At 46.6% G+C, this 72,089-nt stretch overlaps 3 protein-coding genes and 1 long non-coding RNA gene across 6 annotated transcripts; 2 read left to right on the forward strand and 2 right to left on the reverse strand.

Annotated features, from left to right (window-relative positions):
• Positions 1-20,925: 20,925 nt before the first annotated feature.
• On the reverse strand, positions 20,926-22,058 carry LOC109762238 (uncharacterized). Its single transcript, XM_020321058.4, has one exon. It carries the CDS (start codon positions 21,987-21,989, stop codon positions 21,018-21,020), a length of 972 nt encoding a protein of 323 aa, XP_020176647.2. The 5' UTR covers positions 21,990-22,058; the 3' UTR covers positions 20,926-21,017.
• A 4,534-nt stretch (positions 22,059-26,592) lies between these two features.
• Positions 26,593-29,026, forward strand: LOC109762245 (uncharacterized). 3 transcript variants are annotated; one of them, XR_006665927.2, is made up of 3 exons: positions 26,628-26,784; positions 26,866-27,077; positions 27,185-29,026. It is a non-coding gene; the product is annotated as an uncharacterized lncRNA (long non-coding RNA). The 3 variants fall into 3 exon arrangements; XR_005764665.3 differs by having other exon boundaries at positions 26,636-26,784; positions 26,866-27,530; positions 27,672-29,026; XR_006665926.1 differs by having other exon boundaries at positions 26,593-26,784; positions 26,866-29,026.
• Positions 29,027-34,281: 5,255 nt separating this feature from the next.
• LOC109762242 (small ribosomal subunit protein bTHXc) lies at positions 34,282-35,557 on the forward strand. The gene is made up of 3 exons (XM_020321062.4): positions 34,282-34,548; positions 34,982-35,046; positions 35,118-35,557. The coding sequence occupies exons 1-3, from the start codon at positions 34,374-34,376 to the stop codon at positions 35,256-35,258; spliced, it is 381 nt and encodes a 126-aa protein (XP_020176651.1). The 5' UTR covers positions 34,282-34,373; the 3' UTR covers positions 35,259-35,557.
• Positions 35,558-41,118: 5,561 nt separating this feature from the next.
• LOC109762239 (uncharacterized) lies at positions 41,119-42,682 on the reverse strand. The gene has a single exon (XM_020321059.3). The coding sequence runs from the start codon at positions 41,847-41,849 to the stop codon at positions 41,322-41,324; it is 528 nt and encodes a 175-aa protein (XP_020176648.1). The 5' UTR covers positions 41,850-42,682; the 3' UTR covers positions 41,119-41,321.
• Between the last annotated feature and the right edge of the window lie 29,407 nt (positions 42,683-72,089).

The raw sequence follows: 72,089 nt of genomic DNA on the forward strand, positions 1-72,089 counted from the left end.
ACCTATTTGATGAAGAAAGTAAAATCTATCACTGTGATACAATTTTGAATGTGTATGCTTATGTGAGAAAAGGCCACATTGAGTGAAGATTTGTGTGTGCACATGAAGCTGAAAAACTGTTAATTGATGTATCTGTGTGCCTGAATTTCTGAAACAACACCTCTCTATTTACATAAAAAAACATGTGTCTCATTCCAGGAAGCTGGGAATAAAGGGGAAGAGAGCTATGTCCAAGGGAACTTTTCTTCCGATAATCATGAATATTCAGATGGTTTGTTGCATGTTGATGATGAGATGCAAGATGATTCAGATGACATATATGGATATGCCTTCAAGTTGGCATGTTTCATCGCAGCCACTACCACCCTATGTTGGCATGGTGTTTGACACAATTGAGGATGCCAAGAAATTATACAATGACTATGCCTTCAAGTTGGGGTTCGGCACACATATATCTTCTACAAAGTACAACCAGAAGAGAGGCCAGAAACAAGAGGATGCAATAATGATCAAGAGGGTCTTTGGGTGTGTGCACGCTAGAAAGCCCAATAAACCGAAAACAAGTAGCCAGGGGGAAGTTCTTGGTCCTAGTCAAAGATGGTTTGCATTCCCTGTGCTTGAGCAGAAAACATTCATTATTTCCTTTCATTGTTGCAACCTTGATGATGTATTTAGGTTCTATTTCAATTTGGAAAACGTATGTTACGCTAAAACAGAAAAAAATAAGAGATCTCATATTTGGACTTGAGACACTCAAGATAGCTCACATTTTGTCTTTTGAAATTTTTTGAGGTATGTGCCATATTTCCAGTACTACTCCAGCACATGAATGTGTTGTTTGTTTCATGATTCATGTTATACATTTTGTCCTCCCTGGCATATACATGAACCTGCACATACATGAATGTACCGTTTGCTTCATGTTGCGACCATGTTTTTAGTGCTCAAAAAAGCTATTCTATAGATGACTGGTGATACATGATGGTTTCATTGTGCATTCTTGCTACAACATGTTTCCCCAAAGCACATAATAATACCAGTAGGATTCATTGTTTCAGCAAAAAATATACCAATAAGCAAGGAAAAACACTGCAAAAAAGCCAGTCATTTTCATTGCCAACTCTGCATCCATCTCTAGTTCACATTGATAGCTAAGCATGGGTGATGCTCCAGCATTTTCAAGAAAAGAGGGGGGAAAGGGACATGCCCCAGCATGCATGATACATGCTCTAGCTTGAGTTCCGTAAAAGACAACTAGCTAGTTAACAGAAACTTGTAGTTTCAGTTACATAAAAGAATGTAGCGCACACAAGGACCCGCAAAAGCCTAAAAACTAAACTAGCAAGATCTTGTTTCGGAAAAGGCATCTTCTATGAGCTTCTCAACAATTTTTGGAAGTCTTCGGCTGATTTGACTGTGTTTTGAGGATGCTTGAATAGCTTCGCCCCAACAAATGTTCGGAAATTGAGCAATGACCTCGTGTCCCGAGCATACAAAAAGCATAAATACAAAAACATCATTAGAAACACAGGAGGGGGGGGGGATGTTGATAGGAGTCATATTCACAAAAGTAGTGTTTGGAAAACAAAAAATGTTATTTAGCTACTAGTGTTGCATAGCAAAAATGGTTATACCGTGTTGAATGGCTTCATCCCCTTGCTGTTAGATTCTCCACGTATAGAATAACAAAGAACCCACAATCAAACCTGCCCAAAAAAAGGTACACCTAAACATGCTTCCGGAAACAAATGTAGAAAGTTGTGGATGGGCAAATGAAAGAAAAGAAAAAACGAAAAAGAGAATAATACATTGTTGATTGCTGCGGGTACCCCTTTGGGCTGAAACGATCGAAGTTGTCAAGTGTTGGGGAATGTAGTAATTTCAAAATTTTCCTACGCACACGCAAGATCATGGTGATGCATAGCAACGAGAGGGGAGAGTGTTGTCCACGTACCCTCGTAGACCGAAAGCGGAAGTGTTAGCACAATGCGGTTGATGTAGTCGTACGTCTTCACGATCCGACCGATCAAGTACCGAACGTACGACACCTCCGAGTTCAGCACACGTTCAGCTCGATGACGTACCTCTAACTCCGATCCAGCCGAGCTTTGAGGGAGATTTCCATCAGCACGACGGCGTGGTGACGATGATGATGTTCTACCGACGCAGGGCTTCGCCTAAGCACCGCTACGATATTATCGAGGTGGACTATGGTGGAAGGGGGCACCGCACACGGCTAAGAGATCCAAAGGATCAATTGTTGTATCTAGAGGTGCCCCTGCCCCCGTATATAAAGGAGCAAGGGGGGAAGGGCGGCAGGCCAGGAGGAGGCGTGCCAGAGAGAAGTCCTACTTCCACCGGGAGTAGGACTCCCTCCTTTCCTAGTTGGAGTAGGAGAAGGGGGAAGGAGGAGGGAGAGAGGAAGGAAAGGGGGGCGCCGCCCCCCCTCCTTGTCCAATTCGGACTAGAGGGGGAGGGGGCGTGCGGCCTGCCCTGGCCGCCCCTCCTCTTCTCCACTAAGGCCCATCTTGGCCCATTAAACCCCGGGGGGGGGGGGTTCCGGTAACCCCCGGTACTCCGGAAAAATCCCGATTTCACCCGGAACACTTCCGATATCCAAATATAGGCTTCCAATATATCAATCTTTATGTCTCGACCATTTTGAGACTCCTCGTCATGTCCGTGATCACATCCGGGACTCCGAACTACCTTCGGTACATCAAAACACATAAACTCATAATGTAACCGTCATCGAACTTTAAGCATGCGGACCCTACGGGTTCGAGAACTATGTAGACATGACCGAGATACGTCTTCGGTCAATAACCAATAGTGGAACCTGGATGATCATATTGGCTCCTACATATTCTACGAAGATCTTTATTGGTCAAACCGCATAACAACATACGTTGTTCCTTTTGTCATCGGTATGTTACTTGCCCGAGATTCGATCGTCGGTATCTCAATACCTAGTTCAATCTCGTTACCGGCAAGTCTCTTTACTCGTTCCGTAATACATCATCCCGCAACTAACTTATTAGTTGCAATGCTTGCAAGTCTTATAGTGATGTGCATTACCGAGTGGGCCCAGAGATACCTCTCCGACAATCGGAGTGACAAATCCTAATCTCTAAATACGCCAACCCAACAAGTACCTTCGGAGACACCTGTAGAGCACCTTTATAATCACCCAGTTACGTTGTGACGTTTGGTAGCACACAAAGTGTTCCTCCGGTAAACGGGAGTTGCATAATCTCATAGTCATAGGAACATGTATAAGTCATGAAGAAAGCAATAGCATAATACTAAACGATCGAGTGCTAAGCTAATGGAATGGTTCAAGTCAATCACATCATTCTCCTAATGATGTGATCCCGTTAATCAAATGACAAATCATGTCAATGGCTAGGAAACATAACCATCTTTGATCAACGAGCTAGTCAAGTAGAGGCATACTAGTGACACTCTGTTTGTCTATGTATTCACACAAGTATTATGTTTCCGGTTAATACAATTCTAGCATGAATAATAAACATTTATCATGATATAAGGAAATAAATAATAACTTTATTATTGCCTCTAGGGCATATTTCCTTCAGTCTCCCACTTGCACTAGAGTCAATAATCTAGATTTCACAGTAATGATTCTAACACCCATGGAGCCTTGGTGTTGATCATGTTTTTCTCGTGGAAGAGGCTTAGTCAATGGGTCTGCAACATTCAGATCCGTATGTATCTTGCAAATTTCTATGTCTCCCACCTGGACTTGATCCCGGATGGAGTTGAAGCGTCTCTTGATGTGCTTGGTTCTCTTGTGAAATCTGGATTCCTTTGCTAAGGCAATTGCACCAGTATTGTGACAAAAGATTTTCATTGGACCCGATGCACTAGGTATGACACCTAGATCGAATATGAACTCCTTCATCCAGACTCCTTCATTTGCTGCTTCCGAAGCAGCTATGTACTCCGCTTCACACGTAGATCCCGCCACAACGCTTTGTTTAGAACTGCACCAACTTACACCTCCACCGTTCAATGTAGATATGTATCCGGTTTGCGATTTAGAATCGTCCGGATCAGTGTCAAAGCTTGCATCGACATAACCATTTACGACTAGCTCTTTGTCACCTCCATAAACGAGAAACATATCCTTAGTCCTTTTCAGGTATTTCAGGATGTTCTTGACCGCTGTCCAGTGATCCACTCCTGGATTACTTTGGTACCTCCCTGCTAAACTTATAGCAAGGCACACATCAGGTCTGGTACACAGCATTGCATACATGATAGAGCCTATGGCTGAAGCATAGGGAATATCTTTCATATTCTCTCTATCTTCTGCAGTGGTCGGGCATTGAGTCTTACTCAACTTCACACCTTGTAACACAGGCAAAAAACCTTTCTTTGCTTGATCCATTTTGAACTTCTTCAAAACTTTGTCAAGGTATGTGCTTTGTGAAAGTCCAATTAAGCGTCTTGATCTATCTCTATAGATCTTGATGCCCAATATATAAGCAGCTTCACTGAGGTCCTTCATTGAAAAACTCTTATTCAAGTATCCCTTTATGCTATCCAGAAATTCTATATCATTTCCAATCAGCAATATGTCATCTACATATAATATCAGAAATGCTATAGAGCTCCCACTCACTTTCTTGTAAATACAGGCTTCTCCAAAAGTCTGTATAAAACCATATGCTTTGATCACACTATCAAAGCGTTTATGCCAACTCCGAGAGGCTTGCACTAGTCCATAATGGATCGCTGGAGCTTGCACACTTTGTTAGCTCCCTTTGGATCGACAAAACCTTCCGGCTGCATCATATACAACTCCTCTTTCAGAAATCAATTCAGAAATGCAGTTTTGACATCCATTTGCCTAATTTCATAATCATAAAATGCGGCAATTGTTGGAAATATGCCCTAGAGGCAATAATAAATGGTTATTATTATATTTCTTTGTTCATGGTAATTGTCTATTATTCATGCTATAATTGTATTGTCCGGAAATCGTAATACATGTGTGAATACATAGACCACAACGTGTCCCTAGTAAGCCTCTAGTTGACTAGCTCGTTGATCAACAGATAGTCATGGTTTCCTGACTATGGACATTGGATGTCATTGATAACGGGATCACATCATTAGGAGAATGATGTGATGGACAAGACCCAATCCTAAGCATAGCATAAAAGATCGTGTAGTTTCGTTTGCTAGAGCTTTTCCAATGTCAAGTATCTTTTCCTTAGACCATGAGATCGTGCAACTCCCGGATACCGTAGGAGTGCTTTGGGTGTGCCAAACGTCACAACGTAACTGGGTGACTATAAAGGTGCACTACGGGTATCTCCGAAAGTGTCTGTTGGGTTGGCACGGATCGAGACTGGGATTTGTCACTCCGTGGACGGAGAGGTATCTCTGGGCCCACTCGGTAATGCATCATCATAATGAGCTCAATGTGACTAAGGCGTTAGTCACGGGATCATGCATTGCGGTACGAGTAAAGAGACTTGCCGGTAACGAGATTGAACAAGGTATTGGGATACCGACGATCGAATCTCGGGCAAGTAACATACCGATTGACAAAGGGAATTGCATACGGATTGATTGAATCCTCGACACCGTGGTTCATCCGATGAGATCATCGTGGAACATGTGGGAGCCAACATGGGTATCCAGATCCCGCTGTTGGTTATTGACCGGAGAGGCGTCTCGGTCATGTCTGCATGTCTCCCGAACCCGTAGGGTCTACACACTTAAGGTTCGGTGACGCTAGGGTTGTTGAGATATATGTATGCGGAAACCCGAAAGTTGTTCGGAGTCCCGGATGAGATCCCGGATGTCACGAGAGGTTCCGGAATGGTCCGGAGGTGAAGAATTATATATAGGAAGTCAAGTTTCGGCCATCGGGAAAGTTTCGGGGGTTACCGGTATTGTACCGGGACCACCGGAAGGGTCCCGGGGGTCCACCGGGTGGGGCCACCTATCCCGGAGGGCCCCGTGGGCTGAAAGTGGAAGGGAACCAGCCCTTAGTGGGCTAGGGCGCCCCCCTTGGGCCTCCCCCCCTGCGCCTAGGGGTGGGAACCCTAGGGGAGGGGGGAGCTTCCCCCTTGCCTTGGGGGGCAAGGCACCCCTTCCCCCCCACTTGGCCGCCGCCCCCCCCCTTTGGATCTCATCTCCAGGGCTGGCGCACCCCCCAGGGGCCTATATAAAGGGGGGAGGGCAGCAACCTACAGCCTTGGGCGCCTCCCTCCTCCCCTGCAACACCTCTCTCTCTCTCGCAGAAGCTCGGCGAAGCCCTGCAGGAGAACCGCTACATCCACCACCACGCCGTCGTGCTGCTGGATCTCCATCAACCTCTCCTTCCCCCTTGCTGGATCAAGAAGGAGGAGACGTCGCTGCACCGTACGTGTGTTGAACGCGGAGGTGCCGTCCGTTCGGCACTCGGTCATCGGTGATTTGGATCACGGCGAGTACGACTCCGTCATCCACGTTCATTGGAACGCTTCCGCTCGCGATCTACAAGGGTATGTAGATGCACTCCCTTCCCCTCGTTGCTAGTATACTCCATAGATGCATCTTGGTGAACGTAGGAAAATTTTAAAATTATGCTACGATTACCAACAGTGGCATCATGAGCCAGGCCTATGCGTAGTTACTATGCACGAGTAGAACACAAAGCAGTTGTGGGCGTTGAGTTTGCCAATTCTTCTTGCCACTACTAGTCGTTTCTTGTTTCGGCGGCATTGTAGGATGAAGCGGCCCGGACCGACCTTACACGTACGCTTACGTGAGACAGGTTCCACCGACTGACATGCACTAGTTGCATAAGGTGGCTAGCGGGTGTCTGTCTCTGCTACTTTAGTCGGAACGGATTCGATGAAAAGGGTCCTTATGAAGGGTAAATAGAAATTGGCAAATCACGTTGTGGTCATACGTAGGTAAGAAAACGTTCTTGCTAGAAACCTACAAACCACGTAAAAACTTGCAACAACAATTAGAGGACGTCTAACTTGTTTTTGCAGCAAATGCCATGTGATGTGATATGGCCAGAAGATGTGATGAATGATATATGTGATGTATGAGATTGATCATATTCTTGTAATAGGAATCACGACTTGCATGTCGATGAGTATGACAACCGGCAGGAGCCATAGGAGTTGTCTTTATTATTTTGCATGACCTGCGTGTCATTGAATAACGCCATGTAATTTACTTTACTTTGTTGCTAAACGCGTTAGCCATACAAGTAGAAGTAATCGTTGGTGTGACGACTTCATGAAGACACAATGATGGAGATCATGATGATGGAGATCATGGTGTCATGCCGGTGACGAAGATGATCATGGTGCCCCGAAGATGGAGATCAAAGGAGCATGATGATATTGGCCATATCATGTCACTATTTGATTGCATGTGATGTTTATCATGTTTTTGCATCTTATTTGCTTAGAACGACGGTAGTAAGTAAGATGATCCCTTATAATAATTTCAAGAAAGTGTTCACCCTAACTGTGCACCATTGCGAAGGTTCGTTGTTTCGAAGCACCACGTGATGATCGGGTGTGATAGATTCTAACGTTCGAATACAACGGGTGTTGACGAGCCTAGCATGTACAGACATGGCCTCGGAACACACGCAATACACTTAGGTTGACTTGATGAGCCTAGCATGTACAGACATGGCCTCGGAACACGGAGGACCGAAAGGTCGAGCATGAGTCGTATAGAAGATACGATCAACATGGAGATGTTCACCGATCTTGACTAGTCCGTCTCACGTGATGATCGGACACGGCCTAGTTGAATTCGGATCATGTTTCACTTAGATGACTAGAGGGATGTCTATCTGAGTGGGAGTTCATTAAATAATTTGATTAAATGAACTTAATTATCATGAACTTAGTCTAAAATCTTTACACTATGTATTGTAGATCAAATGGCCAACGTTGTCCTCAATTTCAACGCGTTCCTAGAGAAAACCAAGCTGAAAGATGATGGCAGCAACTATACGGACTGGGTCCGGAACCTGAGGCTCATCCTCATAGTAGCCAAGAAAGATTATGTCTTAGAAGCACCGCTAGGTGAAGCACCAATCCCAGAGAACCAAGACGTTATGAACGCTTGGCAGCATCGTGCTGATGATTACTCCCTCGTTCAGTGCGGCATGCTTTACAGCTTAGAACCGGGTCTCCAAAAGCGTTTTGAGAAACATGGAGTATATGAGATGTTCGAGGAGCTGAAACTGGTTTTTCAAGCTCATGCCCGGGTCGAGAGATATGAAGTCTCCGACAAGTTCTTCAGCTGTAAAATGGAGGAGAACAGTTCTGTTAGTGAGCACATACTCAGAATGTCTAGGTTGCACAACCGCTTGTCTCAGCTGGGAGTTAATCTCCCGGATGACGCGGTCATTGACAGAATCCTCCAGTCGCTTCCACCAAGCTACAAGAGCTTTGTGATGAACTACAATATGCAGGGGATGGAAAAGACCATTCCTGAGGTATATTCAATGCTGAAATCAGCGGAAGGGGAGATCAGAAAAGAACATCAAGTGTTGATGGTGAATAAAACCACTAAGTTCAAGAAGGGCAAGGGTAAGAAGAACTTCAAGAAGGACGGCAAGGGAGTTGCCGCGCCCGGTAAACCAGTTACTGGGAAGAAGTCAAAGAATGGACCCAAGCCCGAGACTGAGTGCTTTTATTGCAAGGGAAGTGGTCACTGGAAGCGGAACTGCCCCAAATATTTAGCGGACAAGAAGAAGGCCGGCAACACCCAAGGTATATGTGATATACAAGTAATTGATGTGTACCTTACCAGTACTCGTAGTAGCTCCTGGGTATTTGATACCGGTGCGGTTGCTCATATTTGTAACTCAAAACAGGAACTACGGAATAAACGGAGACTGACAAAGGACGAGGTGACGATGCGCGTCGGGAATGGTTCCAAGGTCGATGTGATCGCCGTCGGCACGCTACCTCTGCATCTACCCATGGGATTAGTTTTAAACCTCAATAATTGTTATTTAGTGCCAGCTTTGAGCATGAACATTGTATCTGGATCTCGTTTAATTCGAGATGGCTACTCATTTAAATCCGAGAATAATGGTTGTTCTATTTATTTGAGAGATATGTTTTATGGTCATGCCCCGCTGGTCAATGGTTTATTTTTGATGAATCTCGAACGTGATGTTACACATGTTCATAGTGTGAATACCAAAAGATGTAAAGTTGATAACGATAGTCCCACATACTTGTGGCACTGCCGCCTTGGTCACATTGGTGTCAAGCGCATGAAGAAGCTCCATGCAGATGGACTTTTGGAGTCTCTTGATTACGAATCATTTGACACGTGCGAACCATGCCTCATGGGTAAGATGACCAAGACTCCGTTCTCCGGAACAATGGAGCGAGCAACCAACTTATTGGAAATCATACATACCGATGTGTGCGGTCCAATGAGTGTTGAGGCTCACGGAGGATATCGTTATGTTCTCACTCTCACTGATGATTTAAGTAGATATGGGTATGTCTACCTAATGAAACACAAGTCTGAAACCTTTGAAAAGTTCAAGGAATTTCAGAGTGAAGTCGAGAATCAACGTGACAGGAAAATAAAATTCTTACGATCAGATCGTGGTGGAGAATATTTAAGTCACGAATTTGGTACACACTTAAGGAAATGTGGAATAGTTTCACAACTCACGCCGCCTGGAACACCTTAGAGAAACGGTGTGTCCGAACGTCGTAATCGCACTCTATTGGATATGGTGCGATCTATGATGTCTCTTACCGATTTACCGCTCTCATTTTGGGGCTATGCTTTAGAGACTGCCGCATTCACTTTAAATAGGGCTCCGTCGAAATCCGTTGAGACGACACCGTATGAATTATGGTTTGGGAAGAAACCTAAGCTGTCGTTTCTAAAAGTTTGGGGATGCGATGCTTATGTCAAGAAACTTCAACCTGAAAAGCTCGAACCCAAATCGGAAAAATGCGTCTTCATAGGATACCCTAAGGAAACTATTGGGTATACCTTCTACCTCAGATCCGAAGGCAAGATCTTCGTTGCCAAGAACGGGTCCTTTCTGGAGAAGGAGTTTCTCTCGAAAGAATTGAGTGGGAGGAAAGTGGAACTTGATGAGGTGATAGTCACCCCTTCCGAACCGGAAAGTAGCGCAGCGCGGGAAAATGTTCCTGTGGTGCCTACACCGACTGGGGAGGAAGTTAATGATGATGATCATGAAGCTTCGGATCAAGTTACTGAACTTCGTAGGTCCACAAGGACACGTTCCACACCAGAGTGGTACGGCAACCCTGTCCTGAAAATCATGTTGTTAGACAACGGTGAACCTTCGAACTATGAAGAAGCGATGGCGGGCCCGGATTCCGATAAATGGCTAGAAGCCATGAAATCCGAGATAGAATCCATGTATGAAAACAAAGTATGGACTTTGACAGACTTGCCCGATGAGCGGCGAGCCATAGAAAACAAATGGATCTTTAAGAAGAAGACGGACGCAGATGGTAATCTGACCATCTACAAAGCTCGACTTGTCGCTAAGGGTTATCGACAAGTTCAAGGGGTTGACTACGATGAGACTTTCTCACCCGTAGCGAAGCTGAAGTCCGTCCGAATCATGTTAGCAATTGCCGCATACTATGATTATGAGATATGGCAGATGGACGTCAAAACGGCGTTCCTTAACGGCTTCCTTAAGGAAGAGTTGTATATGATGCAGCCGGAAGGTTTTGTCGATCCTAAGAATGTTAACAAAGTATGCAAGCTCCAACGCTCAATCTATGGGCTGGTGCAAGCATCTCGGAGTTGGAACATTCGCTTTGATGAGATGATCAAAGCGTTTGGGTTCACACAGACTTATGGAGAAGCCTGTGTTTACAAGAAAGTGAGTGGGAGCTCTGTAGCATTTCTCATATTATATGTGGATGACATACTATTGATGGGAAATGATATATAATTCTTGGAGAGTATAAAGGCCTATTTGAATAAGTGTTTTTCAATGAAGGACCTTGGAGAAGCTGCTTATATATTAGGCATCAAGATCTATAGAGATAGATCAAGACGCCTCATTGGTCTTTCACAGAGTACATACCTTGACAAGATATTGAAGAAATTCAATATGGATCAGCCCAAGAAGGGGTTCTTGCCTGTATTGCAAGGTGTGCAGTTGAGCACGGCTCAATGCCCGACCACGGCAGAAGATATAGAAGAGATGAGTGTCATCCCCTATGCCTCGGCCATAGGGTCTATTATGTATGCCATGCTGTGTACCAGACCTGATGTAAACCTTGCCGTAAGTTTGGTAGGAAGGTACCAAAGTAATCCCGGCAAGGAACACTGGACATCAGTCAAGAATATCCTGAAGTACCTGAAGAGGACTAAGGATATGTTTCTCGTTTATGGAGGTGACGAAGAGCTCGTCGTAAAGGGTTACGTCGACGCTAGCTTCGACACAGATCTGGATGACTCGAAGTCACAAACCGGATACGTGTATATTTTGAATGGAGGAGCAGTAAGCTGGTGCAGTTGCAAGCAAAGCGTCGTGGCGGGATCTACATGTGAAGCGGAGTACATGGCAGCCTCGGAGGCAGCACAGGAAGCAGTCTGGATGAAGGAGTTCATTACCGACCTAGGGGTGATTCCCAAAGCGTCGGGCCCAATGACTCTCTTCTGTGACAACACTGGAGCTATTGCCCTTGCGAAGGAGCCCAGGTTTCACAGGAAGACCAGGCATATCAAGCGTCGCTTCAACTCCATTCGTGAAAGTGTTCAAAATGGAGACATAGATATTTGTAAAGTACACACGGACCTGAATGTAGCAGATCCGTTGACTAAACCTCTCCCTAGGGCAAAACATGATCAACACCAGGACGCAATGGGTGTTCGATTCATCACAATGTAACTAGATTATTGACTCTAGTGCAAGTGGGAGACTGTTGGAAATATGCCCTAGAGGCAATAATAAATGGTTATTATTATATTTCTTTGTTCATGGTAATTGTCTATTATTCATGCTATAATTGTATTGTCCGGAAATCATAATACATGTGTGAATACATAGACCACAACGTGTCCCTAGTAAGCCTCTAGTTGACTAGCTCGTTGATCAACAGATAGTCATGGTTTCCTGACTATGGACATTGGATGTCATTGATAACGGGATCACATCATTAGGAGAATGATGTGATGGACAAGACCCAATCCTAAGCATAGCATAAAAGATCGTGTAGTTTCGTTTGCTAGAGCTTTTCCAATGTCAAGTATCTTTTCCTTAGACCATGAGATCGTGCAACTCCCGGATACCGTAGGAGTGCTTTGGGTGTGCCAAACGTCACAACGTAACTGGGTGACTATAAAGGTGCACTACGGGTATCTCCAAAAGTGTCTGTTGGGTTGGCACAGATCGAGACTGGGATTTGTCACTCCGTGTGACGGAGAGGTATCTCTGGGCCCACTCGGTAATGCATCATCATAATGAGCTCAATGTGACTAAGGCGTTAGTCACGGGATCATGCATTGCGGTACGAGTAAAGAGACTTGCCGGTAACGAGATTGAACAAGGTATTGGGATACCGACGATCGAATCTCGGGCAAGTAACATACCGATTGACAAAGGGAATTGCATACGGATTGATTGAATCCTCGACACCGTGGTTCATCCGATGAGATCATCGTGGAACATGTGGGAGCCAACATGGGTATCCAGATCCTGCTGTTGGTTATTGACCGGAGAGGCGTCTCGGTCATGTCTGCATGTCTCCCGAACCCGTAGGGTCTACACACTTAAGGTTCGGTGACGCTAGGGTTGTAGAGATATATGTATGCGGAAACCCGAAAGTTGTTCGGAGTCCCGGATGAGATCCCGGACGTCACGAGAGGTTCCGGAATGGTCCGGAGGTGAAGAATTATATATAGGAAGTCAAGTTTCGGCCATCGGGAAAGTTTCGGGGGTTACCGGTATTGTACCGGGACCACCGGAAGGGTCCCGGGGGTCCACCGGGTGGGGCCACCTATCCCGGAGGGCCCCGTGGGCTGAAAGTGGAAGGGAACCAGCCCTTAGTGGGCTGGGGCGCCCCCCTTGGGCCTCCCCCCTGCGCCTAGGGTTGGGAACCCTGGGGGGGGGGGAGCTTCCCCCTTGCCTTGGGGGGCAAGGCACCCCTTCCCCCCCACTTGGTCGCCGCCCCCCCTTTGGATCTCATCTCCAGGGCTGGCGCACCCCCCAGGGGCCTATATAAAGGGGGGAGGGAGGGCAGCAACCTACAGCCTTGGGCGCCTCCCTCTCTCTCGCAGAAGCTCGGCGAAGCCCTGCAGGAGAACCGCTACATCCACCACCACGCCGTCGTGCTGCTGGATCTCCATCAACCTCTCCTTCCCCCTTGCTGGATCAAGAAGGAGGAGACGTCGCTGCACCGTACGTGTGTTGAACGCGGAGGTGCCGTCCGTTCGGCACTCGGTCATTGGTGATTTGGATCACAGCGAGTACGACTCCGTCATCCACGTTCATTGGAACGCTTCCGCTCGCGATCTACAAGGGTATGTAGATGCACTCCCTTCCCCTCGTTGCTAGTATACTCCATAGATGCATCTTGGTGAACGTAGGAAAATTTTAAAATTATGCTACGATTACCAACATCAATTGCTAACATGATTTGGACAGACTTATGCATCGCTACAGGTGAGAAAGTCTCATCGTAGTCAATCCCTTGAACTTGTCGAAAACCTTTTGCAACAAGTCGTGCTTTATAGATAGTAACATTACCGTCAGCGTCAGTCTTCTTCTTCAAGATCCATTTATTCTCAATGGCTTGCCGATCATCGGGCAAGTCAACCAAAGTCCATACTTTGTTCTCATACATGGATCCCATCTTAGATTTCATGGCCTCAAGCCATTTCGCGGAATCTGGCTCACCATCGCTTCTTCATAATTCGTAGGTTCGTCATGGTCTAGTAACATAACCTCCAGAACAGGATTACCGTACCACTCTGGTGCGGATCTTACTCTGATTGACCTATGAGGTTCAGTAACAACTTGATCTGAAGTTTCATGATCATCATCATTAAGTTCCTCACTAATTGGTGTAGGTGTCACAGGAACCGGTTTCTGTGATGAACTACTTTCTAATAAGGGAGCAGGTACAGTTACCTCATCAAGTTCTACTTTCCTCCCACTCACTTCTTTCGAGAGAAACTCCTTCTCTAGAAAGGATCCAAATTTAGCAACAAAAGTCTTGCCTTCAGATCTGTGATAGAAGGTGTACCCAACAGTTTCCTTTGGGTATCCTATGAAGACACATTTCTCCGATTTGGGTTCGATCTTATCAGGTTGAAGCTTTTTCACATAAGCATCACAGCCCCAAACTTTAAGAAACGACAACTTTGGTTTCTTGCCAAACCACAGTTCATAAGGCGTCGTCTCAATGGATTTTGATGGTGCCCTATTTAACGTGAATGCAGCCGTCTCTAAAGCATAACCCCAAAAAGATAGCGGTAAATCAGTAAGAGACATCATAGATCGCACCATATCTAGTAAAGTACGATTACGACGTTCGGACACACCATTACGCTGTGGTGTTCCGGGTGGCGTGAGTTGCGAAACTATTCCTCATTGTTTCAAATGAAGACCAAACTCGTAACTCAAATATTCTCCTCCACGATCAGATTGTAGAAACTTTATTTTCTTGTTATGATAATTTTCCACTTCACTCTGAAATTCTTTGAACTTTTCAAATGTTTCAGACTTATGTTTCATTAAGTAGATATACCCATATCTGCTTAAATCATCTGTGAAGGTGAGAAAATAACGATACCCGCCGCGAGCCTCAACATTCATCGGACCACATACATCTGTATGTATGATTTCCAGCAAATCTGTTGCTCGCTCCATAGTTCCGGAGAATGACATTTTAGTCATCTTGCCCATGAGGACGGTTCGCAAGTACCAAGTGATTCATAATCAAGTGGTTCCAAAAGTCCATCAGTATGGAGTTTCTTCATGCGCTTTACACCAATATGACCTAAACGGCAGTGCCACAAATAAGTTGCACTATCATTATCAACTCTGCATCTTTTGGCTTCAATATTATGAATATGTGTATCACTACTATCGAGATTTAACAAAAATAGACCACTCTTCAAGGGTGCATGACCATAAAAGATATTACTCATATAAATAGAACAACCATTATTCTCTGATTTAAATGAATAACTGTCTCGCATCAAACAAGATCCAGATATAATGTTCATGCTCAACGCTGGCACCAAATAACAATTATTCAGGTCTAAAACTAATCCCGAAGGTAGATGTAGAGGTAGCGTGCCGACCGTGATCACATCGACTTTGGAACCATTTTCCACGCGCATCGTCACCTCGTCCTTAGCCAATCTTCGCTTAATCCGTAGTCCTTGTTTCGAGTTGCAAATATTAGCAACAGAACCGGTATCAAATACCCAGGTGCTACTGCGAGCATTAGTAAGGTACACATCAATAACATGTATATCACATATACCTTTGTTCACCTTGCCATCCTTCTTATCCGCCAAATACTTGGGGCAGTTCCGCTTCCAGTGACCAATTTGTTTGCAGTAGAAGCACTCAGTCTCAGGCTTAGGTCCAGACTTGGCTTTCTTCTCCTAAGCAGCAACTTGTTTGCGGTTCTTCTTGAAGTTCCCCTTCTTCTTCCCTTTGCCCTTTTTCTTAAAACTGGTGGTCTTGTTGACCATCAACACTTGATGCTCCTTCTTGATTTCTACCTCCGCAGCCTTTAGCATTGCGAAGAGCTCGGGAATCGTCTTATCCATCCCTTGCATGTTATAGTTCATCACGAAGCTCTTGTAGCTTGGTGGCAGTGATTGAAGAATTCTTTCAATGACGCTATCATCCGGAAGATTAACTCCCAGTTGAATCAAGTGATTGTTATACCCAGACATTCTGAGTATATGCTCACTGACAGAACTATTCTCCTCCATCTTACAGCTGTAGAACTTATTGGAAACTTCATTTCTCTCAATCCGGGCATTTGCTTGAAATATTTACTTCAACTCCTGGAACATCTCATATGCTCCATGATGTTCAAAACGTCATTGAAGTCCCGGTTCTAAGCCGTAAAGCATGGCACACTGAACTATCGAGTAGTCATCAGCTTTGCTCTGCCAGACGTTCATAACATCTGGTGTTGCTCCTGCAGCAGGTCTGGCACCTAGCGGTGCTTCCAGGACGTAATTCTTCTATGCAGCAATGAGGATAATCCTCAAGTTACGGACCCAGTCCGTGTAATTTCTACCATCATCTTTCAACTTTGCTTTCTCAAGGAACGCATTAAAATTCAACGGAACAACAACACGGGCCATCTATCTACAATCAACATAGACAAGCAAAATACTATCAGGTACTAAGTTCATGATAAATTTAAGTTCAATTAATCATATTACTTAAGAACTCCCACTTAGATAGACATCCCTCTAATCCTCTAAGTGAACACGTGATCCAAATCAACTAAACCATGTCCGATCATCACGTGAGATGGAGTAGTTTCAATGGTGAACATCACTATGTTGATCATATCTACTATATGATTCACGCTCGACCTTTCGGTCTCAGTGTTCCGAGGCCATATCTGCATATGCTAGGCTCGTCAAGTTTAACCTGAGTATTCCGCGTGTGCAACTGTTTTGCACCCGTTGTATTTGAACGTAGAGCCTATCACACCCGATCATCACGTGGTGTCTCACCACGAAGAACTTTCGCAACGGTGCATACTCAGGGAGAACACTTATACCTTGATAATTTAGTGAGAGATCATCTTATAATGCTACCGTCAATCAAAGCAAGATAAGATGCATAAAAGATAAACATCACATGCAATCAATATAAGTGATATGATATGGCCATCATCATCTTGTGCTTGTGATCTCCATCTCCGAAGCACCGTCATGATCACCATCGTCACCGGCGCGACACCTTGATCTCCATCGTAGCATCGTTGTCGTCTCGCCAACTTATGCTTCTACGACTATCGCTACCGCTTAGAGATAAAGTAAAGTATTACAGGGCGATTGCATTGCATACAATAAAGCGACAACCATATGGCTCCTGCTAGTTGCCGATAACTCGGTTACAAAACATGATCATCTCATACAATAAAATATAGCATCATGTCTTGACCATATCACATCACAACATGCCCTGCAAAAACAAGTTAGACGTCCTCTACTTTGTTGTTGCAAGTTTTACGTGGCTGCTACGGGCTGAGCAAGAACCGTTCTTACCTATGCATCAAAACCACAACGATAGTTCGTCAAGTTAGTGATGTTTTAACCTTCTCAAGGACCGGGCGTAGCCACACTCGGTTCAACTAAAGTTGGAGAAACTGACACCCGCCAGCCACCTGTGTGCAAAGCACGTCGGTAGAACCAGTCTCGCATAAGCGTATGCATAATGTCGGTCCGGGCCGCTTCATCCAACAATACCGCCGAACCAAAGGATGACATGCTGGTAAGCAGTATGACTTGTATCGCCCACAACTCACTTGTGTTCTACTCGTGCATATAACATCTACGCATAAAACCAGGCTCGGATGCCACTGTTGGGGAACGTAGTAATTTCAAAATTTTCCTACGCACACGCAAGATCATGGTGATGCATAGCAACGAAAGGGGAGAGTGTTGTCCACATACCCTCGTAGACCGAAAGCGGAGGCGTTAGCACAACACGGTTGATGTAGTCGTACGTCTTCACGATCCGACCGATCAAGTACCGAACGTACGACACCTCCGAGTTCAGCACATGTTCAGCTCGATGACGTCCCTCGAACTCCGATCCATCCGAGCTTTGAGGGAGAGTTCCGTCAGCACGACGGCGTGGTGACGATGATGATGTTCTACCGACGCAGGGCTTCGCCTAAGCACCGCTATGATATTATCGAGGTGGACTATGGTGGAAGGGGGCACCGCACTGAGGGAGAGTTCCGTCAGCACGACGGCGTGGTGACGATGATGATGTTCTACCGACGCAGGGCTTCGCCTAAGCACCGCTATGATATTATCGAGGTGGACTATGGTGGAAGGGGGCACCGCACACGGCTAAGAGATCCAAAGGATCAATTGTTGTTGTATCTAGGGGTGCCCCGTGCCCTCGTATATAAAGGAGCAAGGGGGGAGAGGCGGCCGGCCAGGAGGAGGCGCACCAGGGAGAAGTCCTACTCCCACCGGGAGTAGGACTCCCTCCTTTCCTAGTTGGAGTAGGAGAAGGGGGAAGGAGGAGGGAGAGAGGAAGGAAAGGGGGGCGCCGCCCCCCTCCTTGTCCAATTCGGACTAGAGGGGGAGGGGGCGCGCGGCCTACCCTGGCCGCCCCTCCTCTTCTCCACTAAGGCCCATCTTGGCCCATTAACCCCCCCCGGGGGGGGTCCGGTAACCCCCGGTACTCCGGAAAAATCCCGATTTTACCCGGAACACTTCCGATATCCAAATATATGCTTCCAATATATCAATCTTTATGTCTCGACCATTTCGAGACTCCTCGTCATGTCCGTGATCACATCTGGGACTCCGAACTACCTTCGGTACATCAAAACACATAAACTCATAATGTAACCGTCATCGAACTTTAAGCGTGCGGACCCTACGGGTTCGAGAACTATGTAGACATGTCCGAGACACGTCTCCGGTCAATAACCAATAGCGGAACCTGGATGCTCATATTGGCTCCTACATATTCTACGAAGATCTTTATCGGTCAAACTGCATAACAACATACGTTGTTCCTTTTGTCATCGGTATGTTACTTGCCCAAGATTCGATCGTCGGTATCTCAATACCTAGTTCAATCTCGTTACCGGCAAGTCTCTTTACTCGTTCCGTAATACATCATCCCGCAACTAACTTATTAGTTGCAATGCTTGCAAGGCTTATAATGATGTGCATTACCGAGTGGCCCAGAGATACCTCTCCGACAATCGGAGTGACAAATCCTAATCTCGAAATACGCCAACCCAACAAGTACCTTCGGAGACACCTGTAGAGCACCTTTATAATCACCCAGTTACGTTGTGACGTTTGGTAGCACACAAAGTGTTCCTCCGGTAAGCGGGAGTTGCATAATCTCATAATCATAGGAACATGTATAAGTCATGAAGAAAGCAATAGCATAATACTAAACGATCGAGTGCTAAGCTAACGGAATGGGTCAAGTCAATCACATCATTCTCCTAATGATGTGATCCCGTTAATCAAATGACAACTCATGTCAATGGCTAGGAAACATAACCATCTTTGATCAACGAGCTAGTCAAGTAGAGGCATACTAGTGACACTCTGTTTGTCTATGTATTCACACAAGTATTATGTTTCCGGTTAATACAATTCTAGCATGAATAATAAACATTTATCATGATATAAGAAAATAAATAATAACTTTATTATTGCCTCTAGGGCATATTTCCTTCATCAAGATCAAGCTTCCATGGGTTTCGTTCTCGGACCAGAGTTTTGAAGTTTCTTATCTGCACATTTAATATCAGAAAAAATGAAGATATAAAAAGATGGCACAGTAACATCTTCTTTGATTGGTACCACAACATCAATTTGATAAGAGAAAAAGTATGAAAATGATCAAACAAAGATGGAAAAAAGGGGTGTAGTTTTCATACCAGATTGCAACATGGCTGCTCAAGGTTGTTGACGTAGTCAGGGTCATCGCTCCTGGAGTAAAAAAACATTGAATTGTCTTTGCATCAAGTTGGCAACAACAACTTCCCAATGTCCATCCTTGACAATGGTGAAGAAGAGCTGCAATATTAAAAAAAAAATCACAAACCCAGATCTTGATGCACTAAAAGATAGCTTTGAAAAGATAGCTTATAGCATTCATAAAAAATCCAGTAGCATAAAAACTATAAAAGTCCATTCAGAAAGCTATGAGCTACAGAAAGCTATAAGCTACAAAAATTCAGAAAACTTGTGAACTTGGGTTTCCTTTCCAGTGATCGTATGACTGTATGATTTTCAATGGATCCAGTGTAAAAAATTCTGCTCCAATAGTTCCTGGAGCTACAACTATTCTGGGAAAAACTTCTTGTGCCTGTGCTACAACTATTCCTGCAGCTACAACTATTCCTGCTCCTCTCCAGGTGCCAAGGGGCAGTCAGGTAGGGAAAAACTTGTGGCCATTCATGCTCACAAACAGAAAACAGAAAAGTTCATGCTAAAATTGTCTGCTCCTCTCCAGGTGCTCCTGGGCTGGGGCCTTCCTTCTCCATCGCAGGTCAGGTGATGAAACAACAAACCTATGGCCACTCATGCTCACAAACAGGGCACAAAATCCATTCCCCACCCTGAGTTCCTAGTCAATTCCCCACCCAAATTCAGGGGCGCAAATAAAAAAAAGGGCGCCACCGCAACCCTAATCACCGCGTAGCCACTCGCTGCGGAGCCGCCGGCGAAGCCACCGGAAGGCACGGAGCTAAACTCGACCGGAGCAACAACGTCGGCTAGAAATGGGGGGAAGGAAGGAGGAGAAATCACAGGGATCTAGAGGAGATCCGTACCTGCTTGGGTTGCCGCCGGCCGCCGCCGGTCCCGAAGACGTCGTCGTCGTCACAACGGTGGGTTAGCCCCGGTCGCGCCGCTGCCCTCCCAGATCCAGCCATCGTCGCCCTCCCAGCCCTCCGAGCACACAGCTGCTGCGGGAATGACCGCTTCCAGCTGCAGGGTCATTTTTCTGAAACAACGGCTATGTTTCACAAAACGGACGCACGTGACGCGGAAGCGGGGAGGCTCTCGTCCGTCCGATCAACAGACGATCCCACGGACGCGGAGCCGGCGGACGCGGCGCGCGTGATCGGTCGGGTGAACGTAAGCTTTTCCCTTTTTTAAGTAGGAAAAGAAAAGTGCGGTACGCTCTCTTCACTCGTTAAATTTGAATTTCAAACTTGAAAGTAACATAAAAACATAGTAGTTTGCAGAGTTGCACACAGATCGTCTACACGCACATGACAAGTCTGTATAGACTATTGCTTGGGTTCCATATCGCGCGCCCGTCGCCTCGATACAAAGGAGCACACCACCAGCGAGACGATGGCGGCAGTGGCGGCCACGGACCCGATCACCGCGATCAGTATCACCCACCACGGCGTTCCCTTCTTCTTGCCATTGGTGTCGAGCCTGTCCACCGTGAGGTCCCAATCACGAACAGCGAGGAAGATATCGCGGACTCTGGCGGCGAAGAAGCCAACCAACGCGGTTTGCGTGGTGCCTTGGCCAGCGAGGGAGAGACGCGCGTCGAGGAGCGCTCTGGCTGGCCTCGGTTCCCCACCGGCGGCGACGTACACGCGCAGGATGTGCTCGACGGCGTTGTACTCGACCCACACGGCGCGGCGGCCAGGCGCCGCGGTGCCGTTGGGCGCGATGGTGACGTTGAGGCCGACGTTGGGAGACTCTGGCGCGTACGACCTCACCGTGCCGACCTCGACCGCGCTGAGGCCGTCCGTGGCGTTGGGCGCGGCGCCCGTCCACGAGTCGTTAGCGCCACGGAGGCCCAAGGGGTTGTTGAGCGTCGGGAACCTGTCGAGGAGGAGGACGAACGAGACGGGAGGGGCAGAGCTTTCCACCGTGAAGCTCGTGTTGAAGGACGCCTCGCGTGTCGGCAGCGCGCCGGCGCCGGCGCGCCAGACGTCGATCCTCTTGGGGAGCAGCAGAAACCCCTCGGAAACGTTGACCTCGGGAAGCGGCTGCTCGGGCATGAAGAGGAGCGCTGCGGGCATGACGATGGACATGTTCGTGGCGACCCACAGGCTCTCGGTCGTGGTGGCGTTGAAGACGGGGAAGCTATGGGACTCCACGTCCGCCGCCGCAGGCGCCACCATGATCGCGGCCGAGCAGAGCAGTACTAGAGCTAGAGCTAGAGCTGACATTTTGCAGCTTATGGTGATACGTGCGTCTGTTGTTTGTGATCGGGTATCTGGGTATTCGGATAGAAACATGCACGTTGTGAGGGGTTTTATTGTGGGTTAGGCCTAAATGCTGACAAGGTCAAGAAAGGACAACAGGAGTAGTATACTGGTCAAACACAGAGAAGAAAAGTCATGTTTTTCCAGCTGAAACGCAGGCGATGTACACAGGCGTTAAGAAATCATCAATCAAGATATACACTACTGGACTAGCTACAATAATTTTATTATTATTATGAGGTTGAAGACTTGACACGTATGCATTCTGCTCTGCTTGCGTTCTCCGCTAGTCTTCGAGTTGCACCGTCGTGAGCTAGTTCGTGTACGAAACGTGCGTGCTGCTCTAGCTTCTAGATCGATCGCAGCAATGAATCTTTGTCAACGTGGTGGCGTTGAAGACGGGGAAGCTATGGGACTCCACGTCCGCTGCCGCCGGCGCCACCATGATCGCGGCCGAGCAGAGCAGTACTAGAGCTAGAGCTACCATATTACAGCCTATGTTTTCTTGGGGTATCTTTGCAGGTTGCAGCTTATGTTTATGCGTATGTCTCTTGTGTATCTGTGTGTGATTGGGTATTCGGATAGAAACATGCACATTGAGAGGGCTTTTATAGAGGATAAACCTAATGGGATTGCTAAATCGACTGAGACTTAATAAAGTTTTAGTTGATACCATATCCATGAGATCTTAGGTGGACATCCGTGCAAAATTTTATTTTAATTTTTTGTCTTGTTTTCTATATGTTGTGTCAGTTGATCGAGACTTGATTAAGTTTCACTCGGCTGAGATCTAGCCACATCCTAAACTCATACATGCTGACAAAGTCAAAAAAGATAGCAGAAGTAGTATACTAGTCAAACATAGAGAAGACGGGCGTGAGCTTCAAGCTAACCACCGTCTACGGCCCTACCGACCACTCGCTCAAAGATGTGTTCTTTGCTGAGCTTGTTGCACAGAAGCCACCTGTGGGGGTCGCTTGGTTAGCCTCCGGGGATTTCAACCAGATTTACCGAGCTAGGGACAAGAACAAGCGGAACGTAAATTGCAACCGAATCAACCGGTTCCGGGCTTCTCTCCATGAGTGTGAGCTCAAAGAAATCCATCTCCAGAACAGGAGGTTCACCCGGAGCAATGAGAGGTCAAATCCTACCTTGTGCAAGCTTGACTCTTTCTTTTGCAATGCGGAGTGGGACACAACCTTTGATGATCACGTTCTCCATGCGTTATCTTCGTCTCTCTCTGACCATTGCCCCCTTCTGCTTGTCGAGGATAAGGGGCCGCGGAGGCCTAGGACCTTTAGATTCGAGAATTTTTGGGCGTCTATGCCCGGATTCACCGAAGTGGTCCAAAAGGCCTGGGCATAGCCAGTTGAGCACACCGACCCTTACATTCTGCTTTTCCACAAGCTAAAGAAGACGGCCATGCGGCTCTCGGAGTGGAGTAGAGGCCTCTTCTCCAAGGCTAAGGTCCATCTTCACGCCGCCCTATTGGTTATCCTTCGCCTCGACATTGCCCAGGAGAGCAGGCTTCTCTCCCCTGAGGAGCGTGACCTTCGTGCTTGCCTTAAGAGAAGGGTGATAAGCCTGGCCGTGCTTGAGAAAGCACGCAAAAAGCAGTGTGCCCGAATCGCTAACATCAAAGAAGGAGATGCCAACACCAAGTTCTTTCACCGTCGAGTCAACGCACGGAGGAGAAAAAACCACATCCACCGCATCATGAACGATCAAGGGTGGGTAACAGAACACAAGGCCAAGGAGAAGATAATCCATGACCACTTCTCGCATGTCATGAAAAGAGGAAGTGGAAGTACGACGGACTTCAACTGGGAGGAGCTCAATCTGGAGTCGCATGACCTGCACGAGCTTGATTCGCCCTTCACTGAGGAGGAGGTCCTCGAGGCAATAAATAGCATGCCTAGCGACAAGGCCCCGGGGCCGGATGGCTTCACCGGCCTGTTCTTCAAGAAGTGTTGGGCCATCGTCAAGCTCGACCTCATGGCGGTGATCCAGCGCTTCGACTCCCTACACACAACAAACCTCCACTGGCTCAACTCTGCGAATATTGTGTTGCTTCCCAAGAAGGATGGGGCGGAGAGCATCGTTGACTTCAGGCCTATTAGTTTCATTCATGCGGTCGCCAAGCTCATCTCCAAAGTGCTCTCTAGTAGGCTTGGACCGCACATGTCCGCCCTCGTCTCCAACGCCCAAAGTGCCTTCATCAAAACGCGGAGTATCCATGACAACTTCATGTCTGTTAGGAACCTTGCTCGTCGCCTGCACAAGAGCAAGACCCCTTCTCTCCTGTTCAAGCTGGATATTCGCAAGGCCTTTGACTCCGTCAAGTGGGAGTATTTGCTTGACCTCCTGCAGAGGCGTGGCTTCCCTAGCAAATTTCGGGAGTGGATTGTGGCTCTCCTTTGTTCCTCATCTTCGAGGGTTCTCTTGAATGGGGTAGCCGGCTCTCCCATCAAGCATGGCCAAGGGCTTCGGCAGGGGGACCCCATCTCCCCTCTCCTTTTTGTCATTGCCATCGACCCTTTGAAGCAAATCCTCGACACGGCAACTAGGAAAGGCCTTCTGCACAAGATCCGTGGGAGAGGGGTCATAGTGCGTAGCTCTCTTTACGCGGACGATGCGGCTGTGTTTGTTGCGCCCATCAAAAGAGATGTGGACAACCTGGCGGCCATTCTGAGGGGATTCGGGGACGTCACCGGTCTCTGCACTAACTTCCATAAGAGCTCAATGGTGCCCATTAGATGTGGCAACCTCGACTTGGACCGCATAACCCATGGGCTGCCGGCTGTTAGGGCTGCCTTTCCGCTCCGTTATTTGGGGCTACCGCTGTCGATTTGGAGGCTGAAGCTTGCTGATCTTCAATTCTTAGTGGATAAAGTGGCGAGGAGATTGACAACATATGAGGGCCAAAACATCACCACCATTGGACGCGCGGCGCTCGTCAAGTCGGTTCTCGCTTCCCAAGTCATCTACTTCATCACGCCGCTTGTCATACAAACCACCATCCTGCAAAACATTGACAAACTCGAGCGGGCATTCCTTTGGTCGGGATCGGATAAGACAACTGGGGCAAAGTGCAAGGTTAATTGGGACACTGTCAGTAGGCCGCTTGACTATGGTGGGCTTGGGGTCCTAAACACCTTCAAGTTCGCGCGGGCCTTGCGTCTGCGGTGGCCTTGGTATGAGTGGAAGGAGCCCACAAAGCTGTGGGTTGGAGGTGGGAACCCGTGTGATGAGGATGACCTAAATTTTTTCTACGCATGTACCACCATCACGGTTGGCAATGGTGCGCGAACACCTTTTTGGGACTCTCCTTGGCTTCTGGGTCGCAAGCCCAGAGACATCGCTCCGCTCATTTATGAGGCTTCCTCGTGGAAGCGCTGGAAGGTGCGGGAGGCCCTCAAGGAGAGCGCGTGGATTCTCAAAATCAGACCACCTACACCGGCCTCCATTGAGCATGTTCCACAATTCTTCACCCTATGGACGCTGCTCCAAGAGGTCCACCTTGATGAGCTTGCCGACGATGACATACTTTGGAAGCACACGGCTTCCGGGAACTACTCCGCAGCCTCCGCGTACAGGGCACAGTTTTTGGGCTTGGTCCTCTCCCCCATGGACCAAATGATTTGGAAGGTTTGGGCCCCTCCGAAAGTCAAGTTCTTTGCTTGGCTCGCGCTTCAAGATAGGATCTGGACTGCAGACAGATTGCAGAGGCGAGGCTGGCCAAACTGTGGCCCTTGTCCCTTGTGCAGAGGGGTGCAGGAATGCGGTCCCCATCTATTCTTCAGATGCCGCTTCACCCTCAGGCTCTGGAACATGGTGATTCAGAAGCTCTGCATCCACGACGTGGACACATCCGCATGGCACTTGTACGACTCCATCAAGGAATGGTGGGCGAGTTTGAGCGCCGAGGGCACCGCCAACCGAAAAGCGAAGGCTTCGATAACCATGTTGGTTTCATGGGTGATCTGGAATGAGCGTAATGCAAGGGTGTTTAGACACAAGAGTGCCCCTCCGCTTGTCTTGCTAAACAATGTGATCGAAGAGTCTAACCTTTGGGTTAAAGCCGGGGCGAAAAATTTAGGGTCATTCTTATTGCGAGAGTAATTGCCATGCCGTTTCTTGGCACTGTGTTGTAACAAACTTTCTCCTCCTCATTTAATATATGAGGCAAATCTTTTGCCTCGTTTAAAAAAAAAACATAGAGAAGAAAGGTCAACATAAGGCCAGGTCAAAGCTAGCAAGAGACATCTGAATTCCCTGCTGAAGGGGGCGACACAGTCGTTAAGATATCATCAAGCAAGATATACACTGGGCTAGCTACGAGGTCGACTCGACACGGATGCATCCCGTCCTGCTTGCGTTGTACTATCTTACCCAAGCCACTATATCTCGAAAAGTTTACGCAGTGAGGTTTAACCACTTGCGTGAAAAGGACTTCTTGGTTAGCTGGATGTCGACACGTGCAATATTTTGAGAGATTACCGTGTAGAATTACGAGGTGGATGTAGATGGTCGTTCAAATTTTTCTTAACGTGTGTAGCGATTCTGTTGGTGTATTTAGCGATATGGGGTACGCATGGGCCAGCCTGCTCCGTGACCTGTTTTCCTACGGTTTATTCGGTGGCTGTGTACGTGTGCGGGCCTCCTTCCTTCTCTGGGCTGCGTGTGGCCTCTCATGGACGTGTGCTGGGCTGCGTCAGTGTTCACGCTGCCGCCTTGCGTTGAGAGAGCGGTGCCGCTTCGATGGTCTCCTGTAGAGACTTCTGGTGTTTTTGGATCGGTGCCGCTATGTCGCTGCTAGACTTTACGTGTTCGTTTTCGTTCGATCCACCGTCATATTGTTCCTATATAAAGGCTCAACCTCTGCCCTGATTCCTCCTCCTCATTGCAGCCATGGAGCTCGATCGGCAGCGTTGGTGGCCCGTTCTGCAACGTCGGCCTCCCCGAGGTCCTGCTGGTGGCCTGAACGCTCGCCATCGCTGCTCCGGTTCCTCCTGTCGGTGTGATTTAGGAACAAATCGGCGGGCGTTCCTTTTTTGCAGGGTCTCCGTCCACGCGCGGCGGCGTGGTAGCTAGAGAGAGGAGCGGCGACGAAGAGGAGCTGTGTGTCCGACCTAGATTCTTCATTAATCTGTGTTGTTGGTCGATTTGTTTTCGCTGTGAATCTGTGATTAGTTGTGAGATTTGGTTCTGGTTTTCTTGGTCTGCAGGTATGCAAGAGTCGCGACGTGTAGAGGTCCATCAGTGATTCTAAGTGCGGCGACCGAGACAGACGAGTCATCCTCACTGAAACCGACCGAACTCTGTTTAATTGGCCATTGTTTCCTACTATGCAGGGTGATCTTGACCTAATTTGGCTTTTGACCTGAATATTGTGGTTGATTCCACACAGCAACCGCAGCAACAACGATGCGAGTGCGAGGTACTACACCCTGTTGTAACTCATGTTGGCGTTGAGGAAGAAGAGGGTGAAATCTGATGGCCGAGTGCCGCCGCTGGAGGTGCCTGAACGACCGTCTCTCCATGGTCCACTCAGTGGTGTCCAAGATCGGCAAGGTAAAGACAAATCGTTAATCCATCTTGGAAGAATGAGGGGCAGAATCTTGGGAGTAAATCTGAATGTGTGTATGTGTGTTCTTGATTTTGGCCGGGCATTTAATTGGACATTACGTCAATCCTGGGGACACGATCGACTAGATGAAGAAGCTGCTGGAGAGGATCTGGCGACTGCAGGAGCTGAGCCGGACATGTCGCTGGGTAGTCGACGGTGATGGGGTGGTCAGCGGAGGCCGCGTGCTTTACACATGCCCAATTCTCTCTTCTGGTCTAGCTCCTCACCGTCGCCCGGCTGGCCGTCAATTCTTAGTTTTGTGCCGTATGGTGGTTGCTCTCTGATTGGTTCATCATGTGCTGATTCCTCTTCTTGTATGAACGATTTCCTCAATTTTAATTCTGGTTGGTATGCTTTTGATCCTTTGTGGAGATCTCTGTTTCTATTTGTCGGTTTTTGCTCTCTTTGCCTGATTAGGATCGTAATTAAGTTCGTCGGTGGCCGCTGTAAAATTGTGGTAGGACGCTGTTGATTTTGTGGTGGTATAAGCATGTTTTGTCTTCTGGATTTTTTTTTGCATCCAATTTCTGATTTGTGCTTTTTGCAGGCAGGCTGTTTTTCGATTTGGTCCGTTGTGCCGAACACTGTCGGTCTGGTGGTTATTCTACATGCAAAGCTGAATATACACCCCACCTGAACTATCTCCATTGGACAGAAAAAATTCATCATAATCACTACATCAACTGCTAATTCTCTTCATGGGATCACCACTTCTATCAAGTGGAATCTACCGAGCCGTTGCTTTAGATGGAGGCAGAAGCTATTACTACCAAACCTTGAAAAGCCATTGGAAACAACCCCACAACCTTCTCCGACAGTAGTAGAGGTAATTTATAGCCTTAGTAATCCTCAGATTAATCAAGCAGATTATCAGATTACTAGAGGATGGAAACAATACAGCGGGAATCAAGAAGAGAGAAGTCAAATGTCAGCGGGAAAATCAAAAAGAGGTTTGTCAGATACTATTTTTTTCCGTATACAACAAATACATCTTATTTGATACTTCAATGTAGTATTGTTGTTTTTGCTTTTTTATCGGTTATTAAGTAGCCAGGGAGCTGTGTACGCATGAAGGTTCAAAACGGACTAAGCTATGTGCTAACAGCAAGGAAGGACCAGCTTAGTTCTACACTATAGCTTGAGTGCTTTGTGTGCAGAACTAAAGCTGTGTACTGTAAGAAGACAAACTTACCACTCTATTTGGATTTATCCAGTTCTCTTGACCTGTTGTATAATATAACCAAGTTTACATAGATGCAACTGGGACATAGTTGAAATTGTGTACTGTAATAGTATGATATACTTGGTGCTCTACTTAAATGTACGCAGTGCTCTCCGTCTGTAATGTAATGTATAACTAAGCGTACACACACATGATGACATGTCCAGCGTTCTAGCTTTTTCGCTTACTAAAAAGCTGATAAAAGTATCTTTTTCTACATATGTAGCATTGGGTTATGGCTGTTACATTTTCGAGACACTCCTACCTCTGATAGGGGCCAGCGAGCCACGGCGGACACGGTGGCGACAGCAGTAGCGAACTAGCGTCGGCTAGTCAGTTGCGTCGGTAGCACACTCAGAATTGTATGAATGAAATTATGAGACTTTGTCCTTATGTGTCAAGAACTTTAGGAACAGAATTGGTCTAATGCATGTATGCCACCTTTGTTCTGATGATGTTAGGTTTGCTCTTCTGCCCATCCAGTGAATGATTGGATGTCCATGCTTTTCTTAATACAGTTTTTTATATGGGAGGTGCTCTATTTTTGAAATAATCTACAAATACTCCTTTACACATGGAAGGTTTACTGCCGAACAATAGAATTATTAAGCTAATATTGCCATTTTCCCCAAACTTTAGTGCATTTTTCTCAATACTCAATACACTATCCCTACCTAGTGGATTGGGGATACGTAGGAATTTTAAGGAATTGGGTGAAGGTTGTAGGCCTTGTTTGATACTAGGGTTTTTGAGAGGATTGGTGGGATAATCCCCACAGGGATTGGGTGAAGCCTCAACCTTCACCCAATCCCTTAAAATCCTCATTTATCCCCAATCCACTAAGTAGAGCTAGTGTATTGGGTATTGAGTAAAATGCACTAGAGTTTGCGGATTTATGGGATGAAACATGTCAAAGACACTAGAACCAAACATTGTTTTGGGATATATTGGGATTTAGGGGTTTGACCGGGATAATCTCCATCAATTCCTTAAAATACACTAGTACCAAACAAGGCTTAAAGGACCATGTGTCCTCATCTAATTTAGTGCGCACCCCCTGAATTTCACGCGTGAGTCCCCCCCAGCTCATCCTTCAAAAAAATCCCGTAAATTCCTTGTAGATGTAAGAGCATCTCCAGCTGTTGGCCCCCCAGGGGGCGCCTAAAATCGCCGCCTGGGGGTGACCCGGTGAAAAAAATGGGCCTGGGCGAGTTGGCCCCCAGCCGCCGGCCCCAGGCGCGGGAAAAAAATTGTGTAGCAAATTTACGCAAAGTTCGGCTAAAACACGCCAAATTTCGGCAAATTTGGGCTTATATTCGCGGATTCAAGTCGAGTAGTCGCCATTACATATAAAAATTAATAAAAAAACTTGCTAAAGGCCGAGAAGTCACCGTCGTCGCCGCCATCGTCGGCCTTCTCCTCCTTGACTCGGGCGCCCCTGCTGGACCCCTCCCCGGCTGGTGGCGGCGGCGGCGCGTTGTCGTCGTCGTCGCTGTCGTGGATGATGACGACTCCTCTTTTGTCGCGGCCTCGGCGGCGCTGCTCGAAGCGCCGCAGGGCGGCGCGCTGGCGCTTCGTCGCCATCTTGATGGAGTCCTGGCGTGCCCATTCAAGGGCTGCGTCGTCGTCGAGCTCGACCGCGCCGTGCTCCGTCTTCACCGGCGCTAGCCCCGGCTCCGTCTTCACCGACGCGAGCCCCGGCTCCGTCTTTGGCTTGACGAAGCGCGGAGGAGGAGCCGACGAGGAGGCGCGCCGGCCGCCTCGTTGATGACGATGCCGGGCTCGGCCTTGACGCCGAGCAGCGTCGGAGTGCCGGAGGAGTGGGAGGAGGAGCGGGAGGAGGAAGAGGAGGAGGACGCGCCGAACCTCCTTAGCGCCCATTGCCCGTCGCGTCGGCGGTGCGCTGGGGCGGCCGCCCTCACCGGGGGGTACGCCAACGACGGGTTGTTGCCGCCCTCGAGGTGCGTCAGCACGTCCTCAAGTGTGCGGCCGGGGGCGCCCCACCACAGGTGGCGCCCCTCGCTGTTCTTCACGCCGCCGACCACAGGCGCCCCGTTGGTGGACGCCAAACCTGGCGCGCCGCCCCGTGAACGCGCCGCCCGTGAGGAATCAATGGCAAAGCTGACCGGCGGCAGCCTTGCCATTGATTCCCCGCGGGAAACCGAGGCGTCGGGAGAAGACGAGGCGGGCGGTGTTGCTGACGCGGCTGGCCCGCGGCGCTTTTACGCCAAAAACGATTCGCCCGGCGCCCCCGAACACCCCCAGCGCGCCGGGTTCGGGTTGGGTCCGCCGGCGCCAATTTCTTCCCGAGCCGGCGAAAAAAGGCCCCTGGGGGCGTGACCGAGCCGATTTTTTAGCGCCGGCGGCTGAAAAATCGCCTGCAGGCCTTGTTGGGGCGCGGCTGAAGATGCTCTAACATCTCTCAAGGCTAGGAGCCCCAGTTTACTGCCCAAACGCACACGCACTTCTCCACTGGCCGGCCAGAACCACTGTAGCTAACGCTTTTTTTGTTCACTTTTTCATGTTTTTCTTTGTTTTTCACAATAGTTTTCTAAAAAATTAAAAACTAGTTTTACTAAAGATTTTCTAAAATTTGAGGAATCAATTTTTGAAAAACTCATAAAACAAATCAGAGAATGTGGGCACTTTTGAAAAAATGTGAACATTTTTTGGAAATCCTGAACATTTTTTTGAACTCCGATTTGCTTTGGGAACACGCTATTGTTTTTAAAAAACATGAACATTTTTAAAAATCCCAAAAGTATTTAAAATTTAGGACCATTTTCAAAACAATTGAGAGAAAAATGCAGAAAGAATACAAAAAAAGATGAAAATGAAAGAAGAAAAACATACATGAAAAAATTGGAGAAAAAACTTATAAAACGTTCCCAAACCAGTAAAGACAGGACATAACCTTCTAGAAAGTTCTTAAAATCGGTCCCTGTAGACAGGCGTAACAGCTAAATGGATTGCCCAGTCGATTGCTACCGTCACTCATGTGCGTGATTGCCTGGCTATCAGTCACAAATAGTGACGAATAGGAACTGTCAGAGAGGCCCACCCCCTGAAATCCAGGGGAGAGTGATGAGGCAGGTCTAGAGTTCACCTTTGTAATTCACCCGTTAGGTCACGCTTGGCATCGGTGTATTTTAAATACGCAGGTCTGATATCTACAGGTGTAACTTACCGGGCTAGTAGCAATTTCCCGCTGGAAGCGAAACGACGTCCGGAGGAGTGTATTGTTTGCAGGTGTATTGCTAAGCAAAACGACAATCCAAACATGGCCTTAGGATTTCTAGTGGGGGAGAGGCCTGGATTTGGTCAATGATTTTGCTTCGTACCTCACTAAACGTCTCGTAGTACAATTCTTTCAAAAATCCATAAGCAGTTGACAAGATTCACCTAATCTATGACCATTCGGTATGTAATCCCTATAACTATTTTGTTAATTCAAGATTCACCACTTTACCCAAGTTTATGTAAAAAGTGCATCCACGATGGTAAATTAATATCATTAGATGCATCATGAGACATGTTTATTCTATTTCTTTTTATTATTAATTTGATATTTTTTCTCAATAAATTTGGTCAAATTCTACATGGTTTGTCTTAAAAAATCTATATGCGCTATATTATGAAATGAAGGGAGTATTTATTTATTTGTTTTCCTTTTAGGGTTTTCCAAATATTTTCTCTTGGCCAAATATCAAGAATTAGCTCTAAGTTACACTCTTTCTTTCTCCAATGTTCACTCTTTCTTTCTATGTGTTTCACTGTTTCTTCTTCTACATTACATGTTTTTTCTAAAATTGACATTATGCATGATGCTCTTAGGCGCCGAAGTTAGCGCCTATTTTCAAAAAAAAAAAACTTAAGAATGAGTACATGCTCCTATCTTTGTCCAATGCACCTTAAACTTCTCAAATTTTATGAAAATATGCGTATCTGCGGAGTAGACTTCCGAATCTCCAAACTTTCATCCAACAATGTTACCATTTGGTGACATACAAAGAAACATAACAAAAACTTATTCCAATATGACTACACTAAAAATTCTTGTGCATTTATAAAATAAATCCACATTTTATTAAGGCTTGTAGATCTACATGTTATAACATACTGCAATGCATGGATATGTTCATAATTTTGTTGAGAACTTTGAGGTGTCTTGAAAGGAGACAAGAACATACGCTCTTAAGAACCAAACATAGGTTTTTGCGTGGAAATTTTGGACCATTAACTAGAATAATCTGAAAAGGAAACTATGTGAGTTGTTTGGGCGAACCGGGACTTTTTAAATTATGAGTTATTTAGTAGAAGATATTTATGAGCCAAAAAAACACTAGCCACAAGGTACCTGCTCTCGGAGACACAAATCAGTGCGCTTCCCGCATGATGTGCATGCGGAACAAATCATCTAAGTTTTCGGATTTTATAGGCACACTTTCCTCTTTTGTATTTATAACTTTATTATTTTTGCACACATGGTGCATTGTATACATATTTTTCACAATATGGAATTGGGCAAGAAAATTTCTTAGAAAGCATGGAAAACAACTTTTTAGGCCGCGAACTATTGTATCGGTTCACAATACATTTGTTGCTTATATTCTTGTGGGGCACAATTGTTTTCTTTTTGAGCAAACAAGGAAAATAGTAAATCCTATTCCCCTCTTATTACGGTGAATACTGAGGCTACACATACTATGGCATGGACGCAGCCCAATATGCAGTATTCCCTTTTTTTTCTTGTCTTCTCATATATTTTCATTACTATTTTGATTTATTTTATTTGCAGGTTTACTTACTTTGAATTTGGGGTTTTCTATTTTCCTTTATTTGTAGTTTCCTTCTTTTTTATTTTTTCTAATACATTATTGTTTTGCTTGTTTAGTTTTACTTATTTATGATTCATGTTTTTATTGTTTTCATCAATTTTATTGTCAATGCTGAACTTTTCGTTTTGGATACACAAATCTTTATTTTAAAAATCATGATTTTTTTAATGAAGAGACATTTTTTGAATACATGCAATTCTGTTGGAAAGCATTGAAAGTAATACATATTTTTGTGTCGGGCTACACGAACGTTTTTCACAAATCGCGTGAACATATGAACATTTATTCAGTACATGTGAACAGTTCTACCAAACTCTATATAAAAATACGACCTATTTTTCTAGGCATATGTAATTATTTTTTTAGTAAATTTCTTATGTATATACAGTTAAATGTGAGTTTTGAATCATGTTGATGTCTTTACCCTAATGAAAGAATATCTATTTAACAAAGTATAACATTTTTAGGGCAATTAAAATTTCTGATAGACTTAGGTTAGTTAACATTTTCTTTGAGAAATTTAGGGTAATTAGCAAAGTATAGGAAAAAAACTAAAACACGTCAAATGGGCCATATATGATTTCGTTTGAAGAAAATGGCCTAGCACTAGAAAAGGCCCAGCCGTGACCTTCCGTTTCGTTTATCTCTCCTTATCCCATCCAATCCATAATCTCCCACACTTCACAAATCCCCACCAATCGAACACACACTCCTCCCGGCTCCCTCCAATGGCGCTCCTCGCTGTCCAGGGCATGGCCATGTCCACGGCCGCCTTCCCCTCGCACCACCACGGCGCCGTAGCCTCCTCCTCCTTCGGGCTCTCAGCCGCCGTATCTTTCTCCCGCTCCCGCACCAGCCTCGTCGCCACCGCGGTCTCGGCTCCTCTCACATCAGTTCTTGATGGTAAATTAACTCGTCCTTTATCTCTTACTTACGGAGGCTGAATTTGTTTCGGTAGTTTGTTCTAATATTGGACAGTTCGTTAGGGGAATTCTTCTCCCGACTGACCAAGTAGAAATCCAAGAAGTTAGTTGGGAATGCCATGGATATTAGTGTGTGAAACACGGAGGGAGCTGAATTTTGCTTAGAAAGAAGGAAATCCACTTTGAGTTTGGAATGTTCACAAGAATCAGCAAAAACCCGAGATTGGTAGTGTAGTTTAGTTAGTGTGAGTAGGCTGTGTGTCAGTTAGCACACAGTTCAGTGGATATATGTGTGGATTCACTAAACAATAAACAAACTTTTCATAAAAAGAATGATGGCATATGTTGAATATGGGGTGACTGTTTGAACTTTGAACCAATTGTGACCTCAAAATTGTCTCTGCCGTGACCAGTCTACTGTGGAAGAGGGGACAGAAAGACGAAGAGAGGCAAAAGGTTCAGCCACTCATATGGGAATGTGAGTTCTCTAGCACAATCTCAAACTGATGTGTTTGTTGTGATTCTTATCTCGCTGTATCGTCATGTTAGGCACGGCCCCGTAACAAGAAGAAGGGAACAGGCCCAGCACGGCTTTACGCCCCTCCAGCGCCTCCTAGGAAGGATCAGTTTGAGGATGGGGAGATCATCGCAATTGAGATTGATGATGACATCATGGAAAGGATGGATTAGGATGTCTGAATTTTCCCTTTATTTCATGATTTCCTGTCCTTTCTGAAATACAATGCCCTCGGAGTAATTATTTTGCCATTATCCTATGTGAAGTGCAATTTCTTAGAAGTAATTATTTGGTCTTTCGGGACAAAACACAGATGCATATGTGCTTTCGATTGCTTAGGCTGTATGCATAGGGAACCTGGTACCTATGTTGTCTAGCTCTACCGATGAGCCGGGGCCAGTGCTTCTAAAATATGTCTGTTTTTTCTCACCTTCTCTGTTACATTCTCCTGAATTAAGTTTTAGTTATTCCAGCTGAGTTTTTTTGGGACGAAAATAATTAAATATCTGTAGGTTCTTATCCAAGTTGTTAGTCTTTTTTTAATGGACATCTAAGTTATTTGCTTCGGTCTGCACTTTTGCACGTGTTGTGGTTGTCCTGCATTGCCAAGCAAGCATATGATGACTGAAGTGGATGATAAAAGTGTCAGTAGTGTTGTGTATCTCTTGTCTATGGTATATTTTGTAGCAAAGAACTTGCCTGCCTGTTTTACAAGTTGCGTCCTTTTTTTCATTCAAACAATGTTGTGACTCTTTTGAAAGGATTACAAATTATTACCTGCCCAAAACTGCGAAATAGGACCCCCAAAATCGTTCAAAACAAGAGCGTGTAGCTCTGGAATCAAGATCAAAGTTCTTCACGTCTACTTTCTTGGCAGCATTATCCGTCACAAAACAATAGGTTGAAGAGAAAATAAGAGTGAATGATCTGAATCTTCTTTTCTGGACTGCACAAGGTGGCATGTACAGCATCCTACATTCCTACTGTCGGATGCACCTTGAACAATCTGTTTTTTTCTCGCGAATACGCAAAGCTTGCGTATCATTTCGTTGATAGAAGAATTAGAATGAGTACACAGGGATACAACATATGACACGAACGCAGGCAGGCGTGTACATGGTGGCCGGAGCAGAGAGACAAGGGATGATCAACCCGTACAGAGGATTCAACACTGCTAAACCTACCAAACCCGAGCCAAGGGCGGCGATGTAAGCTACGTACTTGGGATATCTCTAGGATCTAACGGGAAGGAAATAGCAAAATCAGTTAATGGCCTGTTAGACTTAGAAGCTGAGAGGACATTAGAAATGATTCGTAATATTGCAGCGGTGAGGCCTATGAATGATGTTGAGATTAATAATTTGGGGATCACAACTCTTGAGAGTTTATGTGAGGATCTCATACCCTCTCCGGAGGGTGATGCTGAGGTAGAGGAAACAGAGTCAGAGGGGTATGTGGCTCCTATGTCGTTGGAACGCATGCCATTGACTGCTCCCGGTCAAGTTGACGTGGTGGAGGTGCACGATAAACCAAAACGATCCTGGAAGAGGAAGGTTTATACTATGTCAACAGTTCGCCGAAGTGCGAGAATCAAATTCAAGAAAAATTCCATGATGATAAATGAAAAGACTCTTTTGAAATAGCAGAGGTCTAGTAGACTCGGCTAAAAAAAGGTTCCTTGCAGAAGCGTCACTAGAGCACAATCTAGACTTTATTGCCCTACTAGAAACGGGTAGGGATAACTTCACATCACAATTTCTTGGTACTTTATCTGGTGGCATAGATTTTGACTGGCACTGTCTCCCTCTAAGGGGACGATCCGGAGGGATTTTACTTGGGGGTTAAATGTGAAACGTTAGAGGCGATGGACGTTGTCCACGGAGATTATGCCGTGAAGTTTCGTGTTAAGTCAAAACTTGAAGGGTTTAGGTGGGACTTCGTGGCTGTATATGGTGTAGCTCAACCGGAGCTCAAACTAGATTTCCTCGCTGATCTTATGAGAATATGTGGGGATGAAAGGTTACCAATACTAGTGGGAGGAGATTTTAATATCATAAGGAGAAAAGAAGAGAAGAATAATGACAACTTCAATGGAAGGTGGTCATTCATGTTTAATACGATTATTGAGAATCGTAATATGAGGGAGATCAGATTATCAGGTAGACAATTCACTTGGGCGAAGCGTTACCGAATCCCACATATGAAAAGTTAGACAGTGTGCTCACCAGTGTTGGTTGGGAACAAAAATTCCCCCTTGTCACGGTGCAGGCATTACAAAGGGCTATCTCTGATCAAACCCTTTTACTGGTTGACTCGGGAGAAGCGACTCATAGGGGTAACAAGAACACCTTCTCTTTTGAACTAAGTTGGTTTGAGAAAGAGGGATTCCTAGATATGGTTGTTAGGGAATGGGCTAAGGATTGCGGTGGGCGCTCGAGTGTCGAAAGGTGGCAAAATAAAATTAGGCATTTGAGACAATTTCGGAGGGGTTGGGCCAGAAATGAAAGCGGGATGTATAAACAAGAAAAAGAAAGACTTATCCATATGATCGAAGCGTTAGATATAAAAAAGGAATCTCATGTGTTATGCGCGACTGAACAGGCTGCTAAAACTGAGGCTGAGCAGAAACTTCGTGTTCTTCTTAGAGAAGAAGAAATGAAATGGGCACTGAGGGCTAAGGTTCTGAGAGTCGTCCAAGGGGATGGCAATACTCAGTTCTTCCACATGATTGCGAATGACAAACATAAAAAAAAATCATCCAACTTGAACAGGATGAAGGTACAATGGTGGGACACGAAAATCTTAAGTTCTACATCTCAAATTACTATAAACAACTTTTCGGGCCACTTGAGGATAGTTTCGTGTCCCTTGACGAGCTTGCAGTCGGGGATATTCCCCAGCCCCAGGACAAACGAAAATGAGATTTTGTCTACGCAATTTACAAAAAAAGAGGCGTTCGAAGCAGTATCACAGATAAAACATAATAAGGCACATTCCTGGCAGAAATCTACGAGAAATGCTGGCACATCATAAAGGGTGATCTTATTCCGATGTTCCATGAATTCTTTAATGGCCACCTACAACTTTTCCACCTTAACTTTGGAACGCTAACGTTGTTACCAAAGAAGGAGGAGGCAGTGCGTATTGAGCAGTTTAGGCCTATATGTCTTTTAAATGTGAGTTTCAAAATCTTTACAAAAGTTGGCACGAATAAATTGACACGGATTGCCCATTCGATGGTACAACCGAGTCAGACGACATTCATGCAAGGAAGACATATCCTTGAAGGGGTTGTTGTCTTACACGGAACTCTACATGAAATCAATTTGAACAAACTAGATGGCGTGATCTTGAAGGTGGATTTTGAGAAAGCGTACGATAAGATCAAATGGCCATTCCTCCAACAGGCAATGCACATGAAGGGGTTCAATGAAATCTGGAGGAAACAGGTGGATTCCTTTATTCAAAAGGGTAGCGTGGGGATTAAGGTGAATGATGACACGGGTCATTATTTTCAGACTCAGAAGGGCTTAAGGCAAGGGATTCGATGTCCCCTATACTGTTCAACATAGTGATAGATATATTGGCAGTACTTATAGGTAGGGCCAAGAAGAATAGCCAAGTGGGGGGACTAGTCCCTCATCTTGTTGATGGGGGGGGGGGTCTCCATACTACAATACGCTGATGACACTATAATATTCATGGAACATGATATCACAAAGGCTAGAAATATGAAGTTAGTACTTCGCCTTTTCGAACAATTGTCGGGGTTAAAAATAAATTTTAATAAGAGTGAATTGTTCTGCTTTGGAAGAACCAAAGAGGAACAAGATGCGTATAGACAATTGTCCTATTGTGAAACGGGATCCTTGCCTTTCAGCTACCTCAGCATCCCAATTCACCATCGCAAACTAACAAATAAAGAATGAAAATGTATTGAGGATTGATTTGAAAAAAAAGCTAAGCTGCTGGAAGGGCAAGCTTATGTCTTATGGAGGACGACTGGTGTTAATAAACTCAGTACTAACTAGTATGTCGATGTTCCTATTATCTTTCTTCGAAGTACCTATATGGGTGCAGAAAAGGTTAGATTCTTATCGATCCCGTTTCTTCTGGCAAAGCAATGAAGTAAAGACGAAATACAGACTTAGCAGGTGGGATATTATCTGTAGACCCAAAGATCAAGGGTGGCTTGGGATTGAGAACTTGGAGATAAAAAAACAAGTGCTTATTAAGTAAATGGCTATTTAGGTTATCGGTTGAGACTAGCGGTATGTGGGTAAAGATCCTACGTAACAAATATCTAGTATCAAAGTCTCTAGGCCAGGTTACCGTGAGACATAACGACTCGCCATTCTGGAAGGGGCTAATGCAAACAAAGGATGCCTTTTTTCGCAGAGCAAATTTTTTGGTTGGAAATGGTATTACAACCAGATTTTAGGAAGATATATGGTTAGGGGAGACGCCTTTAGCCTTGCAATATCCCGCTCAGTATAATATTGTACAGCGTAAGGAGGTTTACATTGCTACAATATTAGTCACCTCCCTTGAACATCCAGTTCAGGAGATCCCTACTGGCGGAGCGATGGAACTCCTGGCTACATCTTGTGCGAAGGTTGATGGATGTTCAACTTCTTATCAGCCTGACTTGTTTCATCGAAAATTAACTAGGAACGGGGTTTTCACAGTAAAATCTATGTACTTGGATCTGACTGGCCCAATCCCGAGATCAATTCATATTTGGAAAATTAAAGTTTCGTTGAGAATCAAGATATTCATGTGGTTTCTTCACAAACAAGCGATACTCACCAAAGATAATCTGTTTAAGCACAGTTGGGTATGCAGTTCACGTTGTTGTTTCTGTGATAATGATGAAACAATACAACATCTTTTCATTGATTGCCCTCTCGCTAAGCTTCTTTGGTGTACGATTCATATAGCCTTTAACATAAACCCTCCAGTTAGCATCAACATGTTATTTGGGACATAGTTTCCTGGAGTGGAGCCAGTTACTGTTTGACGTATTCAAATAGGAATATGTGCACTTCTTTGGACTATATGGAATTGCAAGAATGATTTGATCTTTAACATATAGAATCTTTTGAATTTCTTGCAGGTTATCTACAGAGTGTCCGCTTGGATTCGTACGTGGTCGTTACTCACTCATACGGACTGCAGGGCGCTTTTGATTACTGGGTGCAACCGATGAAACACGGTAGCACGAGCTATCTACAACCGGTTTGGATGGCGGTCCACTAATATGATAGATGTTTAATCGTCTTGTCTTGTTCATTGTCGGTTGTGGTGTTGTTTATTTATTTTACTTTTTGTACTCCTTCGGCGAGCTGTACTGCACCGTGAACCTTGGTTTGCTAGACTTTTAATAAAATGACCGCATGCATCGTTCTGATGCAGAGGTCGTGGGTCTTTCCTCCTTAAAAGAATGCACTTCCTCCGTCCGAAATTAGTTGACGTTCAAACGAATGTATCTAGACATAGGAAGTACATCGTAACTCTTGTAGTTCACGAATATATATGGAAAACCATGTCGATAAATTTGAGCTTGTTTTCTCCATTGCACCTGTGATGCACGAATTGCTGGTGCTCTACCTAATTCCATCTCAATACCAAGTTAACATTTTGGGAATCAAATAGGACCCAGAAGTTATGACATAAATCTGGCAAATTACTTTGCACACGGCCGTCACCTTTGGCGCTGACAGGCTCCAAGGCAGTCTTTCTCGCGATCCTTTCCCTCCTCGCATCCATGGCCTGAAGACAAGATTCAGGCCATGGATGGGAGGAGAGCTGCGCTTGCCGATGGCTCATCTGATTTGCTTACGTATCTTGGAACTGACAGAGAAGAAAATTGAACACGGTGACCCCGTGAGTATGCGCGTAACGGATTACCACATGGGAGTGACAAAAACAGATGCCCACCTGACCTCACTAGTGATGTCAACGAGAAAGCATCCTCCTCAACCACTGTGCTTCCAAGTTCCAATTTGTCGCAAGAGCTATACTTTGCCGTGTAAAAAAAAACGGCCACAAGCTATTTTGCCATGGCCGCACTTCATTAGTTGTCACCTGTAAATTCTTACACGAACACTGTATGTACAGCAGCACAGAAGAACTCACTGCAGAGTGCATATTCTGCAGTATACAGGTATCTTACAGGCTTGTGATGGTCTGATACCTAAGTAACTACTACTACCCCATGCACATACGAGCTACAACTACAAGACGACATCGAATTGCACCATGGGGGTCGCCGTCTTGCTGCCGATGAACCGCTCCGACTGTGCCCTGCGCAGCGCGCTCGGGCCGGGGACGACCGGGGACGATCCCGCCTCCGGGCTGCCGCCGCTCTCCTCCGGGATGGACGTCAGCGCCCCGGACCACGGCGACCCCGTGCCGCTGTAGCCGCCGTGGCCGTACCCCTCGTACGCCCGGTAGCGGTCGTGTCTCGCCCCGCGCGCCGACGCCAGCCGCAGCACCTTGGAGAAGAGCCTCCGGAGCAGGGCGGGGAGCCGCCTCGCGCGCTTCCTGCGGCCGGCTGGCTGAACGGCCGGGCTGGCGGCGGGGAGGTGCGGCATGGAGAGCGAGCGGCCGGCGAGCACGGCGGCGTCGAGCTGGCGCTTGAAGGCGGTGAGCTCGTACGAGTCGTAGAGCGCGCTGCCGCAGTCCCACAGCACGAGCGCGGCACCAGCAGCACCACCACTGTCATCTGCAGGCTCGTGATCGGCTTGGATGTGCCTCGCCATCTTTATAGCTTTCCCTTTTTTGCTTCGATCAGAGCAGCAAGAAATGGATGAGAGAGGGAAGGAGAGAGGGGCTGGCTCGCTTTACAAGTGGGTGGAGGTGGCATGAACGCGCGGCGCGCAGCGTGTGATAAAGGGGGCGGACGAGCTCGCTCACGGCTCACACGACACGATCGACCTCCGTCTCCACTTGCGGCCGATCGACGTGAGTGAAAAAGGAGATGGTGATCCAAAGGTGGATTTGGGAGTGGGACGCACTCTTTGTGGGGGATTGATGATTAGGTGTAAACGCATACGCTTATCTGTCGCACAGTAAGCAAATTTTTTTTTTTTTGCGAATGAAGCACTTAATTTACTTGAGTGGCTTGACCATTAAACTTTGGATCATAATTTCCATGGAAGACCTGACGATCGAGGCGTACGTGGATATATCATATATGGACGCTTGTTTTGTTTATTGTTAGAAGGAGATCATGTCCACGTCTGTATTGATCAGAGCCCAACTACTGCCTCAAGACCATTTTGAACTTCAAACTTGCATGTCTTTCAGAGAGCAACAGCGGATAAAAATATTCCATACAAATGTATTTTTTCTCAACGCATTCAAACATTATTGGAGGAGCGCAAGCGGAATCAGACAAAGATGGATCAGAGATCTTATCATCCATGTAACGGATGAATTATTCCACTCTAGGGAGTCAGGGTAACGATGTCGACGAACCCCCCAAGTCATAAGAGCGATTCCGGCGCTTGTCCTGGATAGATCGAATAGCTTGCTTGGTAACGGACCAAACCTGCATAAACAAAAACACCCACCAAGATGAGGAAGACATCGTTGTTTATGTTTTTCCGCCGGTCCTCACCTCAGGTGACCTCTCCAATTCGGTCTTGTAAGACCGATGTATTTCCGTTCTCAGTAATGGAAATGGGATAACCCGGTTCAAAAAAAAAAGACCTCTCTAGTGCCAGGAGGCAGGGGAAAGCCTGATCAATGCTTGGAGAGTAGGATTAAGGGGTTTTCACCGTTATGTTTATATGTGCACTTTAGCTATATGTAAGTTGCATGTTTTTTAAATTTGGGTAAGTCCTTCTAACCATTCATTCTTTTGTTAAGATTTGTGCTATTTTTTCTCTTGCGTTGTCTCGTGGCTTCTTAGGCTGAATTTCTAACTTGGCCCTGTTCCGGGTCAATCAATTTTGTCAAGGTCTTCTTAGAAAACTTCAATATTTTAATTTGTTTTAGTTTTTTTATTTCAATTTTTTTCTTCTTTTAAGGGTAATACCAAGGCATTTGTTCTTAAAGTTTTTCTTACAGGTGTGCCTTTTTATGTTGTTATTGTGTTCGGGCTGTAGGCTACTTCAGCCTAATTGATGTTTTGGGCCTTCTGGTCATTTATGAGCAAATGCATGAGTTGGGCTATGTGAGGGAAATCGGTTGAATGCAAATTTTGGCCAGTTGATTTCTATTGTATATGGTTGTTTTGTGTCCGTTTGATCAGATTTCAAAGATCGATGAATAATCGACTAGCCCAAACTCTAAATTCAGGCATCTGTTCCATACTCGGTCCCTTAGATATGCATACCACCATCGTCTCAGTGGAGAGGCATAAATTAATTGTCATCTGGCTTTAACTATCCCCACCATAGCACAACCTTTGTTGTTGAAATCATAGAGCTACCGTTATTTGGACCCTATCCATTCAACTATTACACCCCTCTTAACTTTGGCAGTACTGTCTACTATATTGTATTTCAGGTTTCATTGTGCTCTTGGTCTTCTTCTCTAGATCCATAAAAGCAACAGTTCAGCTTCTTGCCTTGCAAGAGGTGGCGGTAGTGGTCGGAAGTTCTCACCTATTAAGGTGTTTCGCTGATGCGACTCTTCAAAATCTTTCGGGTTTGTGCACGACTGATGTATTGTAAGAAACCCAAAGGGTATACGCCTATAACCATTAAATAGACCAGAAAACAATACACATATAAGCATACAGATCGAAATGACAAGTGAATGTGATCCTCTCATGTTCTTCCAGATGGATGAAAATTTGAGAGAATCAAGAATACCCATCAAGGTAAAAAAGTGAGAGTACTTGGAAAGCCTCTCAAACATTTGACCGATCAGTGAAAGTGTGCAATGATCCTTGCGCATCTCTCTGTTAGATTTCATGTAATCAATACATATTCTATATCTAGTAATTATTCTAGTCAATATTGGTTCATTGTGTTTATTAGGAATAGTTGTAAAAACCTCCATTCTTAGAAACGCAATAAACTGGGCTTACCCATTTGCAATAGGACAAGGGAGAATAGTTACTGCCTCAAGTAGCCTAATTACCTATTTTTCTCAACACTTCTTTCATTCTAGGACTCAGATGATGCTAATGCTTTATCATGAGCTTCACTCCTTTTAGAAAAAAAAATATGGGCACACAATGAGGGGGTCTATACCTTATTAGGTTAATCATGGAGTATTCAAATGCATGTCGATCCTCAATATATTCATAAGTTGACCCTACTCATGTGCTAAAAGTTAAGCAATTAGAATCACACATTATTTTTAAGTTTCATAGAGAACCATATTTGAGTTCTTCTAACAACGGTTTAAGATCCATTGTGTGGTTTTTCATCATCCCTCAGTCCCCAAGTCTCACACATGCTTGCACTAATGAAGCTTTATTAAGTAGTTCATTAAATCCACCTTTTTCCACATCCTTGAGGCGTTCTTCATTTCCTAGAAGACTCCTTTCAAGGTTGTCGGATGGAACACCAAGATGATTAAGGTGTACTATTGTATCTCTTTCTCTAGGAACCCAACAAAAATGGTTTATTATTGAACTTCGAGACCGGAAAATTCCGCATTGTCTTGTCTGAATAGGGGTGTAATACTCTCATGTCTGCAATCAATAATTGCTTATGTAGTGTTCAAAGATAGTCTCACAAAAATAATTGTGCAAAACAGATGTTTAGGCATTTCGATAACAAAAAAGCACGGGATAAATAAAACCTCCAACCAAGAGATGAACACACAAAAGAATGCCATCATGAATTTCATGGAGATATTAGTTGATCTTATCTCATAATGGTACATACCCTTATCAATCTCTTCGAAGTTTGAGTAGGATATCACACTTATACTCGAGCCAAGATTAAAAATACCATAATAAGATGTATCATTGAAAGAACCAATGAATAGCCGACTTACTCAAGGGTTTACCTTTGGATTTATTTTCCCCTAGAGCATGCTTATTTATCCAAGGTAATGACCTTGTATTCTCCCAACTCGGATGACAAAAGTTCTTTAATCACATTAATACATGGACTGATCATCCCATCATTCACTTCCACCTTCTTGGTTTTCCTAGTCATGTTTGGTTTTCTGACTTATATGAACCAAATGTGCCGGTACAATAGAAGATCTATGTACTTTTGATAGGTACAAAAATAGGACCGTCTTTTGATGAGATGAGATCGATATTGTTGGAGGACACTTTGACGACATGAGTGCGTTGAATACTGATGGTGCACCTGAGCAATTGCTAAACCAATTCAAGTATGGTTACTGACAATGCTAGAAACATGTTAATATGATCATAAGATCAATCAAATAACAAAACAGTAAGATATGCAATCTAAATTAAGGATTTAAGATGAAGTAATTGTTTGAGAAAGTGGGGTTAGTAAATGAGGTCTCATCGACTCTCATGCCCATGGCTAAGAGTAGCAAACATTAACACTCAAGCAAACAATACCCAAACCCTAGTCACCCTAAGGGGGTATTTAAGGAGGGACAAGAGTGGAGAGGGTTCAGCCAACCAAACGATGGGGGCAGGGGGTCTGAATCCCTCCCTAGGTCGGTTTTCTACCTAAGTGTGAACTCTAAAGTCTTTTTGTTTGAAAGGATTGAAGCTGTTGACTAAGGGAGTTAAATAGGCACTGCAAATATTTATCTTGTTTTAGCAAATATAGGAATGTGAATATTAATTAGGTTATCGAGAAATGCAACTACGGTGATACAACCTATATGATAAGACAAAGCAAGCTACACAAGGTGGAGGTAGGGGAACGAAATAACCACAAGTCAAATGAAGATTTATCTCAAAGTCGTAAAGCTCCCCGCCATATCCACTGGTGCCCCCAATCGTTACACATTGCAGGATCTCGATTGGCCCACATACCAACTAGTCTTTCCTGCACACTTTGTGCTCACCTGTGTGCACCCGGGACCAACTTCCCAGTCGACCACCCATCCTCAAATCACTCCATGCCAAGCATGCTTATCTTGGAGGTTCTTTGGAGATGAGCTTTTGAAAAAGAAGGTGCAACTGGTTGATATGAGTAGTCTATCATTCCTACTAAGCCAGGATGTCACAAAAGTTCACATTCTCGGGGGAGTGCTGTCGTGGTTCTAAGTCTGACAGTAGAACGGGGGGTAGGGATGTAGAGGCAAGGTCCTAGCTATGGAGAAGCTGTACGCACGAGTTTTACGAGTTCAGGCCCTTCTCAGAGGAAGTAACAGCCCTACGTCTCGGAGCCCGGAGGCGGTCGACTGGATTATATGCGTGTGTGTGTGTTACAGGGGGTGCGAACCCTTGTCCCAGAGGAGGGGGGTGGCTTATATAGAGTGCGCCAGGACCCCAGCTCCCCTCCGTTACACAGGGTTCAATGTTCATAAAGAGGGAGCATTACAGGTAACGTCTGCAGTAAAGTAATATAAATGACTATTAAGTCTAAGAGTAAATGCCCGACCGTTGCTGCGCGGAGTGGCTTTAGGTGTTCTGCACGTCGAGTGGTTTAGTGGTCGAGTGACCTAAATAGGGGGGGGGGGTCTCCGAGTGAATGGTAGGTCGAGTGGATTGCACTCGACACCTTCGTTGGATCCCCTCTATTTACTCCTGAACCTCTTTGCTTCTAGGACAAGGACCTTAGGTAGGAGGTATAGGTCAGGCCTATTACCCTACCCCAGGTCTATGTCCTCATCATTAGCCCCCGAATGGATTGAGGTCTGAGTGAAAAGAAGGTTGAAGTTGACCTTGCTTTGACTCTTGCTTTCAGCTCCAAATGGAGGCCAGTTGTTGGAACTTCGGCTTCATTTCAGTCGCCTTGATCAATTCAGAAATGACCGACTAGTTTTATAACGTCATCCGTCGAGTGTTATCTTTGACATGAAATCATTGGCGTGATCGGTTGCAGAGGATCCCGGATTTCGCGAGATTCGAAATTTTGGTGGGAGCGCGCCGTGGTAAGCGGAGTAGATAAGTAGGACGTTTCGATTTCTGTGCCACCTTTTTCGCCACGTATCCCGTGTTCGACTGTTTAAGGGATTTGACAGGATCATCCGGACCCACGCGTCAGCCACTCGGAAGTAGGCCTTTAAAAAGGGCAAGGCCGAGGCATCCGCACTGTGCGTGCCCATTCTCCTTCTTCTTCCTCTTGCTCCTTTGCCTCGTTCGGCTTCTCCACTCTCGACGCCGCCGCTCCGCCGCCATGGGGAAGGAGAAGACGGCGGTGCTGGAACGCGCGAAGAAGGCGACGGGGGCGGCGAAAAGCAAGAAGATGAATCGGGGATCTTCATCGCGCTCGGGGCTGCCATCGGGTTGGATCTAGGGAGATTGGATCCGATCCTCACTTCGGCAGGAAGACTTGGACGATATGGCCGAGTTAGGGCTGATCGTCCATGAGTCTGCGCGGCTGCCGGAGGGGGAAACGGAGCCACAGCCGCGACCGGGTGAGTGTGTTCTGCTCGCCACTCATGTCGACCGCGGCTTCTCGCTTCCTCCACACCCCTTCTTTCGAGGTTTCTTGAATTTCTTCGGGGCTCAACTCCATCACTTCACTCCCAACACCATCACATATCTCGCCGCATTCGTGTCCATGTGCGAGAATTTCCTGGGGTGTCGACCACACTGGGGTCTTTTCAAGCACATTTTCACTATCCGCTCCCAAACAGTGAAGATAGCGAACTCGAACGACGAAAAAACCCATGTTATCCAGATGTGTGGGGGTCTGGGTATTCAGAAGAGGAAGAGGATTTCCTTCCCTTCGATGACTCTTCCTGAGTCGGTCAGGGGCTGGCAGTCGACCTGGTTCTATTGCCAGGATATCGTGACCCCAGGCCAGTCGACTGGACTTCCCCCTTTATCTTTTGATCGTGTTCAAACTCCATATTCGTTGAAAGTGACCGCCGCAGAGAAGGCGGAGACGGGCATGTTGGTCGAGAGGGTAGTTCAACTGATCAACCAAGGTGTCACCGGCATGGATCTGCTGGAGGTGTTCCTCAGTCGGCGCATTCAGCCACTCCAAGCTCGTGATCATTCCATGTGGATGTATTCCGGGGCTGGTGATACCGCTCGGGTTCATCCGGAGGAGGTGGAGGCCAAAACAGTGGCCGAGTGGCTGAGGGGCATCACCGGGAACAAGGACAACCCCAGGGGCGCCAGGAGAGTCAAACCTTTCAGCGACAGCAACCAGCCAGACAAGGATTGGCCATTACAACTGATTGAATTTGGATGTGTTTTCTGACTGTTTGTTGATCCGACTGATTTCCACTCGGCTCCTTGTTTTGTAGATTTATACAGAGATGTACTCAATGCCCAATGGCGAACAAGCTCTGGAGCAGGACCATGAAGGTGAGGACAGCGCGGAGGAGAGCGGCGAGTGGGAGTCACCAGCCGACGATGATGAAGATGAGAGCGATGAGTCGGACGACGAGGAGGTAGCCGACTCACCACCTTGTTCCGAACGCCGATCCAAGTAGCATCATGATCCCGCGGGCAGGCGCGGCAAGGCTGTGGCCTCGAGCGCTCCATCTCAAAAGCGCGCTCGGTCTTCGACTCCAGAATTGGCTGAGAAGGTCACCAAGCAGCCCAAGATCAATCCTTCGAAGGCTCGGAAGACCTTGCCTAGAATCAAGATGGACGTTCCTGTTGCTTCTGGGTAAATGTTCTCCCTGTATTTTCTTGTTCTGACCGATTCTCTTGTACTGACCGAGTGGATGATGAACCTTTACAGCCCGGCCTCGGCTGCGACTGATATGGATATCGAGAAGACCCCATACGACGAGGAAACCGACGACGCAGCTACCTCCAAAGCCAGTAAGTCTGCCCGACTCGAGTTTATTTGGACGACTGGATTGTTTGTCAGCTATCTCTTTGACTTTCTCTGTTTGTTGCAGCACCACGGGACGTTGTTGTGCTCCCGGACGATGAAGAAGAAGTACCGCTGAGGGGAAGGAGGAGGAGGGACAAGTAACTGAGCGGGAAAGCGTCTGAGGCCCAGGTTCCTCAGTCGACTGAGATGCCTGGGACGGCAGTCGAGCGATCGACAGATCCGGCACGTACTAGTGTCACTTTCGCTATCCCGCTGTCGACTGATTGCCCATCAGGACCAGCTGCTCAGACTTCTGCTGCACCAATACAACTCCACGCATCAGACCCAGCGGTTGTTCCGACTGCTCTGCCTTCATCACTTCTCACTGCGTATCAAATCCCGGACGACCCACCGTCTGCCGCCAAGGAAGCTCTTCTTCAGTTGAACCTTGTGATGGGCAAATGAAAGTGGTGCATGAGGCCAGTCAGATGGCCTTCAACGCCGGAGCAGCTCTGCAGACCAATGTCCAGGTTAGTTGATTTCCGATTGATCATATTTCTCGTCCGATCACCCACTGGGGTGTGACTGTTTTGAAGTTGCACAAGTCAATTTGAGTCGTCTTGGATTGAATCTTTGAACTAGTGGGGGCACTCTTAGTGCACCCACTGGGTGTAGTCCCCGAGACCATAGTTGACTGCGGGCAGTCGACTGTGGTCTGAGAATCTGAATTTTGTCACTCGGTCTGGACTGGCCAGGTCGAATGACACCAGAGCCAGTGGGGGCACGCTAAGTGCACCCACTGGGTGTAGTCCCCAAGACCGTGGTTGACTGCGGGCAGTCGACTATGGTCTGAGAACTGCTCTTTTTTTTACTCTCGCACTGGGCAGACCATGTCGAGTGTTTATTCAAACTAGTGGGGGCACGCCAAGTGCACCCACTGGGTGTAGTCCCCGAGACTGCCGTTGAATGTTTGATTCGGCGGTAGTCTTAGAGTAGTTATCACTATGATGTCTTTTTATCTCGGTCAACTGATATGGCTTATACTGCAGAAATCTTGTGATCTTGGGGCTCAGCTTTCCGCAATGAACAAGCAGCAAATCAGCCTCAACCTTGATCTGGAATTGGCCCAGAAGAATCTCAAGACTGCTCGTGATGAAGTAGCTGCCATGGGAGGTAACCAATCGTCAACTGTCTTTCTCACTGCCGGCCCTTTCCTTTCCATTTTTTGAACCGAGTGACTCCACTCGAGCAGATGTATGTAGTGAAAACCGTCAACTCCAGGCTCGTCTGAAGAATGTTATTTCTTTAGAGAAAATGAAGCAGGCTTTGGAGAAGAAGGATCTGGATCTTGCTGCTGCTCAGAAGGAAGCGCGAGAGAAAACGGCGCTTGCTGACAAGAAGCTTGCTTCAGTCGGCAAGTTAGAAGAGGAGAACTCCAAACTGAAGACTGCTGTCTCTGACGCCAATCGGGAGGTCGAGCGACTGAAGAAAGACAAGGACAAGCTGACTGACGAGCTTGGGAGCCTCAAGGCCAAGAAGGGCGAGTTGGAGTCTTATCTGGGCCAGCTTGCTGCAAAGCTGGTCCTAAAACTTGAAGGTACTGATGATTGACTGACTTATTACGGTCGACTGTCAAGCTTGATTATATCGTCGACTCACCATTTACTCGACTGTGTAGAGCTTTGCCAAGACTTTGAAGCAAAAACTGGGCGGGTCGAGACGGGTCTCGATCCCATAAATTGTCCATTCAAGGATGATGTTGCGATGAACGTGCTGCGGTTGGAATCTCGCATGGACAGCGCGGTTGCTTATCTTGCTCGCCTGAAGGCAGCGATGACTCGGGTTGATACTGAACTCTGGCCTCAGGCGGAACTGTCTCAAGACCTCGAGTCTCTGATGGCTCGACTGAATCAAATACCTGACCGAGTGCAAGAGTGGAAGAAGTCATCTGCTCGCTATGGCGCTGATGTCGCGTTATCCTTGGTCCGAATGCACTGTAAAGACGTCAAAGAAGACAAGCTGGCGGAGCTCAAGGTCGCTAACACAAAGAGGCACACCTTCCAATCCTTCATGGACACTTTCCTTGACACCGCCACTCGCATTGCAGACAGCATAGATCTTGACAGTTTCTGCGACCCAGCCAGTCCTTCTCCTGACGCGTGACCGAAAAACATTATGCTCCACCTTTATTTGCCTTAGAATGCCGAGTGATTGTGTAATCGTTAAACTTCTTCGGGCTTGATGCTCGAATACTTTTGATCCATCGTCCGGAACTTTAGGATTTATCTGAACTTGGTTTATCTCTGAATATGCTTGTGTTTGCCTTCGAGTGGAATTTTCTTTTCAATTGGAATAATCTTTGTACTTGGGATGCAGCTATTGTACTTACGGTGCATCCCCGAGGAGAAGGTTGCGGTCGACCTGCACCTCGTCGTCCTTGCGGATAGGGATGGAGCGCACGTTGTACTTGTAGCGCAGCTCCGAAGGAGAAGGTTTCAGTCGACCTGTACCTCGTCGTCCTTGCGGATAGGGACGGAGCGCACGTTGTACTTGTGGCGCAGCTCCGAAGGAGAAGGTTTCAGTCGACCTGCACCTCGCCGTCCTTGCGGACTGGGATGGAGCGTACGTTGTACTTGTGATGCAGCTCCGAAGGAGAAGGTTTCAAACTTAGGTGACTACTGGACTGCAGCTAAGCCCCCGAGTGGGAGGGTTGCTCACCACTCGGTAGGATTTTTCAAACTTAGGCGAGTACTGGACTGCAGCTAAGCCCCCGAGTGGGAGGGTTGCTCACCACTCGGTAGGATTTTTCAAACTTAGGCGAGTACTGGACTGCAGCTAAGCCTCCGAGTGAGAGGGTTGCTCACCACTCGGTAGGATTTTTCAAACTTAGGCGAGTACTGGACTGCAGCTAAGCCCCCGAGTGGGAGGGTTGCTCATCACTCGGTAGGATTTTTCAAACTTAGGCGAGTACTGGACTGCAGCTAAGCCCCCGAGTGAGACGCTTGCTCATCACTCGGTAGGATTTTTCAAACTTAGGCGAGTACTGGACTGCAGCTAAGTGTTCGGAATCGTAGCATAATTTTAAAATTTTCCTACGTTCACCAAGATGCATCTATGGAGTATACTAGCAACGAGGGGAAAGGAGTGCATCTACATACCCTTGTTGATCGCGAGCGGAAGCGTTCCAATGAACGTGGATGACGGAGTCGTACTCGCCGTGATTCAAATCACCGATGACCGAGTGCCGAACGGACGGCACCTCCGCGTTCAACACACGTACGGTGCAGCAACGTCTCCTCCTTCTTGATCTAGCAAGGGGGAAGGAGAGGTTGATGGAGATCCAGCAGCACGACGGCGTGGTGGTGGATGTAGCGGGATGCCGGCAGGGCTTCGCCGAGCATATACGAGAGAGAGAGGTGTTGCAGGGGGAGAGGGAGGCGCCCAAGGCTGTAATCCTACTGCCCTCCCTCCCCCCTTTATATAGGCCCCCTGGGAGGGGGGGCGCCGGCCAGAACCCATCTAGGGTGGGGGGCGGCGGCCAGGGGGGGTGACTTACCCCCCAAGGCAAGTGGGAAGGCCCCCCACCCTAGGGTTCCCAACCCTAGGCGCATGGGGGGAGGCCCATGGGGGGGCGCCCAGCCCACTAGGAGCTGGTTCCCTTCCCACTTCAGCCCACGGGGCCCTCCGGGATAGGTGGCCCCACCCGGTGGACCCCCGGGACCCTTCCGGTGGTCCCGGTACAATACCGGTAACCCCCGAAACTTTCCCGGTGGCCGAAACTTGACTTCCTATATATAATTCTTTACCTCCGGACCATTCCGGAACTCCTCGTGACGTCCAGGATCTCATCCGGGACTCCGAACAACTTTCGGGTTTCCGCATACACATATCTCTACAACCCTAGCGTCACCGAACCTTAAGTGTGTAGACCCTACGGGTTCGGGAGACATGCAGACATGACCGAGACGCCTCTCCGGTCAATAACCAATAGCGGGATCTGGATACCCATGTTGGCTCCCACATGTTCCACGATGATCTCATCGGATGAACCACGATGTCGAGGATTCAATCAATCCCGTATGCAATTCCCTTTGTCAATCGGTATTTTACTTGCCCGAGATTCGATCGTCGGTATCCCAATACCTTGTTCAATCTCGTTACTGGCAAGTCTCTTTACTCGTACCGCAATGCATGATCCCGTGACTAACGCCTTAGTCACATAGAGCTCAATATGATGATGCATTACCGAGTGGGCCCGGAGATACCTCTCCGTCATACGGAGTGACAAATCCTAGTCTCGATCCGTGCCAACCCAACAGACACTTTCGGAGATACCCGTAGTGCACCTTTATAGTCACCCAGTTACGTTGTGACGTTTGGCACACCCAAAGCACTCCTACGGTATCCGGGAGTTGCACGATCTCATGGTCTAAGGAAAAGATACTTGACATTGGAAAAGCTCTAGCAAACGAAACCACACGATCTTTTATGCTATGCTTAGGATTGGGTCTTGTCCATCACATCATTCTCCTAATGATGTGATCCCGTTATCAATGACATCCAATGTCCATAGTCAGGAATCCATGACTATCTGTTGATCAACGAGCTAGTCATCTAGAGGCTTACTAGGGACACGTTGTGGTCTATGTATTCACACATGTATTACGATTTCCGGATAACACAATTATAGCATGAACAATAGACAATTACCATGAACAAAGAAATATAATAATAACCATTTATTATTGCCTCTAGGGCATATTTCCAACAGTCTCCCACTTGCACTAGAGTCAATAATCTAGTTACATTGTGATGAATCGAACACCCATTGCGTCCTGGTGTTGATCATGTTTTGCTCTAGGGAGAGGTTTAGTCAACGGATCTGCTACATTCAGGTCCGTATGTACTTTACAAATATCTATGTCTCCATTTTGAACACTTTCACGAATGGAGTTGAAGCGACGCTTGATATGCCTGGTCTTCCCGTGAAACCTGGGCTCCTTCGCAAGGGCAATAGCTCCAGTGTTGTCACAGAATAGAGTCATCGGGCCCGACGCATTGGGAATCACCCCTAGGTCGGTAATGAACTCCTTCATCCAGACTGCTTCCTGTGCTGCCTCCGAGGCTGCCATGTACTCCGCTTCACATGTAGATCCTGCCACGACGCTTTGCTTGCAACTGCACCAGCTTACTGCTCCTCCATTCAAAATATACACGTATCCGGTTTGTGACTTCGAGTCATCCAGATCTGTGTCGAAGCTAGCATCGACGTAACCCTTTACGACGAGCTCTTCGTCACCTCCATAAACGAGAAACATAACCTTAGTCCTCTTTAGGTACTTCAGGATATTCTTGACCGCTGTCCAGTGTTCCATGCCGGGATTACTTTGGTACCTTCCTACCAAACTTACGGCAAGGTTTACATCAGGTCTGCTACACAGCATGGCATACATAATAGACCCTATGGCCGAGGCATAGGGGATGACACTCATCTTTTCTCTATTTTCTGCCGTGGTCGGGCATTGAGCCGTGCTCAATTGCACACCTTGCAATACAGGCAAGAACCCCTTCTTGGACTGATCCATATTGAACTTCTTCAATATCTTGTCAAGGTATGTACTCTGTGAAAGACCAATGAGGAGTCTTGATCTATCTCTATAGATCTTGATGCCTAATATATAAGCAGCTTCTCCAAGGTCCTTCATTGAAAAACACATATTCAAATAGGCCTTTATACTTTCCAAGAATTCTATATTATTTCCCATCAATAATATGCCATCCACATATAATAAGAGAAATGCTACAGAGCTCCCACTCACTTTCTTGTAAACACAGGCTTCTCCATAAGTCTGTGTAAACCCAAACGCTTTGATCATCTCATCAAAGCGAATGTTCCAACTCCGAGATGCTTGCACCAGCCCATAGATTGAGCGCTGGAGCTTGCCTACTTTGTTAGCATTCTTAGGATCGACAAAACCTTCCGGCTGCATCATATACAACTCTTCCTTAAGGAAGCCGTTAAGGAATGTCGTTTTGACGTCCATCTGCCATATCTCATAATCATAGTATGCGGCAATTGCTAACATGATTCGGACGGACTTCAGCTTCGCTACGGGTGAGGAAGTCTCATCGTAGTCAACCCCTTGAACTTGTCGATAACCCTTAGCGACGAGTCGAGCCTTATAGATGGTCACATTACCATCCGCGTCCGTCTCTTCTTAAAGATCCATTTGTTTTCTATGGCTCGCCGATCATCGGGCAAGTCAGTCAAAGTGCATACTTCGTTTTCATACATGGATCCTATCTCGGATTTCATGGCTTCTAGCCATTTGTCGGAATCCGGGCCCGCCATCGCTTCTTCATAGTTCGAAGGTTCACCGTTGTCTAACAACATGATTTCTAGGACAAGGTTGCCGTACCACTCTGGTGCGGAACGTGTCCTTGTGGACCTACGAAGTTCAGTAGTAACTTGATCCGAAGCTTCATGATCATCATCATTAACTTCCTCCCCAGTCGGTGCAGGCACCACAGGAACATCTTCCCGCGCTGCGCTACTTTCCGGTTCGGAAGGGGTGACTATCAGCTCATCAAATTCCACTTTCCTCCCACTCAATTCTTTCGAGAGAAACTCCTTCTCTAGAAAGGACCCGTTCTTGGCAACGAAGATCTTGCCTTCGGATCTGAGGTAGAAGGTGTACCCAATAGATTCCTTAGGGTATCCTATGAAGACGCATTTCTCCGACTTGGGTTCGAGCTTTTCAAGTTGAAGTTTCTTGACATAAGCATCGCATCCCCAAACTTTTAGAAACGACAGCTTAGGTTTCTTCCCAAACCATAATTCATACGGTGTCGTCTCAACGGATTTCGACGGAGCCCTATTTAAAGTGAATGCGGCAGTCTCTAAAGCATATCCCCAAAATGAGAGCGGTAAATCGGTAAGAGACATCATAGATCGCACCATATCCAATAGAGTGCGATTACGACGTTCGGACACACCGTTTCTCTGAGGTGTTCCAGGAGGCGTGAGTTGTGAAACTATTTCACATTTCCATAAGTGTGTACCAAACTCGTGACTTAAATATTCTCCACCACGATCTGATCATAAGAATTTTATTTTCCTGTCACGTTGATTCTCAACCTCACTCTGAAATTCCTTGAACTTTTCAAAGGTTTCAGACTTGTGTTTCATTAGGTAGACATACCCATATCTACTTAAGTCATCAGTAAGAGTGAGAACATAATGATATCCTCCGCGAGCCTCAACACTCATTGGACCGCACACATCGGTATGTATGATTTCCAATAAGTTGGTTGCTCGCTCCATTGTTCCGGAGAACGGAGTCTTGGTCATCTTACCCATGAGGCATGGTTCGCACGTGTCAAATGATTCGTAATCAAGAGACTCCAAAAGTCCATCTGCATGGAGCTTCTTCATGCGCTTGACACCAATGTGACCAAGGCGGCAGTGCCACAAGTATGTGGGACTATCGTTATCAACTTTACATCTTTTGGTATTCACACTATGAATATGTGTATCATCACGTTCGAGATTCATCAAAAATAAACCATTGACCAGCGGGGCATGACCATAAAACATATCTCTCAAATAAATAGAACAACCATTATTCTCGGATTTAAATGAGTAGCCATCTCGAATTAAACGAGATCCAGATACAATGTTCATGCTCAAAGCTGGCACTAAATAACAATTATTGAGGTTTAAAACTAATCCCGTGGGTAGATGCAGAGGTAGCGTGCCGACGGCGATCACATCGACCTTGGAACCATTCCCGACGCGCATCGTCACCTCGTCCTTCGCCAGTCTCCGTTTATTCCGTAGTTCCTGTTTTGAGTTACAAATATGAGCAACCGCACCGGTATCAAATACCCAGGAGCCACTACGAGTACTGGTAAGGTACACATCAATTACATGTATATCACATATACCTTTGGTGTTGCCGGCCTTCTTGTCCGCTAAGTACTTGGGGCAGTTCCGCTTCCAGTGACCACTTCCCTTGCAATAAAAGCACTCAGTTTCAGGCTTGGGTCCATTCTTTGACTTCTTCCCAGTAACTGGCTTACCGGGCGCGGCAACTCCCTTGCCGTCCTTCTTGAAGTTCTTCTTACCCTTGCCCTTCTTGAACTTAGTGGTTTTATTCACCATCAACACTTGATGTTCCTTTCTGATCTCCCCTTCCGCTGATTTCAACATTGAATATACCTCAGGAATGGTCTTTTCCATCCCCTGCATATTGTAGTTCATCACAAAGCTCTTGTAGCTTGGTGGAAGCGGCTGGAGGATTCTATCAATGACCGCGTCATCCGGGAGATTAACTCCCAGCTGGGATAAGCGGTTGTGTAACCCAGACATTCTGAGTATGTGCTCACTAACAGAACTATTCTCCTCCATTTTACAGCTGAAGAACTTGTCGGAGACATCATATCTCTCGACCCGGGCATGAGCTTGAAAAACCAGTTTCAGCTCCTCAAACATCTCATATGCTCCATGTTTCTCAAAACGCTTTTGGAGACTCGGTTCTAAGCTGTAAAGCATGCCGCACTGAACGAGGGAGTAATCATCAGCACGCTGCTGCCAAGCGTTCATAACGTCTTGGTTTTCTGGGATTGGTGCATCACCTAGCGGTGCTTCTAAGACATAATCTTTCTTGGCTACTATGAGGATGATCCTCAGGTTCTGGACCCAGTCCGTATAGTTGCTGCCATCATCTTTTAGCTTGGTTTTCTCTAGGAACGCGTTGAAATTGAGGACAACGTTGGCCATTTGATCTACAAGACATAGTGTAAAGATTTTAGACTAAGTTCATATAATCAAATTATTTAATGAACTCCCACTCAGATAGACATCCCTCTAGTCATCTAAGTGAAACATGATCCGAGTTAACTAGGCCGTGTCCGATCATCACGTGAGACGGACTAGTCAAGATCGGTGAACATCTCCATGTTGATCGTATCTTCTATACGACTCATGCTCGACCTTTCGGTCCTCCGTGTTCCGAGGCCATGTCTGTACATGCTAGGCTCGTCAAGTCAACCTAAGTGTATTGCGTGTGTTCCGAGGCCATGTCTGTACATGCTAGGCTCGTCAACACCCGTTGTATTCGAACTTAGAATCTATCACACCCGATCATCACGTGGTGCTTCGAAACAACGAACCTTCGCAACGGTGCACAGTTAGGGTGAACACTTTCTTGAAATTATTATAAGGGATCACCTTACTTACTACCGTCGTTCTAAGCAAATAAGATGCAAAAACATGATAAACATCACATGCAATCAAATAGTGACATGATATGGCCAATATCATTATGCTCCTTTGATCTTCATCTTCGGGGCACCATGATCATCTTCGTCACCGGCATGACACCATGATCTCCATCATCATGATCTCCATCATTGTGTCTTCATGAAGTCGTCACGCCAACGATTACTTCTACTTCTATGGCTAACGCGTTTAGCAACAAAGTAAAGTAATTTACATGGCGTTATTCAATGACACGCAGGTCATACAAAATAATAAAGACAACTCCTATGGCTCCTGCCGGTTGTCATACTCATCGACATGCAAGTCGTGATTCCTATTACAAGACTATGATCAATCTCATACATCAAATATATCATTCATCACATCTTCTGGCCATATCACATCACATAGCACTTGCTGCAAAAACAAGTTAGACGTCCTCTAATTGTTGTTGCAAGTTTTTACGTGGTTTGTAGGTTTCTAGCAAGAACGTTTTCTTACCTACGTATGAGCACAACGTGATTTGCCAATTTCTATTTACCCTTCATAACGACCCTTTTCATCGAATCCGTTCCGACTAAAGTAGGAGAGACAGACACCCGCTAGCCACCTTATGCAACTAGTGCATGTCAATCGGTGGAACCTGTCTCACGTAAGCGTACGTGTAAGGACGGTCCGGGCCGCTTCATCCTACAATGCCGCCGAAACAAGAAACGACTAGTAGCGGCAAGAAGAATTGGCAAACTCAACGCCCACAACTGCTTTGTGTTCTACTCGTGCATAGTAACTACGCATAGGCCTGGCTCATGATGCCACTGTTGGGAATCGTAGCATAATTTTAAAATTTTCCTACGTTCACCAAGATGCATCTATGGAGTATACTAGCAACGAGGGGAAAGGAGTGCATCTACATACCCTAGTAGATCGCGAGCAGAAGCGTTCCAATGAACGTGGATGACGGAGTCGTACTCGCCGTGATTCAAATCACCGATGACCGAGTGCCGAACGGACGGCACCTCCGCGTTCAACAAACGTACGGTGCAGCAACGTCTCCTCCTTCTTGATCTAGCAAGGGGGAAGGAGAGGTTGATGGAGATCCAGCAGCACGACGGCGTGGTGGTGGATGTAGCGGGATGCCGGCAGGGCTTCGCCGAGCATATACGAGAGAGAGAGAGAGGTGTTGCAGGGGGAGAGGGAGGCGCCCAAGGCTGTAATCCTACTGCCCTCCCTCCCCCCTTTATATAGGCCCCCTGGGAGGGGGGCACCGGCCAGAACCCATCTAGGGTGGGGGGCGGCGGCCAGGGGGGTGACTTACCCCCCAAGGCAAGTGGGAAGCCCCCCCCACCCTAGGGTTCCCAACCCTAGGCGCATGGGGGGAGGCCCATGGGGGGGCTCCCAGCCCACTAGGGGCTGGTTCCCTTCCCACTTCAGCCCACGGGGCCCTCCGGGATAGGTGGCCCCACCCGGTGGACCCCCGGGACCCTTCCGGTGGTCCCGGTACAATACCGGTAACCCCCGAAACTTTCCCGGTGGCCGAAACTTGACTTCCTATATATAATTCTTTACCTCCGGACCATTCCGGAACTCCTCGTGACGTCCGGGATCTCATCCGGGACTCTGAACAACTTTTGGGTTTCCGCATACACATATCTCTACAACCCTAGCGTCACCGAACCTTAAGTGTGTAGACCCTACGGGTTCGGGAGACATGCAGACATGACCGAGACGCCTCTCCGGTCAATAACCAACAGCGGGATCTGGATACCCATGTTGGCTCCCACATGTTCCACGATGATCTCATCGGATGAACCACGATTTCGAGGATTCAATCAATCCCGTATGCAATTCCCTTTGTCAATCGGTATTTTACTTGCCCGAGATTCGATCGTCGGTATCCCAATACCTTGTTCAATCTCGTTACCGGCAAGTCTCTTTACTCGTACCGCAATGCATGATCCCGTGACTAACGCCTTAGTCACATAGAGCTCATATGATGATGCATTACCGAGTGGGCCCAGAGATACCTCTCCGTCATACGGAGTGACAAATCCCAGTCTCGATCCGTGCCAACCCAACAGACACTTTCGGAGATACCCGTAGTGCACCTTTATAGTCACCCAGTTACGTTGTGACGTTTGGCACACCCAAAGCACTCCTACGGTATCCGGGAGTTGCACGATCTCATGGTCTAAGGAAAAGATACTTGACATTGGAAAAGCTCTAGCAAACGAAACTACACGATCTTTTATGCTATGCTTAGGATTGGGTCTTGTCCATCACATCATTCTCCTAATGATGTGATCCCGTTATCAATGACATCCAATGTCCATAGTCAGGAATCCATGACTATCTGTTGATCAACGAGCTAGTCAACTAGAGGCTTACTAGGGACACGTTGTGGTCTATGTATTCACACATGTATTACGATTTCCGGATAACACAATTATAGCATGAACAATAGACAATTACCATGAACAAAGAAATATAATAATAACCCTTTATTATTGCCTCTAGGGCATATTTCCAACACTAAGCCCCCGAGTGAGAGGCTTGCTCATCACTCGGTAGGGTTTTTCAAACTTAGGCGAGTACTGGACTGCAGCTAAGCCCCCGAGTGTGAGGCTTGCTCATCACTCGGTAGGATTTTTCAAACTTAGGCAAGTACTGGACTGCAGCTAAGCCTCCGAGTGGGAGGGTTGCTCACCACTCGGTAGGATTTTTCAAACTTAGGCGAGTACAGGACTGTAGCTAAGTTCCCGAGTGAGAGGCTCACTCATCACTCGGTAGGATTTTTCAAACTTAGGCGAGTACTGGACTGCAGCTAAGCCCCCGAGTGAGAGGCTTGCTCACCACTCGGTAGGATTTTTCAAACTTAGGCGAGTACTGGACTGCAGCTAAGCCTCCGAGTGGGAGGGTTGCTCACCACTCGGTAGGATTTTTCAAACTTAGGCGAGTACAAGACTGCAGCTAAGCCCCCGAGTGAGAGGCTTGCTCACCACTCGGTAGGATTTTTCAAACTTAGGCAAAACGGATTCGCAGCAAAGTCACCCACTGGGGGATTTCAGACACAAACAAAAGTAACAACAATCATTTAGGAAGACTGTAAAGCTCTTGTCTTTGATAAACAAACTACAAAGGTATTTCTTATTACATCTCATCCGAATGAGTACTTAAGTATAAAAGGGGCGGAGCAGCTCCGCGTTCCAAGCCCGTGGCTCGTCTTTCTGATGCTCGACATTGTAAAGATGGTATGCTCCATTGTGGAGAACTCTGGTGACAATGAAGGGACCTTCCCAAGCAAGGGCGAGCTTGTGTGGTTTCTGCTGATCCACTCGAAGAACCAACTCTCCCTCTTGAAAGGCTCGGCCCCTCACGTTTCTGGCGTGGAATCGACGCAAGTCTTGCTGATAAATGGTCGACCGGATTAAGGCCATCTCTCTTTCCTCCTCTAGGAGATCGACAACGTCCTACCGGGCCTGTTCTGCTTCATCTTCAGAGAAGAGCTTGACTCGGGGTGCATTGTGAAGCAAGTCACTCGGTAGAACAGCTTCAGCTCCATAAACCAAGAAGAATGGAGTTCGGCCAGTCGACCGATTAGGAGTTGTCCTCAATCCCCAAAGAACTGATGGAAGTTCATCGACCCAGGCGCCTGCTGCATGCTTGAGATCACGCATCAGTCGGGGTTTCAGTCCTTTGAGAATCAAGCCATTTGCTCTTTCTGCTTGTCCATTCGACTGGGGGTGGGCGATTGAAGCATAGTCGACTCGTGTGCCTTGGAAAGCACAGAAGGCTCTGAACTCATCAGAATCGAAGTTTGACCCATTGTCAGTGATGATGCTGTGCGGAACTCCATATCTAAATGTCAATTCTCTGATGAAGCTGACGGCAGTACTGGCTTCAAGAGTCTTGATAGGCTTGGCTTCAATCCATTTGGTAAACTTGTCGACTGCTACAAGCACATGAGTGAAGCCGCTCCTACCAGTCCTCAGGGGTCCAACCATATCCAATCCCCAAACGGCAAAGGGCCAGACGAGTGGAATAGTCTTCAGGGCTGACGCAGGCTTGTAGGACATATTGGAGTAAAACTGGCAGCCTTCACATTTGTCGACTATATCTTTCGCCATTTCATTTGCTCGTGGCCAATAAAATCCGGCTCGGTATGCTTTGGCCACAATGGTCCGAGAGGACGCATGGTGACCATAGGTCCGCGAGTGGATGTCGTTGAGGATCACTCGACCTTCTTCCGGCGTTATGCATTTCTGGCTGACTCCGGTTACGCTTTCCCTGAACAATTGTCCTTTTATCACAGTAAAGGCTTTGGATCTACGGACGATCTGTCGAGCCTCTTCTTCATCCTCTGGGAGTTCCTTCCTAAGGATATACGCAATGTATGGTACTGTCCAGTCGGGAGTGGTGACCAAAACCTCCATGATCAGGTCGACCACGGCTGGGACTTCGACTTCAGTCGGATCTGTGGCACTCTTAGGCTGCGGGGGCTCTTTAGTGAAAGGATCTTCTTGAACTGAAGGTGTATGAATGTGTTCCAAAAACACGTTGCTGGGAATGGCTTCCCTCTTGGAACCTATCTTTGCTAAATCATCGGCTGCTTGATTTTTCAGTCGGGGTATATGATGGAGCTCTAACCCCTCAAATTTCTTTTCCAACTTCCTCACCGCATTGCAGTAACCAGTCATAGCTGGGCTTCTGACGTCCCACTCCTTCATCACTTGATTGACTACCAAATCTGAGTCCCCGTAGACCATGAGGCGACGGACGCCGAGTGAGATGGCCATACGTAACCCATATAAGAGTGCTTCATATTCCGCTTTGTTATTGGAGGAATCAAAGTGAATCTGGAGAACATATCTGAGCTTGTCTCCTCGGGGGGATACCAGTACCACCCCAGCACCGGAACCATTCAGCATCTTGGAACCATCAAAGAACATGGTCCAGTGCTCCGAGTGGACCTGAGTCAGCAGTTGCTGTTCGATCCACTCGGCGAGGAAATCCGCTATTGCTTGGGACTTGATAGCTTTCTTTGCCTCAAACTTAATATTCAAGGGAAGAAGTTCAATCGCCCACTTTGCCACTCGACTAGTTGCATCTCTGTTGTTCAGAATCTCTCATAATGGAGCGTCGCTGACGACTGTAATGGAGTGGTCAGAGAAATAATGTGCAACCTTCTTCGTGGTCATATAAATCCCATAAACAAGCTTCTGATAATGTGGATATCTTTGCTTTGATGGAGTCAAAACTTCAGAAACATAATATACTGGGCGCTGAACTTTATAGGCTTTTCCTTCTTCTTCCCGCTCGACCGTAAGTACTGTACTGACGACTTGTCCAGTGGCTGCAATGTAAAGCAGTAAAGGCTCTTTGCTGATTGGGGCAGCAAGCACCGGCTGGGTGGAAAGCAGGGCTTTGAGCTCTGCAAATGCTGCATCAGCTTCAGGAGTCCACTCGAACTTATCAGACTTCTTCATCAGTCGGTAAAGAGGCAATGCCTTTTCACCGAGGCGAGAAATGAATCGACTTAAGGCGGCCAAACAACCTGTAAGCTTCTGAACATCGTGCACACGCACAGGGCGTTTCATTTGGAGAATGGCACCAACTTTCTCTGGGTTAGGGTCGATCCCTCATTCGGAAATGAGAAAACCGAGTAATTTTCCGCCCGGAACTCCGAATGTGCACTTTGATGGATTAAGCTTGATATCATACCTTCTGAGGTTGGCAAAAGTTTCAGCAAGGTCAGCCAGCAGGTCGGAACCTTTACGTGACTTGACCACAATGTCATCCATGTATGCTTCCACATTCCGACTGATTTGAGTGAGTAAACACTTCTGAATCATCCTCATGAATGTGGCTCCAGCATTCTTCAGGCTGAATGGCATGGTGACATAACAGAAGCACCCAAATGGAGTGATGAAAGCTGTTTTTATCTCATCGGGTCCATACAGTCGGATCTGATGATACCCAGAATAAGCGTCCAAAAAGGACAAGCGCTCACACCCTACAGTCGAGTTGACTATTTGATCGATGCGGGGGAGAGGAAAGTGATCTTTCGGGCAGGCCCGACTGATATGCTTGAAGTCAATGCACATGCGAAGTGAGTCGTCCTTCTTGGGGACCATGACAACATTGGCTAGCCACTCGGAGTGGTAAATCTCTCGGATAAACTCAGCTGCTAGGAGCCGAGCTGCTTCTTCACCGATTGCTTTTCTCTTCTGTACGGCGGACCGTCGAAGATGTTCTTTGACTGGTTTCACTTTTGGGTCGACTCGCAAACGGTGCTCAGCCACCCCCTGGGAACACCTGGCATGTCAGAAGGTTTCCATGCAAAGATGTCCCAGTTCTCACGGAGGAACTGGATGAGCGCTTCTTCCTATTTGGAGTCGAGTGTTGTCGAAATGTGAGTCGGAGCAGCATTGGGATCGGTCGGGTGAATATGAATCGGCTTCGTTTCACCAGACGGCTGAAATGCTGAATCCGTGGCAGGCTTCTTAGCTCGCAACAAATCACTCAGATCTGCATTCTTTTGATACTCCTGCAATTCCACTACTGCCATTTGTGCATCGGCGATCTTTGAGCCCTTCTGGAAGCACTCTTCTGCCTTCTTCCGATTGCCAGTGATAGTGATCACTCCTTTGGGACCAGGCATCTTCAATTGAGGTAAACGTAACATGGTCGAGCCATGAAACGTGCATAAGCCGGCCTGCCCAGAATGGCATGGTAAGCACTCTGGAAATCGACGACTTCAAACGTCAACTTTTCTTTGCGGTAATTCTTGGAATCACCGAAAACCACATCAAGGGTGATCTGGCCGAGTGACTCAGCCTTCTTGCCAGGAATAACCCCATGGAAACTCATATTGCTTTCACTGAGTCTGGACATCGGAATGCCCATTCCTTTCAAAGTCTCCGCATACAATATATTCAGGCCACTGCCACCATCCAGCAGAACCTTAGTCAACCGAGTGCCTTCGATGGGTCAACCACCAACGCTTGCCTCCCAGGGGTGGCTATGTGTGTTGGGTGATCAGACCGGTCGAATGTTATGGCAGTCTGAGACCACTTTAAATAACTGGGCATCACTGGGGCGACCATGTTCACTTCTCTGTTGATGACTTTCAGTCGACTTTTGCTCTCAACATCAGCAAAAATCATCAGAGTTGAATTGACGTGGGGGTAACCATCATCGTCCTCTTCCTTATCCTCAACCTTGTCTGATTCTTTCTCCTTATCTTTGGGTTGTTTCTCTTGGAATTGCTGGATTAGGAGCCGACATTGTCGAGTGGTATGCTTCGGGTAAATGAGATTACCCTCCTCATCTTTTTTGGTGTGAATGTGGCACGGTAAATCCAACACATCATTTCCATCTTGATCTTTTACCTTCTTGGGGTTCCATGGCCCTTTGGGCTTCCCCTTGAACTTTCCTTGAGTCACGGCTAAGGCTTCTCCGGGAGCAGCTGGCTCGGCTTTGCGCTTCTGCTTCCGACTGGAGTTCCCTCCCCCGGTTTCGTGGGCGACTGTTTTGTGCTTGCCACTCCGGCCGATCCTCCTCTTCACCATTAGCATACTTGGTGGCAATTTCCATCATTCGACTCAGAGACATATCTCCGGTCCGACCGAACTTCAGATTCAATTCTCGATACTTGACTCCTTCCTTGAAGGCACAAACTGCTTGGTGATCAGACACATTCTCCACCGTGTGGTGCAACGTGATCCATCTCTGGATATAATCTCTCAAAGTTTCATTCGACTTCTGCACACAAGACTGTAGCTCTGTTAGCCCTGCTGGCCGTTTGCATGTACCTTCAAATGTTCTGACAAACACTCGGGCAAGCTCTTCCCAGCTATAAATACTACCAGGTGCTAACAGATTCAACCACGCTCTGGCCGAACCCTCTAACATCAGAGGAAGGTGCTTCATGGCCACTTCATCATTGCCACCACCAATCTGCACAGCCACTCGGTAGTCCTCAAGCCAAGTGTCGGGCTTGGACTCACCAGTGAACTTGCTGACTCCAGTCGCCAACCTGAAGTTGGGAGGAATCACTGCTGCTCCGATGGCTCTGCTAAAACACTCGGGACCTGAAACATGCACCCTGCTGCCGGTCGGGTAGTCTCTTTCGTGGCCATCTCTGTGCGCTCTGTTCCTGTCAACCAGACCTTGAACAAGAATGGATCTCGCGTCAAAGCCTGGCTCTCGGGGGTCGATTGGAATCCTTTTCCCACTACTGTGAAGGCGCCTGTCATCGTGTTGCCGAGGCGCGTATGACCCACTCCTTGGGGGAGGAGTGGGTACTCGACGACGATCATACTGCTCACGGTTTCGGTACCGATCCTGTCGACCTCCACGTCCCTCACGCCTTGGAGGTGATCTTGGGCTGTGAGCCGACTGAACTGTGTCTGCCATTACATATCTACTATGAATCCTGTTTTGAGACTGTGACATTGCTGTGTTCTGCTCTCCCGCCGCCCGGAGCAAAGCCCGGATCTGCATCAAACCCCTGCCAGCCTCCGACTGGGAAGGCTGAATCGACTCTGCTATTCGGGCAGCAGCTGTGAGATTCTGGATCGGAGTTCGATATACCTGGGTTGGAGGCGAAAAGAGTTGACGTCGACTGGATTCAGGAACTCGCTGCCGAGCACGCTCGTCGAGTGCGTGCTGGAGATTCTCCAGTCGAGTGTGCTCAGCCAAGTTGGCCAGGCGCACCTCCTCCAAGGCCCGGGCCTCGAGGGTTTCTCCAACGATAGGAGTGTGAAGTGCATCCATGTTACGGCGGCGAAACTCTTCCCTCTGCTGTGAAGAGAGGGGCTCGGGGCGGTACTCCTCGTGGGCACGCGACGGATCGCCTCCGCCATCACCACCATCGACGCGGGGGAAGCCAGGAGGACTGCGCGGTCCGTTGACCATCAGGACTTCCGCCGCAGGGTCACTGCTGTCGCACTCGGATGCGGTCTCAACGGAACCAGTCGACAGGTCGAACAAGCCGTAGAGAGTTTCGTCGGGCTCGATTGCCGCGACTTGGTGGGTGGCCGACTGGCGAGCCACCGCGTGCCTCACCCACCGCTGGAGCCTCGACCGACCGGAACGCTTGTGCCGGCGGGCTGCAGGGAGTGAAGACGCCACAGGAGCCGACCGATACTGGGTCGACGGTTGCCGCAGGAGGACGCCGCGGACGCACGCGCGAAAGTGCGTTGCCCCGCGGACGGGGAGCGCCTCAACGTCGAGTGGAGCCTCTTGGAGCCAAGCGGAGTCGTCGGCGACGAACACGAGCGCGCCGAGACGGATCTCGCGGCCCTCGGTCAATCCTCCGCCTGAAACCATGCTGATGGGGATCGAAAAAATTGCAACTTCTCCAACAAGTCACTAAAACACCTGCCCCATGGTGGGCGCCAACTGTCGTGGTTCTAAGTCTGACAGTAGAATGGGGGGTAGGGATGTAGAGGCAAGGTCCTAGCTATGGAGAAGCTGTACGCACGAGTTTTACGAGTTCAGCCCCTTCTCAGAGGAAGTAACAGCCCTACGTCTCGGAGCCCGGAGGCGGTCGACTGGATTATATGCGTGTGTGTGTTACAGGGGGTGCGAACCCTTGTCCCAGAGGAGGGGGGTGGCTTATATAAAGTGCGCCAGGACCCTAGCTCCCCTCCGTTACACAGGGTTCAATGCTCATAAAGAGGGAGCGTTACAGGTAATGTCTGCAGTAAAGTAATATAAATGACTATTAAGTCTAAGAGTAAATGCCCGACCGTTGCTGCGCGGAGTGGCTTTAGGTGTTCTGCACGTCGAGTGGTTTAGTGGTCGAGTGACCTAAATAAGGGGGGGGGGTCTCCGAGTGAATGGTAGGTCGAGTGGATTGCACTCGACACCTTCGTTGGGTCCCCTCTATTTACTCCTGAACCTCTTTGCTTCTAGGACAAGGACCTTAGGTAGGAGGTATAGGTCAGGCCTATTACCCTACCCCAGGTCTATGCCCTCATCAAGTGCTAATATTCGTTGGAGAGGTGCGGGCAACAAGGCCAGCCGAATGCCATTGAGGCTCACCTTCTTCTCGCTGAGTCTCTCATGAAATTGAAGATCTCAATCACTCTTTGTTGGTCTTGAGGTGACCAGCAAACCTTCACAAACTTTCTCGAAGCTCTATATACAAGTTGGTTGCTTTCGATGGACTAGTACCGCCGTTTATCATAGATGTCATTGACAACGCACCTACTGTCACAGATGGGTTTTGTCATATATTTATCATAGATTAAAAAAATGACATTTTTATCACAAATGAGATTTGTCATAGAATTCCATTTTTCAATAGTGTGTTCACTGTCCTTTTTATGTTTTAGATTATATCTATTTCTACTTTGATCCTTTAGGTGCGTGACCCTTTAGGTTCAAAAACATTTGGACATAGCCTGAGTGCATCAATCCCTAGTTGCTAGTGTCCCCTAGTAGGAGGTGCCAACTCCCAAATGTAAGATTATATTGGTCGAACCTACATAATGTTGCATGCATGCTATTCCTTTTGGCTCACGGTATTGGTAAAGCTTGGGCTCAAACTACTCATTCTATAGAGAGGCAAATCTCATATCAACTGACCATTCCTTACAACACGCTTCATGTCAAACAGGAAAACAAGATTTATAACGACCCAATTACAAGGTAGCATTTGGCAATCGCAAAGTAAGTCATCGCACATCTCAAGTACGTGCAACAATCTAAAGTCTAAGGACATAGCATGCACATTGTAGTAGATAAAAAAGCATTCTCGTTCTGTCTCAAGTCGGGTCTATCCAACCCCATGTTCATAACATGTGTTCACATTATTGGTTTGACATCTCCATGTCCATGAACTACGAAATATATTCATAGACCAATACATGTGCCAATCTAATATTCATATGTGTCCTAACATGAATTCCAACTAGGGACTATTTTAGAATAATCATTCAAGTATAGAGTTTTAGAGACATGTCTCATACTTGCCAATCAATACAAATGATATGATTTAAGGAACATATAATAATTCATGGATCTCAGAAAATATGATCATCACTATGATTGCCTCTAGGGCAGGGGCGGAGTCCATCGGGCCGACCCTGATGCACAGGAATACGGGTGCAAGAAAAAAAAATAGTAGTAACTATCACAAAAAAGGCCCTGTGCATCAGGTTGGCCCAAGACTAGTGCATCAGGGTCTGTCTTTCCAGGCAGACGCACGCCTCCAGACTAGGCCGAAGCAGGCCAATCGCACAAAGCAGTTTGCTTCCCAGCCCACGTCACATACACCACACTGGTGGTTGCACACTTTGATTTTGATCGATCGATTGATTAGTCTTTCCTTACCTAAAAAAAGATGGATTAGTCTTTCCCCTGTTTGTGCGTGCGTAGCCCTTCCATACGCCTCGCGCAGACAAGTCAAAGGCGGCGGCCTGGCGGCGATAGGGACGCCGGAGGCCGCAGTACCGGCCACCATTCGCACGCCTGAATCCCGACGCATTGATGCGCACACGATAATGGTGCACGCCGCAATTTCAAATCTGGCCGGTCCGGCTCTCGGCAATTTGGCAATCTGTTCATTCTTCCATTTCATCCTTAGATTGCAAAGAACACCAATTCTGGTACTGTCCTTGACCTGCTTTTTCTGTATTACAAATTGCAACAATTATTATAACTTGTAGTCAATAGGTTAAATCTCTATGTTTTGGCAAAACGTGGGCAATTTCTAGGGTTATAACTTCTAATTAGAATATACTTTATCTGTTTATACAAGTTTCCATACCGTCGACAAGTAAAAATGTGCTAAAGGTAATTCTCAAATTTGGGTCATTTAAATACTTTCATGGGACATTTTATAGTGTTCTACTTGAATGTTCATTCTATTTCTTATGTCGTTTCCTAGTATATTTTGGAAGTTGGGAATGCAAGACACCCTTTTCAAATAATTTTATCTCTTGTTTTTATCATTATAGCAAACATTTGAGTGCCTATTTTTTTTATGTCATCTTCTATTATGTCCAAAAATCTACATTAGAAGCTGCGAAACACACCTTTATTCAATATGTCATCGCTTGAAAATTTTGCACTATGTTGAAGTGGTGCATCGGGTACCATTTGCTCCATCTCCGCCCCTGCTCTAGGGCATATTTCTAAGAATTTCCCCATTTTCCATGCCTACACCTACATATATATAAGTTGATTCATATGTGTATGCAAAGACTTCTAAACCAAGTTACCAAAATTGATGATATTGAGTTCATGGCTTAACTCTTGGAACATTCACTACTAGAAAAAAGGCTGTTAGTGGCGCACCAGTTTTTGATATTAATGGCGCACTATAGGTGCGCCACTATTAACACGCCACTAGTAACAAATAGTAATGGCACACCTCTGGTGCGCCATTAATATCCCAGATAATAGTGACGCACCACATAGTGCGCCATTACTATGCCTAAAAGTGCGCCATTATTATCTGACTTAGTAATGGCGCACCACATAGAAGTGCGTCATTACTAACAATTTTTTTACGGGTCGATATGTTTAATCTCAAGTCAAATCGCACTCCGTGGTCAAACTTCCCGGAAGGTCACCCATCCTCACACTACTCCAACCCGAACACGCTTAACTTCGTAGTTCTATCCAACCCCAGCACCAGCTCACTTAACAGGCACTTGTTGATATATCTATCATATCAATCCTATTAAACCTTGTTGATGTCTAGGACTTTGTTCATGTTCATGAGTGTGATGAAATTTTGAAAAATTATTTCAAAGTTCCCGGTCATATTACGTATCATATTTTGAACATTTTTTCCAAACAAAATTTTTGAAACCAATTTTCTTTTTCTGTTACTAGTGGCGCACCTAGCAAATGGTGCGCCATTACTAAGTTTGAATTTTTTTCATTTCCCCCCCTCTAGATCTTAAAAGCCCCGTATCTTTTATTCTGTTAGGTTTTTGGGGATTCTAAAAATCTTCAACGGGGTTTCCCCCGTTGGATTCAGATGTAACTTTTTGAGTAGATGATTTTTCATATAAAAAACTTTTTAATCCGAGTTCGTATGCAAAAGTTATGCCCATTTTACTAAATTCTAGAGAGATTTTGCAAATAAAGTCAAAATTCATATTTGTAAATTTTCCTAACAACTAGACCACATATCACATGGGAAACTTATTTTCTTTTATTTTTTTTGACATTTCCATCATTTTCTTTTATTTTTTTGAAACTAAAAAGGCGGTGGGGGGGGGGGCAAAGAAAGTTAGTAATGACGCACCTTCACAAAGTGCGCCATTACTATGTGTATGACTTGGTCAAACCTTGGTCAAAGTTAGTAATGGCGCACTTTGTATAGGTGCGCCATTACTAAGTTTGACATAGTAATGGCGCACCTATGCAAAGTGCGCCATTACTAAGTCTGACCAAGGTTTGACCCAGTCATACACATAGTTATGGCGCACGGTGGGTGTGGTGCGCCATTACTAGTTAAAACTAGTAATGGCGCACTATCCCCTGGTGCGCCACTGCTAAGTTGGGGAGGGGTGTGGGGCCAAGACAAAACTAGTAATGGCGCACCACATGCCAGGTGCGCCATTAGTAATATGGCCATTAATGACGCACCTATATCTGGTGCGCCATTAATGTCCATATTAGCTATAGCCGTTTTCTAGTAGTGATTGCTTCATCAAGGGGTGAAGATATCGACAAGTTTATTCTCCTTCCGAACATGAGATATGACATAATCACCATGAACAACATGACCACAAAGGAAATGGTGGTGAATGTCAATGTGTTTGGTTCCACCATGCCGATAGAACTTTCATTGTCACATATAACGTCAAGGTTCCCATCATGGAGTGATATACCTTTTGACCTACTGCCTTACCATCGAAGTTGAGGCCAAG

This window comes from Aegilops tauschii, chromosome 7 (assembly GCF_002575655.3).
Source record: "Aegilops tauschii subsp. strangulata cultivar AL8/78 chromosome 7, Aet v6.0, whole genome shotgun sequence".
Classification (NCBI taxonomy): Eukaryota; Viridiplantae; Streptophyta; class Magnoliopsida; order Poales; family Poaceae; genus Aegilops; species Aegilops tauschii.

Coding starts and splice junctions, on each gene's coding strand:
- LOC109762239 (XM_020321059.3), bottom strand. CDS start 41,849: ATGGCGAGGCACATCCAAGCCGATCACGAGCCTGCAGATGACAGTGGT.
- LOC109762238 (XM_020321058.4), bottom strand. CDS start 21,989: ATGTTTCTATCCGAATACCCAGATACCCGATCACAAACAACAGACGCA.
- LOC109762242 (XM_020321062.4), top strand. CDS start 34,374: ATGGCGCTCCTCGCTGTCCAGGGCATGGCCATGTCCACGGCCGCCTTC. Junction 34,549..34,981: donor TCTCACATCAGTTCTTGATG/GTAAATTAACTC, acceptor TGCCGTGACCAG/TCTACTGTGGAAGAGGGGAC. Junction 35,047..35,117: donor TCAGCCACTCATATGGGAAT/GTGAGTTCTCTA, acceptor TCGTCATGTTAG/GCACGGCCCCGTAACAAGAA.